Source organism: Rutidosis leptorrhynchoides, chromosome 8, assembly GCF_046630445.1.
Source record: "Rutidosis leptorrhynchoides isolate AG116_Rl617_1_P2 chromosome 8, CSIRO_AGI_Rlap_v1, whole genome shotgun sequence".
In the NCBI taxonomy this organism is placed as follows: domain Eukaryota; kingdom Viridiplantae; phylum Streptophyta; class Magnoliopsida; order Asterales; family Asteraceae; genus Rutidosis; species Rutidosis leptorrhynchoides.
The window spans coordinates 249,273,065-249,345,153 of NC_092340.1; the positions used below are offsets into that span (position 1 = coordinate 249,273,065).

At 37.3% G+C, this 72,089-nt stretch overlaps 1 protein-coding gene across 2 annotated transcripts; it reads left to right on the plus strand.

Moving 5' to 3' along the window:
* Positions 1–21,816: 21,816 nt before the first annotated feature.
* LOC139861479 (delta(8)-fatty-acid desaturase) lies at positions 21,817–25,257 on the plus strand. Of its 2 annotated transcripts, none has more exons than XM_071849872.1 (2): positions 21,817–22,002; positions 23,666–25,257. In XM_071849872.1, exons 1-2 carry the CDS (start codon positions 21,951–21,953, stop codon positions 25,018–25,020), a joined length of 1,407 nt encoding a protein of 468 aa, XP_071705973.1. In that variant the 5' UTR covers positions 21,817–21,950; the 3' UTR covers positions 25,021–25,257. The 2 variants fall into 2 exon arrangements, with proteins under 2 accessions (XP_071705973.1, XP_071705972.1); XM_071849871.1 differs by lacking the exon at positions 21,817–22,002 and adding an exon at positions 22,030–22,464.
* Positions 25,258–72,089: the final 46,832 nt, after the last annotated feature.

Below are 72,089 nucleotides of genomic sequence, written 5' to 3' on the forward strand. Positions count from 1 at the left end.
TCTTGAACACCGCGACAATTCCACATTCCACGCTACACAAATAAATACATTATATACGTAAATGCATAATTATTCCACTCACCTTACACGTCGGTGATGATTAAACACTTCCGTACGCTTCAAAGCAAAGTACCTAATACATTAAGTACATATATTAATTATTCATTCAAGTTGGTCAACCAACTTATTCGCCATACAAGTGCCATTTGGCCCATGGTGCAAACGTGACCCATTTGCACCACTCATTCTAACACTAGGTCGGGATTATGTCAAACCCTTACCAACAATTCGATTATGGTCTTAATTCACCTTTTAACACAAGGTTATCCCATTTCGCACCCATTAACCCACTTAGGTAATCAAAGACTCATTTGACCCATTTCATGGTTAACGCACTCATTTGGGTCACTTTCATACCCAAATACACCCATTCACTTTAAACACTAAGTGTGCTAGTGATTTACTAACATTTAAGACCCATATACACAATTTAACATTTCAAAATCCTAGGTTAGTCGTCTTTGAGTCCTCATGACCCAAAACTTACCCAAAAACCCCCAAAACACTAACAATTGGGTTTTATGTTCAATACTAACCCAAACCCTAACCCTTAAACAATTAAAACAAGGAAATCAAGGTTAAGACTTACCACTACAATCAAAATGTAGCTAGGGACTAGATGAACAACTTTAGAACTCACACTAAGCCCCGATTCGACCTTCTTCTTCCTTGATTTGAGCTCTCTCACTCTAGATCTTTCTCTCTCTCTAGAATTTAAGTGGAAAGGGATAAGGTTGGTGAAAGAGGCGTAAATGAGGCTCCCCCAACTGATCTAGTGCCTTAAATTCGTCCACAAAGTGAAAATACCAAAATACCCCTTTGTAATATCTAAAAACAAAACAGCTGGCTCGCCAGTTCATCTGGACGGCGTCCAGCCCTTCAAATTTGGACGGCGTCCCACCATTTGGACGGCGTCCCAGCCTTCTGAGAAAACGGGATCTTACAGCTCGCACCAGAAATAGTTGCATACCAGTTCACTTAAATTCGCACCCATTCTAACCCCATCTACAAAAGTACATAAGAAATGGCCAAACCAACTTTAAAATAGATACCATTAACACATTAACATGTCTATGCCACTGCTTCTCCCATTAAAAAATACTAAGCTGCAACTGAGGGTAAAAATCCTCACCATTTTGCAAGCAATTTCATTTTCCCCCAGCAAGGCAAGTGCCTCATAGTGGGAATGGTAAATAAAAATCTGTACAGTGTTTTATTGTCTTAATTTTTATTTTTTACATATGGTCTAAGCATCCAAATATTGTACGCTGCGAACAAGGGGTCAATAATTTGGGCCGAAACTGGCACTTAACTTGTTTATAGGATGTCGGACGAGATAACGTATACATTTAGCATATTATATACTGTTTTTTTGCGGATCATTCCCTACATCGATACAGCTGTTTATGTTTTATTTAACTCAAGACATGTACATTACTAACGTGCTGCTTTAAGCAATGCTAATAATAGTATTAATCTAGTGCTATCTGCACTTTCTCTAGTTTTCCATCTTTAATTTCCATTACATGTTTGTTAGACTAGGGTAAAGCTCCTTATCATTTCAGATGCTGAGCTTTAAATTAAAAAAAAAAAAATGAATTTTTTTAAAGAAAGGCAAGGCCTCAACAATGGATTGACAAATATCATTCTATTCAGCGTTTCATTGTCATTATTTTTATATTTTTAGATCTATGCTACACATCAGAAGAAATTATATCCCGCCCAAGACGTGGAGTCGGTAAAGTGAGTGAAATAGCCGAGTGTGTCAAACCTGAAGGAATGTGGTTGGATCGAAATAGGTACTTAAGTTGTTTATACTCTATTTAAATCAACAAATTCATAGTGCTTTCTGCACTCTATTGAATTTTTGCCATTTTTTTAGATTTGATATTTCTTATAAAATACTATTTATTATTGTGGGTACAGCCTTCAGCGATATTGTTAGTTTTTTTTAAACGATATTGTTAGTTGGAATGTCAATGGCCAAGCCTAATTAATATGCCTCTTTTAACATCTGTTAACCTTCTCATTGCACCCATCAAAGGTTAGTAACTCAATTTCATAATATCTAGAGCCACTTAACATATTTAATTTTTAATTTAACCTCAGCCTACCCCTATCTTCTATAACAAACACCCTACTGCAAAAATCCTCGCAAATCCCGTTGCAGTTTATTCTTCTACTTTTCAATGTACACAGGTTTGTGACTTTTCCTCCTCCACTTAAATCATCATACCAACTTTGCATACATGGTTGACGTGCTTTTCGACTAATTATTTGCAGACACTAGGCAAAATCTAACACTTTCATCCTTCCTCAATGGTCCTATATCAATTCACTCCTCGGAAGCAATGACACATTATGGGAAAAAGCAGGCTTATTGTTGACTGAAGATAGTTGACCCCTGCAACACTCATTCAGGTAGAAAATTCACATTCCATACTTTTAAGCAATATTTAAAGTATCAAAAAACAAGTACACCCTGATATAAGATGTATTCTATGAATATTTGATCTATTCAAAACATAAATCCCAATGAATGTAACACAAGTTATTTTAATTAAACATTGCATAGGTTCACCATCTGAAGATGGCAACTCTGTATCCCTAGCCACCATACTGCATCACTCAATCGTTATACATTCAACAAAGATAAATAAATGGTCAAATCCAGACTTTTGTTGGTCTAAAACTCATTGATCCAACTGCTCCAAGACAAACGGGTAATTATAAAATAAATTGAACCTGTTTTCCGCACCAAATTTAGTTACTTAATCGATTATAGATTTCCTTTGTTATGTAGGCCTCTTAGCAATTCAACGTCCCTTATTAACTGATCATTGGAAAAAAAAAATTGCCCCTTTGTTCATCAAAAAAAAAGAAAAAGGAAACCCTCCATGCAGGTCAGCCGATACGTTGGGAACTCATTTACATAAAATTAGAACTCGACTGACTAATTGTTTTCCATATAGCATCTCTCCTGAACAGATCCCTGAACCCTTCTATCAGCATTCAATCAACCACACGTCTAAAGACAGATAGTGGTGGATCCTCATATTCTATATCGCAGATAAGTAACATTCAAACATAAGCATCAGGTATGAAGTTAAGTGTTTATTTTCAGAATTTACATCATTATTCATGTTATCTGTTTTCCTAAATACATATGCCAATCCATTAGCTAGCACATCCCGCCCCATTGAAACTGGCCTACTAACCCGCCAAACTACACCAGGAGGTTAGGTTTCCCTTAAACCCTGTTTTCTATCAGTTACTAGAAGCTGCAACTCTGACTTTTCCAAAATCTTTTAGATCACAGCTCGAGCCTTTACCACACATACAAACAGGTCGTTACAAAGAGAGCTTCCAACTCATCAGGTTACTTCTTTCTTCAATTAATCTCCCCTGTTCACATGCATCTTATTACAATATAATGCTAACGTTACCTTACGTCACTTTTAGGTGCACATGTTACTTACCATGACCAAGGACCTCCTATATACAAATGCTCCAACTACAGTGCAACCATGTGGTATGGAGAGAGAGTCAAACAAAAACAAAAAACAAAAAAAAAAAAACCAGGCTTCTCGCTTTGTTGTCAGAATAGTAAAGTGTTGTTGGCTAAACTCAAAGAGGCTCCCCCGTTGTTGAAAAAAATTCTTGACTACACTGATTCTACAACCGCAACATTCAGAGAACAAATAAGGATATACATTAGCATGTTTTGTTTCAAGTCATTTGGCGCTAAAATCGATCACTCAGTCAACCGCGGAAGAGGACCATACACATTCAGAATAAGTGGTCAGACATACCATAAAATCGGCTCTTTACTTCCACAAGAAGGCAACCAACCAAGATATGAGCAGCTCTACTTTTATGACACACAAAACGAACCCAAAAATTGCATGTCAACTTTCCTAGACCCAGATTCCAAAGACCTCCCGGACAAAACAATAACAACAAGCCTCATTAGTATGCTAAATGAATTCAGCGCTGTTGCTCAAGCATTTCGAATGGCCAGGGTTGAGTGCGCTAGCAACGCAACAGCAGATTTTCAACTTCGACTACTAGGTAAAAATACAAAATCACGTCAATATAACGCACCTAATGTAGCTGAAGTCGCAGCATTGGTGACAAGTGACTTTGGACATTATTCTACTTACCGAGATATCATTGTTAACAAAAAAAAACAGCATTCCATAGAGAATATCTGAACTACACATGCTTTACATGGCATTGCAATATCCTTTGCGGTTCCCATACGGCGAGACTGGTTATCACGAGGAAATACCATACCATAATAACATCGGAAAAAGACAAACTAACCGAGGTTATGTCACCATGCGAGAATTCTATTGCTATAGAATTCAACAACGCGAAACTGAGGGAACTACTCTACTAAGAGGTGGCCGCTTATTTCAACAATATTTGGTCAACGCTTACACGGTTGTTGAAGAACAAAGGCTAAAGTGGGTCAGGCATCACCAAAATGTCTAGTGTATCGACCTATATAACAACATATGTGATGATGTTACATGAGGCGACACCAAGGCATCATCGATTGGAAAGAGAATTGTTTTGCCATCTTCACATACAGGCAGCCCACGTTATATGGTCTAGAACTATCAAGATGTTATGGCTTTATGTCTGGAATATGACAACCCGGATTTGTTCATCACTTTCACCACCAACCCTAAATGGCAAGAAATTGATGGCATGCTATGCTACATCGAGGGACAAAAAGCTCCGGGCCGCCCAGATATTGTTGCAAGACTGTTCAAGCAGAAGCTGGATGAACTAATGTCTGATATAATGAAAGTGCATATCTTTGAAAAATGTCAAGCTGGTAACGTTTACAACTCTATATAAATTACACCCTTTTATGCATACATTTATATGATTATTAACTTTACATTGCATAAATATTTTTTATGCAGGTATTGATCGGTGTCGAAGGGCAAGTCAAAAATAGCCTAATTACTCTACTTTAGATAGGGTAAGCAGGATTCGTTTCACGGGAATTTATAGTTAACTAGCAAGCAATTTCAAGATTGGTTTGTTTGTGATTAACTAAGATTAACTAAAGTAAAGACTAGATTAACAATTACTAAGCAAGTGTAAACTTTGAGTATTTAAGAGCATAAACAATAAACTAAATGAAAAGGTTGTAATCAATTGAATGAAAGCCTTTATTCCTTTACAATCCCAATTATGCATGCACTAGTTCAACAAATCCTTGTGCTATCAAATTATCAACTAAACCTCATAGACAAGACTTCTTCGATTTTCCAATTTATAATTATCTTGGGCACAAATAATGCTACTTACACACGTTGTCTTTATCCCTATACTAAATTATAACTAGGTTGGATTAAGCACAAGATATTAAATAACAATCACTTGTCTTGCAACAATCAATAACTTTCAAACTTGTATTAATTGATAATTCAAAAGATTCAATGAAGTTATAAACCAAAAGACATAAGGATTACAAAATCAAGAATCACATAGAGAAATGAAGAACTAAGCATACAATAATTGTTCATGCAAGGAATAAAGTAAAAGAGACTAGCCAAGCATGTTGGTGATGATGATCATGGTTGCTTCTTTAAGTTGCATGATGAACACTCCTTGAATCCTAGCTTGAATCCTTGATTGATGATGATTGATGGTGTGATTTTGTGTGTTTTAGGCTCTCAAAACTGATGGCAAAGGTCTGGAATTCGTAGCCTAGGGTTTCCTTTATATAGGGATGAAGTATAGTACTCTCCAAGCATGAAATCCCTCAAATCCGGCTCTAAATTCTATCCAAAAATACGTCAAGCTGCAATTTGTGCTCACCGGGCGCAAATTACGCCCAGTCGCAAAAATCAGGCGCCTCCTTATGCCCGTTTCTGACCTAAACAAAATCCTGACCCCAGGTCAGGCGCCATTTGCGCCCACCAGCCGCAATTTGTGGCTGGGTCCCCTTTTTCGCGACTTTTTCTCGTTTTAAACCTCGTTTTCGCGTTTCGTCTTGGCTCGTTACCCATTATGAAAACCTTATAAAATAACTTTTTAAACCTCGAATGCACGAGTAAAATACATCTCTTAATATCAAACACGATCGACATTTATGAACCGATCAGGTATAAATTGAAATGTCCCGTTCTTATTGATTAAAAACGTTCCATATTAATTGATTTCGTTGCGAGGGTTTGACCTCTATATGAGACGTTTTTCAAAGACTGCATTCATTTTTAAAACAAACCATAACCTTTATTTCATAGATAAAGGTTTTAAAAAGCTTTACGTAGATTATCAAATAATGATAATCTAAAATATCCTGTTTACACACGACCATTACATAATGGTTTACAATACAAATATGTTACAACAAAATAACTTTCTTAAATGCAGTTTTTACACAATATCATACAAGCATGGACTCCAAATCTCGTCCTTATTTAAGTATGCGACAGCGAAAGCTCTTAATAATCACCTGAGAATAAACATGCTTAAAACGTCAATAAAAATGTTGGTGAGTTATAGGTTTAACCTATATATATCAAATCATAATAATAGACCACAAGATTTCATATTTCAATACACATCCCATACATAGAGATAAAAATCATTCATATGGTGAACACCTGGTAACCGACATTAACAAGATGCATATATAAGAATATCCCCATCATTCCGGGACACCCTTCGGATATGATATAAATTTCAAAGTACTAAAGCATCCGGTACTTTGGATGGGGCTTGTTGGGCCCGATAGATCTATCTTTAGGATTCGCGTCAATTAGGGTGTCTGTTCCCTAATTCTTAGATTACCAGACTTAATAAAAAGGGGCATATTCGATTTCGATAATTCAACCATAGAATGTAGCTTCACGTACTTGTGTCTATTTTGTAAATCATTTATAAAACCTGCATGTATTCTCATCCCAAAAATATTAGATTTTAAAAGTGGGACTATAACTCACTTTCACAGATTTTTACTTCGTCGGGAAGTAAGACTTGGCCACTGGTTGATTCACGAACCTATAACAATATATACATATATATCAAAGTATGTTCAAAATATATTTACAACACTTTTAATATATTTTGATGTTTTAAGTTTATTAAGTCAGCTGTCCTCGTTAGTAACCTACAACTAGTTGTCCACAGTTAGATGTACAGAAATAAATCGATAAATATTATCTTGAATCAATCCACGACCCAGTGTATACGTATCTCAGTATTGATCACAACTCAAACTATATATATTTTGGAATCAACCTCAACCCTGTATAGCTAACTCCAACATTCACATATAGAGTGTCTATGGTTGTTCCGAAATATATATAGATGTGTCGACATGATAGGTCGAAACATTGTATACGTGTCTATGGTATCTCAAGATTACATAATATACAATACAAGTTGATTAAGTTATGGTTGGAATAGATTTGTTACCAATTTTCACGTAGCTAAAATGAGAAAAATTATCCAATCTTGTTTTACCCATAACTTCTTCATTTTAAATCCGTTTCGAGTGAATCAAATTGCTATGGTTTCATATTGAACCCTATTTTATGAATCTAAACAGAAAAGTATAGGTTTATAGTCGGAAAAATAAGTTACAAGTCATTTTTGTAAAGGTAGTCATTTCAGTCGAAAGAACGACGTCTAGATGACCATTTTAGAAAACATACTTCCACTTTGAGTTTAACCATAATTTTTGGATATAGTTTCATGTTCATAATAAAAATCATTTTCTCAGAATAACAACTTTTAAATCAAAGTTTATCATAGTTTTTAATTAACTAACCCAAAACAGCCCGCGGTGTTACTACGACGGCGTAAATCCGGTTTTACGGTGTTTTTCGTGTTTCCAGGTTTTAAATCATTAAGTTAGCATATCATATAGATATAGAACATGTGTTTAGTTGATTTTAAAAGTCAAGTTAGAAGGATTAACTTTTGTTTGCGAACAAGTTTAGAATTAACTAAACTATGTTCTAGTGATTACAAGTTTAAACCTTCGAATAAGATAGCTTTATATGTATGAATCGAATGATGTTATGAACATCATTACTACCTTAAGTTCCTTGGATAAACCTACTGGAAAAGAGAAAAATGGATCTAGCTTCAATGGATCCTTGGATGGCTCGAAGTTCTTGAAGCAAAATCATGACACGAAAACAAGTTCAAGTAAGATCATCACTTGAAATAAGATTGTTATAGTTATAGAAATTGAACCAAAGTTTGAATATGATTATTACCTTGTATTAGAATGATAACCTACTGTAAGAAACAAAGATTTCTTGAGGTTGGATGATCACCTTACAAGATTGGAAGTGAGCTAGCAAACTTGAAAGTATTCTTGATTTTATGAAACTAGAACTTTTGGAATTTATGAAGAACACTTAGAACTTGAAGATAGAACTTGAGAGAGATCAATTAGATGAAGAAAATTGAAGAATGAAAGTTTTTGTAGGTGTTTTTGGTCGTTGGTGTATGGATTAGATATAAAGGATATGTAATTTTGTTTTCATGTAAATAAGTCATGAATGATTACTCATATTTTTGTAATTTTATGAGATATTTCATGCTAGTTGCCAAATGATGGTTCCCACATATGTTAGGTGACTCACATGGGCTGCTAAGAGCTGATCATTGGAGTGTATATACCAATAGTACATACATCTAAAAGTTGTGTATTGTACGAGTACGAATACGGGTGCATACGAGTAGAATTGTTGATGAAACTGAACGAGGATGTAATTGTAAACATTTTTGTTAAGTAGAAGTATTTTGATAATTGTATTGAAGTCTTTCAAAAGTGTATAAATACATATTAAAACACTACATGTATATACATTTTAACTGAGTCGTTAAGTCATCGTTAGTCGTTACATGTAAGTGTTGTTTTGAAACCTTTAGGTTAACGATCTTGTTAAATGTTGTTAACCCAATGTTTATAATATCAAATGAGATTTTAAATTATTATATTATCATGATATTATCATGTATGAATATCTCTTAATATGATATATATACATTAAATGTCTTTACAACGATAATCGTTACATATATGTCTCGTTTAAAAATCATTGAGTTAGTAGTCTTGTTTTTACATATGTAGTTCATTGTTAATATACTTAATGATATATTTACTTATCATAGTATCATGTTAACTATATATATATATCCATATATATGTCATCATATAGTTTTTACAAGTTTTAACGTTCGTGAATCACCGGTCAACTTGGGTGGTCAATTGTCTATATGAAACATATTTCAATTAATCAAGTCTTAACAAGTTTAATTGCTTAACATGTTGGAAACATTTAATCATGTAAATATCAATCTCAATTAATATATATATAAACATGGAAAAGTTCGGGTCACTACAGTACCTACCCGTTAAATAAATTTCGTCCCGAAATTTTAAGCTGTTGAAGGTGTTGACGAATCTTCTAGAAATAGATGCGGGTATTTCTTCTTCATCTGATCTTCATGCTCCCAGGTGAACTCGGGTCCTCTACGAGCATTCCATCGAACCTTAACAATTGGTATCTTGTTTTGCTTAAGTCTTTTAACCTCACGATCCATTATTTCGACGGGTTCTTCGATGAATTGAAGTTTTTCGTTGATTTGGATTTCATCTAACGGAATAGTGAGATCTTCTTTAGCAAAGCATTTCTTCAAATTCGAGACATGGAAAGTGTTATGTACAGCCGCGAGTTGTTGAGGTAACTCAAGTCGGTAAGCTACTGGTCCGACACGATCAATAATCTTGAATGGTCTAATATACCTTGGATTTAATTTCCCTCGTTTACCAAATCGAACAACGCCTTTCCAAGGTGCAACTTTAAGCATGACCATCTCTCCAATTTCAAATTCTATATCTTTTCTTTTAATGTCAGCGTAGCTCTTTTGTCGACTTTGGGCGGTTTTCAACCGTTGTTGAATTTGGATGATCTTCTCGGTAGTTTCTTGTATAATCTCAGGACCCGTAATCCGTCTATCCCCCACTTCACTCCAACAAATCGGAGACCTGCACTTTCTACCATAAAGTGCTTCAAACGGCGTCATCTCAATGCTTGAATGGTAGCTGTTGTTGTAGGAAAATTCTGCTAACGGTAGATGTCGATCCCAACTGTTTCCGAAATCAATAACACATGCTCGTAGCATGTCTTCAAGCGTTTGTATCGTCCTTTCGCTCTGCCCATCAGTTTGTGGATGATAGGCAGTACTCATGTCTAGACGAGTTCCTAATGCTTGCTGTAATGTCTGCCAGAATCTTGAAATAAATCTGCCATCCCTGTCAGAAATAATAGAGATTGGTATTCCATGTCTGGAGACGAATTCCTTCAAATACAGTCGTGTTAACTTCTCCATCTTGTCATCTTCTCTTATTGGCAGGAAGTGTGCTGATTTGGTGAGACGATCAACTATTACCCAAATAGTATCAAAACCACTTGCAGTCCTTGGCAATTTAGTGATGAAATCCATGGTAATGTTTTCCCATTTCCATTCTGGGATTTCGGGTTGTTGAAGTAGACCTGATGGTTTTTGATGCTCAGCTTTGACCTTAGAACACGTCAAACATTCTCCTACGTATTTAGCAACATCGGCTTTCATACCCGGCCACCAAAAATGTTTCTTGAGATCCTTGTACATCTTTCCCGTTCCAGGATGTATTGAGTATCTGGTTTTATGAGCTTCTCTAAGTACCATTTCTCTCATATCTCCAAATTTTGGTACCCAAATCCTTTCAGCCCTATACCGGGTTCCGTCTTCCTGAATATTAAGATGCTTCTCCGATCCTTTGGGTATTTCATCCTTTAAATTTCCCTCTTTTAAAACTCCTTGTTGCGCCTCCTTTATTTGAGTAGTAAGGTTATTATGAATCATTATATTCATAGATTTTACTCGAATGGGTTCTCTGTCCTTCCTGCTCAAGGAATCGGCTACCACATTTGCCTTCCCCGGGTGGTAACGAATCTCAAAGTCGTAATCATTCAATAATTCAATCCACCTACGCTGCCTCATATTCAGTTGTTTCTGATTAAATATGTGTTGAAGACTTTTGTGGTCGGTATATATAATACTTTTGACCCCATATAAGTAGTGCCTCCAAGTCTTTAATGCAAAAACAACCGCGCCTAATTCCAAATCATGCGTCGTATAATTTTGTTCGTGAATCTTCAATTGTCTAGACGCATAAGCAATCACCTTCGTTCGTTGCATTAATACACAACCGAGACCTTGCTTTGATGCGTCACAATAAATCACAAAATCATCATTCCCTTCAGGCAATGACAATATAAGTGCCGTAGTTAGTTTTTTCTTCAATAACTGAAACGCTTTCTCTTGTTCATCATTCCATTCAAATTTTTTCCCTTTATGCGTTAATGCAGTCAAGGGTTTTGCTATTCTGGAAAAGTCTTGGATGAACCTTCTGTAGTAACCAGCTAGTCCTAAAAACTGGCGTATGTGTTTCGGAGTTTTCGGGGTTTCCCACTTTTCAACAGTGTCTATCTTTGCCGAATCCACCTTAATACCTTCTTTGTTCACTATGTGACCGAGGAATTGAACTTCTTCCAACCAAAATGCACACTTTGAAAACTTAGCGTACAATTCTTCCTTCCTCAATACTTCTAACACCTTTCTCAAATGTTCACCGTGTTCTTGGTCATTCTTTGAGTAAATAAGTATGTCATCAATGAAAACAATGACAAACTTGTCAAGGTATGGTCCACACACTCGGTTCATAAGGTCCATGAACACAGCTGGTGCATTAGTTAAACCAAACGGCATGACCATAAACTCGTAATGACCGTAACGTGTTCTGAAAGCAGTCTTTGGAATATCATCTTCTTTCACCCGCATTTGATGATACCCGGAACGTAAGTCAATCTTTGAATAAACAGACGAGCCTTGTAGTTGATCAAATAAGTCATCGATTCTCGGTAGTGGGTAGCGGTTCTTGATGGTAAGTTTGTTCAACTCTCGGTAGTCGATACACAACCTGAATGTACCATCTTTCTTCTTGACAAACAAAACAGGAGCTCCCCACGGTGATGTGCTTGGTCGAATGAAACCACGCTCTAAAAGTTCTTGTAATTGGCTTTGTAGTTCTTTCATCTCGCTGGGTGCGAGTCTGTAAGGAGCACGAGCTATTGGTGCAGCTCCTGGTACAAGATCTATTTGAAATTCAACGGATCGATGTGGGGGTAATCCCGGTAATTCTTTCGGAAATACATCAGGAAATTCTTTTGCAATGGGAACATCATTGATGCTCTTTTCTTCAGTTTGTACTTTCTCGACGTGTGCTAGAACAGCATAGCAACCTTTTCTTATTAGTTTTTGTGCCTTCAAATTACTAATAAGATGTAGCTTCGTGTTGCCCTTTTCTCCGTACACCATTAAGGGTTTTCCTTTTTCTCGTATAATGCGAATTGCATTTTTGTAACAAACGATCTCTGCTTTCACTTCTTTCAACCAGTCCATACCGATTATCACATCAAAACTCCCTAACTCTACTGGTATCAAATCAATCTTAAATGTTTCGCTAACCAGTTTAATTTCTCGATTCCGACATATATTATCTGCTGAAATTAATTTACCATTTGCTAATTCGAGTAAAAATTTACTATCCAAAGGCGTCAATGGACAACTTAATTTAGCACAAAAATCTCTACTCATATAGCTTCTATCCGCACCCGAATCAAATAAAACGTAAGCAGATTTATTGTCAATAAGAAACGTACCCGTAACAAGCTCCGGGTCTTCCTGTGCCTCTGCCGCATTAATATTGAAAACTCTTCCGCGGCCTTGTCCATTCGTGTTCTCCTGGTTCGGGCAATTTCTAATAATGTGACCCGGTTTTCCACATTTATAACAAACTACATTGGCATAACTTGCTCCGACACTACTTGCTCCGCCATTACTCGTTCCGACACCATTTGTTCCTTTCGTTCTATTAACCCCTGGTCCGTAGACATCACACTTCGTCGCGCTATGACCATTTCTTTTACACTTGTTGCAAAATTTGGTGCAGAACCCCGAGTGATACTTTTCACACCTTTGGCATAGCTGCTTCTGATTGTTGTTGTTGTTGCGGTTATTATTGTTGTTAAGATGATTATTGTGGTTGCTGTTGTTGTTATTGTTGTTGTTGTTGTTGTTGTTGTTGTTGTTGGGCCGTTTGTTGTAGTTGCGATTGATGTTGCGATTGTTAGGATAGTTGTTGCGATTATTGTTATAATTGCTGTTGTTGTTGTATTGGTGATTCTTATCACCGTTTTCCTCCCACTTTCTTTTGACTTGCTTCACATTGGCCTCTTCAGCAGTCTGTTCTTTAATTCTTTCTTCAATCTGGTTCACTAGTTTGTGAGCCATTCTACATGCCTGTTGTATGGAGGCGGGCTCGTGTGAACTTATATCTTCTTGGATTCTTTCCGGTAATCCTTTCACAAACGCGTCGATCTTCTCTTCCTCATCTTCGAATGCTCCCGGACACAATAGGCACAATTCTGTGAATCGTCTTTCGTACGTGGTAATATCAAATCCTTGGGTTCGTAACCCTCTAAGTTCTGTCTTGAGCTTATTGACCTCGGTTCTGGGACGGTACTTCTCGTTCATCAAGTGCTTGAATGCTGACCACGGTAGTGCGTACGCATCGTCTTGTCCCACTTGCTCTAGATAGGTATTCCACCATGTTAACGCAGAACCTGTGAAGGTATGCGTAGCGTACTTCACTTTGTCCTCTTCAGTACACTTACTTATGGCAAACACCGATTCGACCTTCTTGGTCCACCGTTTCAATCCGATCGGTCCTTCGGTTCCATCAAATTCCAAAGGTTTGCAGGCAGTGAATTCTTTGTAGGTGCATCCTACACGATTTCCTGTACTGCTAGATCCAAGGTTATTGTTGGTATGTAGCGCAGCCTGTACTGCGGCTATGTTTGAAGCTAGAAAAGTACGGAATTCCTCTTCATTCATATTCACGGTGTGTCGAGTAGTCGGTGCCATTGCCTTCAAAATAGTCAAATGGAACAAGTTAATCATACAGAATATTAAGAGTAGTTAATAGTATTTCGTAGCATAATATGAACTCATTTATAAAAGCTTTTTCTTCATATTAGCGTTTTATAAGTTTAAATTCGGGTAGTACCTACCCGTTAAGTTCATACTTAGTAGCTAATATACAATTCAACTACTACAATTCTATATGAAAAACTGATTATAATAATATTTCGCGTTCAAACTTTTATACAATATTTTACAAACTTACAATACCGCTTATTTTACATAAAGCATGAAATATAGCACACAATAACTTTGATACAAGATAGTTTTGAAGATAATTCTAGCTAGTACACAAGTCGTTCCGCAAAGGCAATAAAGACACGTAATTCATACGTCCAGAAACAAGTCATGCATTCTGGTTTTACTAGGACTACTTACCATCCTTGGTCTTGTGGAACATAACCGTTATGGCCGTTGATAAGACAGTGTGTTGTAACGTCGTCAAAGGGACGAGGGTTACGTAATGTCCAACAGTCCCGTAACAATCTAAAAACCTCATTTCTTACCCCAATTACCGACTCCGTCACTTGTGGGAACGTTTTGTTTAATAGCTGTAGCCCGATGTTCTTTTTCTCACTTTGGTGAGAAGCGAACATTACTAATCCGTAAGCATAACATGCTTCTTTATGTTGCATGTTAGCCGCTTTTTCTAAATCACGAAGTCCAATATTCGGATATATTGAGTCAAAATAATTTCTTAACCCATTGCGTAAAATAGCATTTGGGTTCCCCGCAATATATGCGTCAAAGTAAACACATCGTAACTTATGGGTTTCCCAATGTGATATCCCCCATCTTTCAAACGAAAGTCTCTTATAAACCAAGACATTCTTGGAACGTTCTTCGAATGTCTTACAAACTGATCTCGCCTTAAATAGTTGTGCCGAGGAATTCTGACCGACTCTAGACAAGATTTCATCAATCATGTCTCCGGGTAGATCTCTTAAAATATTGGGTTGTCTATCCATTTTGTGTTTTTATACTGTAAAATAGACAAGAGTTAGATTCATAAAAAACAAAATACTTATTAATACAAGCAATTTTTACATATATCATAAAGCATAAGCACACTATATTATATATATTACACCACACGAATACAACTATCTTATTCCGACTCGCTTGTTTCTTCTTCTTCGGTTTTGGATCGTTTTGCCAAGTTTTTAGGGATATATGATGTTCCCCTAATACGAACCGTCGTTTTCCACATTGGTTTAGAAAAACCTGGTGGTTTAGAGGTTCCCGGGTCATTGTTACAACTTAAGGACTTCGGGGGTTGACGATACATATAAAGTTCATCGGGGTTGGAATTAGATTTCTCTATTTTTATGCCCTTTTCCTTATTATTTTCTTTTGCTTTTTTAAATTCAGTTGGGGTAATTTCTATAACATCATCGGAATTCTCGTCGGAATCCGATTCATCGGATAATTGGTAATCCTCCCAATATTTTGCTTCCTTGGCGGAAACACCATTGACCATAATTAACCTTGGTCGGTTGGTTGAGGATTTTCTTTTACTTAACCGTTTTATTATTTCCCCCACCGGTTCTATTTCTTCATCCGGTTCCGATTCTTCTTCCGGTTCCGATTCTTCTTCCGGTTCCGACTCTTCTTCCGGTTCCTCTTCGGGAACTTGTGAATCAGTCCACGAATCATTCCAATTTACATTTGACTCTTCATTATTATTAGGTGAGTCAATGGGACTTGTTCTAGAGGTAGACATCTATCACATAATATCAAACGCGTTAAGAGATTAATATATCACATAATATTCACATGTTAAAAATATATAGTTTCCAACAAAATTTGTTAAGCAATCATTTTTCAAGTAAACACGGTCGAAGTCCAGACTCACTAATGCATCCTAACAAACTCGATAAGACACACTAATGCAAATTTTCTGGTTCTCTAAGACCAACGCTCGGATACCAACTGAAATGTCCCGTTCTTATTGATTAAAAACGTTCCATATTAATTGATTTCGTTGCGAGGTTTTGACCTCTATATGAGACATTTTTCAAAGACTGCATTCATTTTTAAAACAAACCATAACCTTTATTTCATAGATAAAGGTTTTAAAAAGCTTTACGTAGATTATCAAATAATGATAATCTAAAATATCCTGTTTACACACGACCATTACATAATGGTTTACAATACAAATATGTTACAACAAAATAAGTTTCTTAAATGCAGTTTTTATACAATATCATACAAGCATGGACTCCAAATCTCGTCCTTATTTAAGTATGCGACAGCGGAAGCTCTTAATAATCACCTGAGAATAAACATGCTTAAAACGTCAACAAAAATGTTGGTGAGTTATAGGTTTAACCTATATATATCAAATCATAATAATAGACCACAAGATTTCATATTTCAATACACATCCCATACATAGAGATAAAAATCATTCATATGGTGAACACCTGGTAACCAACATTAACAAGATGCATATATAAGAATATCCCCATCATTCCGGGACACCCTTCGGATATGATATAAATTTCAAAGTACTAAAGCATCCGGTACTTTGGATGGGGCTTGTTGGGCCCGATAGATCTATCTTTAGGATTCGCGTCAATTAGGGTGTCTGTTCCCTAATTCTTAGATTACCAGACTTAATAAAAAGGGGCATATTCGATTTCGATAATTCAACCATAGAATGTAGCTTCACGTACTTGTGTCTATTTTGTAAATCATTTATAAAACCTGCATGTATTCTCATCCCAAAAATATTAGATTTTAAAAGTGGGACTATAACTCACTTTCACAGATTTTTACTTCGTCGGGAAGTAAGACTTGGCCACTGGTTGATTCACGAACCTATAACAATATATACATATATATCAAAGTATGTTCAAAATATATTTACAACACTTTTAATATATTTTGATGTTTTAAGTTTATTAAGTCAGCTGTCCTCGTTAGTAACCTACAACTAGTTGTCCACAGTTAGATGTACAGAAATAAATCGATAAATATTATCTTGAATCAATCCACGACCCAGTGTATACGTATCTCAGTATTGATCACAACTCAAACTATATATATTTTGGAATCAACCTCAACCCTGTATAGCTAACTCCAACATTCACATATAGAGTGTCTATGGTTGTTCCGAAATATATATAGATGTGTCGACATGATAGGTCGAAACATTGTATACGTGTCTATGGTATCTCAAGATTACATAATATACAATACAAGTTGATTAAGTTATGGTTGGAATAGATTTGTTACCAATTTTCACGTAGCTAAAATGAGAAAAATTATCCAATCTTGTTTTACCCATAACTTCTTCATTTTAAATCCGTTTTGAGTGAATCAAATTGCTATGGTTTCATATTGAACCCTATTTTATGAATCTAAACAGAAAAGTATAGGTTTATAGTCGGAAAAATAAGTTACAAGTCATTTTTGTAAAGGTAGTCATTTCAGTCGAAAGAACGACGTCTAGATGACCATTTTAGAAAACATACTTCCACTTTGAGTTTAACCATAATTTTTGGATATAGTTTCATGTTCATAATAAAAATCATTTTCTCAGAATAACAACTTTTAAATCAAAGTTTATCATAGTTTTTAATTAACTAACCCAAAACAGCCCGCGGTGTTACTACGACGGCGTAAATCCGGTTTTACGGTGTTTTTCGTGTTTCCAGGTTTTAAATCATTAAGTTAGCATATCATATAGATATAGAACATGTTTTTAGTTGATTTTAAAAGTCAAGTTAGAAAGATTAACTTTTGTTTGCGAACAAGTTTAGAATTAACTAAACTATGTTCTAGTGATTACAAGTTTAAACCTTCGAATAAGATAGCTTTATATGTATGAATCGAATGATGTTATGAACATCATTACTACCTTAAGTTCCTTGGATAAACCTACTGGAAAAGAGAAAAATGGATCTAGCTTCAATGGATCCTTGGATGGCTCGAAGTTCTTGAAGCAAAATCATGACACGAAAACAAGTTCAAGTAAGATCATCACTTGAAATAAGATTGTTATAGTTATAGAAATTGAACCAAAGTTTGAATATGATTATTACCTTGTATTAGAATCATAACCTACTGTAAGAAACAAAGATTTCTTGAGGTTGGATGATCACCTTACAAGATTGGAAGTGAGCTAGCAAACTTGAAAGTATTCTTGATTTTATGAAACTAGAACTTTTGGAATTTATGAAGAACACTTAGAACTTGAAGATAGAACTTGAGAGAGATCAATTAGATGAAGAAAATTGAAGAATGAAAGTGTTTGTAGGTGTTTTTGGTCGTTGGTGTATGGATTAGATATAAAGGATATGTAATTTTGTTTTCATGTAAATAAGTCATGAATGATTACTCATATTTTTGTAATTTTATGAGATATTTCATGCTAGTTGCCAAATGATGGTTCCCACATATGTTAGGTGACTCACATGGGCTGCTAAGAGCTGATCATTGGAGTGTATATACCAATAGTACATACATCTAAAAGTTGTGTATTGTACGAGTACGAATACGGGTGCATACGAGTAGAATTGTTGATGAAACTGAACGAGGATGTAATTGTAAACATTTTTGTTAAGTAGAAGTATTTTGATAATTGTATTGAAGTCTTTCAAAAGTGCATAAATACATATTAAAACACTACATGTATATACATTTTAACTGAGTCGTTAAGTCATCGTTAGTCGTTACATGTAAGTGTTGTTTTGAAACCTTTAGGTTAACGATCTTGTTAAATGTTGTTAACCCAATGTTTATAATATCAAATGAGATTTTAAATTATTATATTATCATGATATTATCATGTATGAATATCTCTTAATATGATATATATACATTAAATGTCTTTACAACGATAATCGTTACATATATGTCTCGTTTAAAAATCATTAAGTTAGTAGTCTTGTTTTTACATATGTAGTTCATTGTTAATATACTTAATGATATATTTACTTATCATAGTATCATGTTAACTATATATATATATATATATATATATATATCCATATATATGTCATCATATAGTTTTTACAAGTTTTAACGTTCGTGAATCACCGGTAAACTTGGGTGGTCAATTGTCTATATGAAACATATTTCAATTAATCAAGTCTTAACAAGTTTAATTGCTTAACATGTTGGAAATATTTAATCATGTAAATATCAATCTCAATTAATATATATATAAACATAGAAAAGTTCGGGTCACTACATAAATATCATCAATTTCCAAAAGCGTGGCTTACCTCCTGTTCATATGCTAATATGGTTGACACGTGAATACAAATGCAAATCACCCCGCTGATATTGATGATATAAAATCAGCGAAAATCCACTCCCTGATAGAAGATCCCACAGGCCATAAAGTGGTCAGCGAATACATGTTACATGGGCAGTGCGGCATGGACTCACCTTGCATGATTGATATGAAATGCTCAAAACATTTCCCTAAACTGTTTTATGCGGAAACAACCATAGATGATGATGGATATGCTAACTATCGGCGACGAAACAATGGCATCAAAGTTAGTAAAGGCAAAACCACACTTGACAATGGTTTTGTCGTCCTTTACAATAGGTTTCTACTGCTAAAATACAACGCCCATATAAATGTTGAGTGGTGTAACAGATCTAGGACAATAAATTACTTATTTAAGTACTTAAACAAAGGGCCAGATAGAGCAACAATCGTTATTCAAGAAAATGTGACCACCAATGGAGAATCATCTGCAGAAACAGTAATTGAGGTCGATGAAATCAAAAACTACTTAGATTGTCGTTATCCATCTCCGTGTGAGGCTGTTTGGAGTTTGTTTTCCTTTCACATCCACTTTTCGAAACCATCAGTCCTAAAATTGTCCTATCATCTACCGAATCACCAAAGTATCACACTACGCAATTCAGAAAGCTTACATTCACTATTCCAAAGGGAAAGCATCAAAGAAACAATGGTTTGAACTCAACAAACGAGATCCTAATGCACGAAAACTGATCTACGCAAAAATCCCTACACATTATGTTTGGGAACAAAAAACAAAAACCTGGGAAGGATGGCTAGGCAGGTTAATGCTGATAAAGGATGGCACACCATTGGCAAAAGTAATAAAATTATTAAGGATAGTAGTGGTAGACTGGTAGTGTTATGGTGAATTTTGTTTTCAAGGGTAAAAAGAAAATAAATGATGGAAACACTGGTAATAGGAATGGTTCTTAAAAGGTAGTTAATAATAACACTAATAAAAAAGGCAATGTGGAGACTAATAAAAGTGGTTACCAGAAAGGGATAAAAAATGATATGGAATTTAAAAAGTCAATTTTAGTTGTTGATGATAATTATGATGGCGAATTGGGAAATAGTGTTATGGTGGAATTGGATCAGAGTAAGGATGTTAAAAAGGATATGAGTAAGGTTAAGATTTATAATAGTTTTGGTGTTCTTGGTTCTGGAGATGTTAATATGGATGATGATGATGATGATGATGATGATGGTGAAAAAGATCGTATTGACATGAGATGGAATGTGTGGGAAAGTAACAAAAAGGATATGTTTAAAATGGTTGAAGAAGGTAACTTGCCTCTGAAAACTGGTGTAAGAGGTTGGGACCCATTTCAAATTGCTTACTTTTTATTTTTGTGTCAAGAAAAGGGTATTTTTTATAACATGAATGATGTGGAAGATGATAATGAGTCTGATCATAATGATACTCCTAATTTGGCGAATAATGATGTTCTGAGGGAGGATGTTTTGGTGCTAGATGATCATGGCGCTGAAAATCAAGTGATGAATTAATGTGTATTATTTGTAGTAAAGTTTGTTTGACATTCTATAGTCAAACTAATTTGGGTATGTGTTATAAGTATGTGATTGCTAATGCATTTACTGGTAATCGATGGAGTGTTTTCAATAATAGGTAATCGATGTGAATTTGAAGTGTGTTTAGTTATTGAATTTGGGCCGTTGTATTATGAAGTCAGGTGATGAGTATAAGGGATGGCAGGGAAATAGGAAATGCTTTTTGTATTTTTATCTTTTTTAGTATTTGTTTTAAGTTTGGTTTGATGTTATTCATTTTAGTGATCTTCATTGCACGTGTTTGGGACGTACACTAAAAACGTCCCACCCCTTTGTAACTTTTAGCTTTTATTATATATACAACATTATTCTATGATTTTGGTTCTATTACTCGCAACCATTCAAATAATATAAAATATTAGTTTATGAATTTTTAAATTTATTCTTAATTAGTCCCATAAAAAAATTCTTGCGAATTTGCGAGCATTAAGTTAGTTCTAATAATAATAATAATAATAATAATAATAATAATAATAATAATAATAATAATAATAATAATAATAATAATTATTATTACTCCGTATATAATAATTATAATTATAATTATAATTATAATTATAATAATAATAATAATAATAATAATAAGATTAAGATTTGGGGAGAATAAGATAACAAGATAAGATTAAGATTTTAAGATTTAAATTTATTTAAGATACAAATAAAAATTGCAAACAAAAAGGAGTTACAGTCATAATCGGGAATCATACGCTACAAACGACGCGCTATTCTCTCAAAATATCCGCTGACGGTTTAATCTCGACCGTTGATTCTTTCTTCCCCAGATTATTATAACCATCAAAAATCCTACCTCCTTTCCTGTATAAATATCCCCCCATTTTACCGTTAGGGTTCAAAAACCCCTTTCACATTCTCATAATAATCAATTTCGTTTAATCCGTACAAACACAAACGCAAATTCTTCCAATTCTGATCGTGCTCCACATTACAATTTCATCGGATCAGGATCCGAATGGTGTCTGCAGATCCGACCATCGTTTCTCCTTCCATTTCCTTCCCTAAAGGTTAAATCTAATTTTTTTTACTTTACATTTTCACCTTCATTTTTTAATTGTTTTATCGTTATCTAATTAGCTAAGAATACGAAATCAGCTACGATTATTAGTTTGTTAATTATTTTTTTAACGTCGGTTTAGCAATGTCGTTTTATTTGGTAGTGAAATTGACGGAATTCTGTATGTATATTTTTGGTCGGATCTGGATCCGGGTTTATGACCGAGATTTGATCCAAGTTTTTGCGTATTAATTTACTGATGAATATTGGAATATTGATATTTTCTTCGGTAGGAAATTAAGTACGTAATACCTTATATTTCATAGCATTAATTTTAAATTATGTAGTAATTGATTCATTGAAGGTAATATTTTTTATTAATTTTCTTCTAAATAATTTTATGTTAGTAAAATTAATATGATGAAGAGGAGGTGGATTGGTTGTGCCAATATAGTGGAGAATCCAAAATTAGGTGTGTGATTTTTATCTCAATTTGTTAATATTAAAACTACAAAAATGGAAGAAATCTTTAATTAATTTGTCAGCAATTACTATTGTGTAAATACATAAATTTGTCTTTGAAATTAGGGTTTTTTTTATTGCCAGTTGTTTCAACCTATGTTTATCTTAGCTGTTTACAAAGAAAGTAGCGTTTATCATGATCGAATATTTTTCTACATCGTAATATTTTTAACTTTATTCCTAGTGTTAAACAGCATAAGATATTTCGTCACAAAGTGGTATAATCGTAATATATCGAAATCGAGTCTTGATGATATTTTGTTTGTGTTCTATACATATTTTTTTCTACTTTTGGAAAAATAATATCGTCTCGTTAAGACAATTAGATCTTAACTAATTAAGGTATATATGATATGATCATGTTTTAACATCCTAGAAAACTTTATTTGAATAGGTCCCTTTCAAAGCTTTGCTGTTTCTTGCTACTAATAATTTTATATTAAATGATTTTGTCCTACTTATGACTTCCAGCCTGCGAAAATATCTAATTACGCGTCAATTTATCATTATTGTTATTGTTATTAAAGGAAAAAATGCACATGATCCCACCATTGCTTGTCTAGTTGATACTATCTTTTTGAAATATCTATTCTTTCTCCATTATTTTAAGTAAATTGAGCTTAGTTTGTGTTTTGAGGCTTTGCCAAGTCCATTGGGCCCCATTAGCATGCCTGTTTTATGGACTTGTGTCTATTTAATAATTACAGTAATAATTATAATTATAATTATAATTAATTAATACTTATGATAGATAATAGATAAATTTATAGCTTTCTACTATCATATCATTTGATATTAATAGTATCATATCATTTGATATTAATAGTTGATGTACATATTTCATATAACATGACATTATGCTATGTGATAGAATATATATAGTTCATATGATCTCATAACAGAATAGGAGAATGTGTGTTTCACATTAATAGGATGGAGGACCATTTACCTTTTGCTGATGTAGTACAGTTGAGCCATAAATGAACATGTTATGCATCTCTAACAAACAAAATAAATCTAATACGCATCATATCATTTCATACTAATCACATGTTTGTACCAAACTATATTATATAAATCTGTACATCTTATCTTTTACCATAAGAATCTTGTTTAAGGCTAATTTTACGGGCTTTTTTTATTCGTTTCAGTAATGAATTCAATGGCGGATGTAAAGAAGTACATAACATCTGAAGAGTTACAGAAGCATAACAAACCAGGTGACCTTTGGATTTCAATTCAGGGCAAAGTATACAATGTTACAGAATGGGCTAAAGAGCACCCGGGTGGCGATATTCCACTTTTAAACCTTGCGGGCCAGGATGTAACCGATGCGTTCATAGCGTTTCATCCCGGGTCCGCATGGAAATATCTTGACAAACTCTTCACCGGGTATCATTTAAAAGATTACAAAGTTTCAGAAGTTTCTAAAGACTATCGGAAACTAGCGTCCGAGTTTGCAAAAGCCGGTATGTTCGAGAAAAAAGGTCACGGTGTAATTTACTCGTTGTGTTTCGTTTCGTTGCTGCTTTCCGCTTGTGTATATGGTGTATTATACTCGAGCAGTTTCTGGGTTCATATGGTTTCGGGTGCATTGTTGGGTCTAGCTTGGATGCAAATTGCTTATTTGGGTCACGACGCGGGTCATTACCAAATGATGTCGACCCGCGGGTGGAACAAATTCGCGGGTATCTTTATCGGGAACTGTATAACGGGTATCAGTATCGCGTGGTGGAAGTGGACCCACAACGCGCATCACATTTCGTGCAATTCGCTTGATTATGATCCTGATCTTCAACATTTACCCATGTTAGCTGTTTCATCGAAGCTTTTCAACTCATTACAATCCGTTTTCTACGGTCGACAGTTGACTTTTGACCCGTTAGCCCGTTTCTTTGTTAGCTACCAACATTACTCATATTACCCCATCATGTGTGTGGCCCGGGTCAACCTTTACCTACAAACAATTCTTTTGTTAATTTCTAAACGAAAGATCCCCGACAGAGGTTTAAACATACTCGGAACCTTAATTTTCTGGACTTGGTTTCCGCTACTCGTTTCATGCTTACCCAATTGGCCAGAACGGGTCGCTTTTGTGTTAGTCAGCTTTTGTGTAACCGGGATCCAACATGTTCAGTTTACTCTGAACCATTTTGCTGCTGATGTTTATGTAGGGCGTCCAACAGGGAACGATTGGTTTGAGAAACAAACGAGTGGGACCATCGATATTTCGTGTTCTTCATATATGGATTGGTTTTTTGGTGGGTTACAATTTCAACTTGAGCACCATTTGTTTCCTAGGTTGCCTAGGACACATTTAAGGTCGATTTCGCCTATTGTGCAAGAACTATGCAAGAAACACAATTTGCCTTATACCAGTTTATCGTTTTATGATGCTAATGTGACAACGCTTAAGACACTTAGGACTGCAGCGTTACAGGCTCGAGATTTATCTAACCCGGCCCCACATAATTTACTTTGGGAAGCTTTTAACACCCATGGCTGAGCACTTTTTCTTATATTGTGGTTTTCGTTGTTCCAATAGCTCGTTGTGTAAGAAATTCAGATTCTTTTGTTTGGTACTAGGTTTTGAGCAGGAAGCAGATGATGTTTTTTCTTCGGCTTTTTCGATTTTCTGTATTATTATTTGTATATTTGTTTTTGGTATATTGATTGTAGTTCTGAAACTTTGGAATTTATTCCATTACTGAATACTAATATGTTTTAGAATTTGCATTTTTAATACACTACTATTACTTTCAGTTTATCATTTAGTTGTTGAAAAGTCATATATAGAGCAAGACAAAAAATTTAACCAACTGTAACACCTTCACACAAGTATGACTGATGTGGTGAAACGTAACCTTTATTTTATGAACGGATTTGAGTTATTTTGTTACACGAATTGTTTTATTGTATATGTGGTGTTTTAATGAATTCAGGTTGATTTCACACATATATAGGTAACTAGTCCTATCCACGTAGTTTAATTTGTTGGTAAATCCGGTTCGTTCCACAGGGAGACAGTGTTTAATGGTTTTTAATAGTCTTTGAAGTTAAACTTATTTAAAGAGGGTTTTGGATTAGGAATTTATATTTAGCATAACATAATAATAATAAAATATAACTTATCTTTAATTTAATTGAACTACTTATTAATTAAAATTACAAGATTATATGATTTATAATTATTAAAGAAATGAACTTAAATGAAACTATACTAATGGTGATACAACAATTTTATTACTAAATGGTAATTAATAAAACAATAACGTGTAATAAAACTAAATGATTAGAATTTTGTTTTGAGCAATATAAATTTATTTAAATTAACTAAATAATAAGTTTTAATTAAATTAAAAATGAATTATAGGAAATTATAATAATTAAACTAATTATAAATTAATTACAATAATAATAAAAGATTTAATTAATACTTAAATTTTAAACAGTATTCGTACAGTACTAGTATTATACTTACGCGTTTCGCGTGTATTTATACGCGTTACGCGTATATTTTAGAAGCTACGCGTTTCGTGTATATATCTACACGGTTCGCGTATGTTAAATTCGATGTGACAATAGTACTGTTAAACTGATGCATATTGATTGTATATTTTTTTAGCTGTATAATAATACGTAAATAAATAATAATAATAAGTATTTGCAATATATAAATAGGAGTGTTTACTTAAATGTGTCACCTCTAGATCCATGGATTGTTTTAAATTTAAGCTATATTAAAATGTTTAGTATAAAATTTTATATTTTTCTTTCGAATAAATAAAGTTTCAACTAGCTAAATTAAGTCTAATTTTCGTCGGATCTTATTTAGATAGTTACTATTTCCCAAGTATTTAAATTGAGACCCAACCTAGTTTTGACTTTCGCCAAAACCCAAATCATAACCGTTTCCCTTTTTACAATTTCACTATTATATACCTAATGATATTACCCAAACCACCGAACTTTAATTCTAATTTAGTGTTAATAAACTATTCATAGGTTCTTCTAAATCACTTTTAATGTTGAAGCTTAATTTATATAAATAAAAATAACTTTCGTTATTTGAATCTAATAAATTAAGTGACAAGGATTAAATATCCAAATACATAATAATGGTTCTTTTAATTAGGCTCAATGTTAAAAATACTTAAGTTACATTTTAATTTTTACAAATGATAACAATCCATTTCACTAGGGGCTCTACATCTAAACAAACACTAGAGAAATTTAGCTACTCATTATACTAGATTAAACATAAAAATATAAATATACAAACATACTAATAACGATAAAAATTGATAACGATAATTTTAATAGGATAAACTTACTAAAATCTTCACTTTCATTTACTTCAAACGGTAGAAAAATTACAATAACAACACCCTTTGCACTTGCACAATAATACCCTTAATCACGAACAATACACCCTTAATATTGAAACTATCCTAAAAAATTGAACCTTGGAACTGAAAATAAAATTGTACGAATACTTGAAAGAAATAAAAATAAAGTAATCTCTGCTCTCTATTTTGCTATGTATATGTGTGTTGTATGGAATTGTGTACTGACTCCTTTCTGTATTGTATATGTAGTATCTTTCACTGTGTACTAGTACTCCGTATTATATCAATTGATAAGTAGTAGGTGGAGAGTAGCTGGTGAACATCCTTTTTGCTGTAAAGACATAATATTAAACGTAAAAGCTACCGTCCCATTTGTAATTCAGATCTGAATCTGGTCTCGAGATTACGCGTTTCGCGTAAGGTATCACGCGATCCGCGTAAGAGTAAGAATATTACGCGTTCCGCGTACTTCTGTACGCGATCCGCGTAAGAATAAACGTCATTTTTTATTTTTGTTTCTATTTTTGTTCTTTGTTGATCCCGTGTTGACGTATATTGACTTGGAACTTTCATTTGAACTCTTTTTCTTCGATCATTTTGGACTTTCATTCGGATAAACGTTATCTCGATATATATTTGGTTAAAACCCGTCGTTTATTATCATTTCTTCAAACTTCAAGTTCGCGTTTACTTTTGCCGTTTTTCTCGTGAATTATGCATTTGAATGTCTTCGTTTCGGTAAAAGTCGATGAAATATAAATGATATTGCGTCGAAATATATGTATGTTTAAAGCAATATCAAAATACCCCACACTTGAACGTTGCTTGTCCACAAGCAATTACATCTTTTAAATAGAATCGGAACATTACATATTGTAACATCCCAGGTAACACGTTCCCCCGTAGCATGATATTGTCCGCTTTGCCCGTAGGCGCACGGATTTTTCTTGGCGACCAAACACGACGAGCACTTTCCCAGAAGGTCACCCATCCTGGTAGTGCTCTCACCTGAGCACGCTTAACTGCAGAGTTCTCATGAGATCTGCTGCGCTTGTGGTCCCAAAACGCGTCATGCTAGGAAAGGTCTCCACACCCTTATAAGGCATGCTTCGTTCCCCTCTCCAACCGATGTGGGACGGATGTAACACGGATGTTACAATCCTCCCCCCAATGGGACACAGCGTCCTCGCTGTGCACGTTTGGTCCGGAGCCTGGCTCTGATACCATCTAGCCGAATTCTCGTACAACAACAGTTATCACTCGAGCATTAATGTCGCACCTTTTGAAGCGTTGTATGGCCGCAAGTGCCGATCTCCTATTTGTTGGGCCGAAGTAGGTGAAAAGCAAATCACCGGACCCGAGGTAGTCCACGAAACAACGGAGAAGATCGCTCAGATTCAAGCGAGACTTAAGACTGCCCGCGATCGTCAAAAGAGTTATGCCGATCTTAAACATAAAGACTTTGAATTCAACATTGGTGATCGTGTAATGTTGAAGGTTGCACTTTGGAAGGGTGTGATTCGTTTTGGAAAGCGTGGAAAGTTGAACCCACGATACATTGGTCCTTTCGAAATCTTGGAACGTGTTGGACCCGTTGCTTACCGTTTGGATCTACCAGCACAATTGAGCTTAGTTCATCCTACCTTCCACGTGTCAAACTTGAAGAAGTGTCTTGCTGCACCCGAACTTATCATACCATTTAAGGAACTTACGATTGATGACAAACTCCACTTCGTGGAGGAACCTGTCGAGATTATGGACCGTGAGGTCAAAACTTTGAAACGCAACAAGATCCCGATCGTCCGAGTACGATGGAATGGCAAACGAGGACCCGAGTTTACTTGGGAGCGAGAGGATTAAATGATGCAAAAGTTGATGGATTTCAATACATAAACAAAGTCACAAACCCATTTTGTTACATATAAATTCGTGTGTATATGTATATATAAAGCGGAAGCAATTTCAAGTTTATGCATGTAAAGTTTAACCCTTTAAATTTGAAATCCATTAAAGATCTAGTCTTGAAAATACACTTAAATGTAAATAGAGCTAGTTAGATGTTTATACCTACTCCAAAATGGAGGTGAAGAACTAGGATGAAGAAGATGATGTAGATGAAGAAAACTTCTAACTTGAAGCCTCAAATCTTTGATACCCACAAGCAATAATCAACACCCAAGACTTGGTTAGGATTTTAGACACTTAATTACTTGCAAAAATCAACCAAGAATCCCTTGAAGAAAGGAGAGGAAATTGCAAGTATTATTTTCAAAATGCTAGAGTCAAAGAGTGTGTTAAAGTTTCACCAATGCATGTGTATTAGTCATAATTATATGGAGTAATCAAGGAAGGGTGGTTGGCACCTAGGAGCCTTCAAAAAAATGGCCCCCCACCCCTTCCATTTATTTTATATTTTATTACATATTTATAAAACATACATGCATTTAGTTGTAAGTATTTTATTTTATAAGCCTTTTATAAAATAAAATGCAACACACATATGTTACATACACTTTATATTATTTATAACCTATATAAATAATATACAACATGTAGTAACTTATAATTATCCAAATAATTATATCTAGCATTTATTTTAGAAAACCAATTTCTAAAATTCAAGTGTCGTGTATTTGCTTTAATGATCCGATTGTCAAAACAAATACATAAAGTGTTGATAGCTTGTTATTGGGTATGACCCGACTTGGATCACAACATGTAAGCCACATTAATTTATTATGTCTCTCGGGCACAAGAAAATCCTTCAATCTCCCACTTGCACGAGAAACATAAGGAATTAATGCAAGTGACAGATACCACCTAACGACCGTCCATCACCCCCAACATGTTATGACTTAGTGCCATTCAATAACATCATCCCTTTCGAGTTTCCATTTCGAATATGATTTAGGTGAATCTTTCAATATATCCTTTTGCCCTAGATGTCATGTTAAATCCAAGAGACATAGAATGATCACTCTCTTATAGATTTAACTTTGTCAGGCCTTAGACATCTGACTCTCAACGAATAAGAGGGACAAATTCCATCTTGACTACATACGTCCTAGACATTACACTTCGTACCATACCTGAAACCTCCCTTATGTACTACCATGTTTCAGAATAGCGAAGGAAAGAATCAAGGCACAATATTCGGTGAATATCTGAACCCAATATGTGTCTCAGGTCAGAGGATATAATGATATTCTCCTTTACTCAAGATTACATGTGATCAACCACAAAGGTTCCATATAGTAATCTTGAGAGCGGGTCTTCCAATATTTGTGTCCCACAAATATCTATGAACCTTGGTTGCAACCTTGCCCTACATTCACCATTTGAATGTTAACCAATCCAAGTTCATAATAGTCTAGACCTCACACTTGTTCCCACAAATGTGATCAACTACGGAATTTAGAATAATAATTTATTCATGGATAAAATATGCTAAATTGGAACATGACTCATAATTTAAATTAATACCATAATTATATTAATGAGTTTGAACTAATTCGTTCCGTTACAATACATAAAGTAGATCAATTCCAATCACTAGAATGTCGAAGCCCTAATGCACAAACATGTCCCTCATGTTTTGGCCCATGTAAAAGCTTCGTGAGTGGATCCGCAACATTTTGATCTGTGTGAACTTTGTGAATACATATCTTTCCCTTTTCAACCTCATCCCTAATGTAGTTGAATCTCCGCTCAATGTGACGAGTCTTTTGATGAGCACGAGGTTCCTTGATTTGAGCAATCGCACCCTCGTTGTCACAAAAGATCTCAAGAGGGTCCTGAATGGAAGGGACCACTCCTAAGTCGTCGATGAATTTCTTCATCCATGCAGCTTCCTGAGCTGCCAATGAGGCGGCAATGTACTCCGACTCTGTAGTGGATAACGCAACAACTTCCTGTTTCGCACTCTTCCAAGAGACCGCACCACCATTTAACATGAATACATAACCGGATTGTGACCGAGAGTCATCTCGATCAGTTTGGAAACTCGCGTCCACGTAACCTTTTACAACGAGTTCCTCCTCACCAGACCCATATATTAGAAACATATCCTTAGTCCTTCTAAGGTATTTCAATATACATTTAACCGCAGTCCAATGACTATTTCCTGGGTTATTCTGGTATCTACTTGTCAAGCTTAGAGCGCATGACACATCCGGTCTAGTACATATCATTGCATACATGATAGACCCAATAGCAGATGCGTATGGGACTTTCTTCATTCTCTCTTGTTCATCTTTCGTGGTAGGACACTGAGATGAACTGAGAACGGTTCCTCTTTGAATAGGTACCAAACCTTTCTTAGAGTTTTCCATCTTGAACCTTTTCAAGACCTTATCAATGTATGTACTTTGACTTAAGCCTATCAATCTCTTGGATCTATTCCTATAGATTCCAATCCCCAATATATATTGTGCTTCTCCAAGATCCTTAATGGAGAAGCAACTTTTTAACCAAGTTTTGACCTCTTGCATTGTGGTTATATCATTCCCAAATAATAATACGTCATCCACATATAGCACAAGGAACATTATGGAGCTCCCACTAGCCTTCTTGTATACACAAGCTTCATCACCATTTTTAATAAAGCCAAATTTCTTTGCCTCTTCATTAAAACGATGATTCCACATTCTCGATGCTTGTTTCAACCCATAGATTGATTTCTTTAACTTGCATACTTTTTTAGGATTTTTCGGATCGACAAAACCTTCGGGCTGTGCCATATAGACATCTTCCTCAAGATATCCATTTAGGAAAGCGGTTTTGACATCCATTTGCCAAATTTCGTAATCATAATGAGCAGCGATGGCAAATAATATCCTAATAGACTTTAGCATTGCCACAGGCGAGAAGGTCTCATCATAGTCAACCCCTTGAGTTTGAGTGAAACCCTTTGCTACAAGTCTAGCTTTGTATGTATCCAAGTTTCCATGTATGTCGGTTTTCATCTTGAAAATCCACTTGCAATCAACTAGCTTAGAGCTAGGAGGTTGCTCAACAAGTTCCCAAACTTGGTTTTCATACATGGATTGCATCTCGGCGTTCATGGCTTCCTGCCATTTATCTTTATCTATCCTTGATAAAGCATCTTTGTAGTTTGTCGGTTCATCCAAATCAACCGTATAGCAACCATCCACGAGAAACCCATATCTCTCGGGAGGATTACTAATCCTACTAGATCTTCGAACGTCTTGTGTACCTTGATCATCCACTTGATCATTTTCAGCATCCTCATGTTGAGTGCTAGTGTCAACCAATTGTGTATCATCGGCTTGATCTTGTACCTCTACAAGATCTATTTTTCTTTCACCATCACCTTCCATAAGGAACTTGGTTTCAAGGAATTCCGCTTTCCGAGCTACAAATACCGTTTGCTCGGATGGATCATAGAAGTAATATCCCATGTCATCTTTGGGATATCCTATGAAGATACACTTTGTGGATCGAGCATGTAGCTTATTTGCTACATAACGCTTAGGATAAGCTTCACATCCCCATACTTTCAAGTATGAAAGAGAAGGAGGTTTTCCAAACCACATCTCATGAGGAGTTCGTTCCACTTTCTTGGTTGGGGCCATATTTAAAATACGAGCCGCGGAGCTTAGACAATAACCCCAAAATGATAGAGGTAACGAGCTTCTAGCCATCATAGATCGAACCATATCCATTAGGGTTCGGTTCCTCCTTTCGGATACTCCATTAAGTTGGGGTGTTCCGGGTGGAGTAAGTTGTGAGATGATCCCACAACTCCTAAGATGATCTTGGAAGGCATCGCTTAGGTATTCACCTCCTCTATCGGTACGAAGTACCTTGATTGTCCTATTGAGTTGATTTTGTACTTCGTTTTGATATTCTTTGAATGCTTTAAACGTTTCGTCCTTGTGTCTTAGTAAATAGACATATCCGAAACGACTAAAGTCATCAATGAAAGTAACAAAGTATCTTTCACCATTCCTAGTTATGGGTTTAAAGGGTCCACATACATCCGAATGTATTAAACCCAATAAATCTTTAGCCCTTTCATGAGTGCCTTTGAAAGGTGCTTTAGTCATCTTGCCTTGTAAACAAGATTCACATACATCAAACGAATCCATTTCATTTGATTTCAAAAGTCCATTCCTTTGAAGTGTATGCATTCGGTTCTTGTTTATATGTCCAAGGCGACAATGCCATAAATAGGAATCACTCAAATCCCTTTTGAGTTTCTTGGTGCTAGTATGGTATATTGAGCTATTAGATGATGCATCATCATGAACCAATTCATAAATTCCATTTGAAGGCGTAGCCTTGAAATAGAATATATCATCTTTAGAAAAATGGATATCATTATCAATAAAATTAACATTGAAACCACATTGTCTTAAGCGAGAAATAGAAATAATGTTTCGACATAAATCCGGTGCATACAAAACATTTTCTAAAATAAGCTCCAATCCACTTGGAAGCTTCAAAACAAATTCTCCTTGAGCTTTAACATGCACCTTTGCACCATTGCCCATATAGAGACTTGATGTTCCCGCTTTATGATCACTTCTTTTGAACCCCTGCAAAGAATTGCAAATATGAGTTCCACATCCCGTGTCTAATACCCATGTATTAGAAGAAGTAATACTAAGCTCTATATATACCATATATATATTACCTGAGGTTTGCCCTGCATCCCTCTTGTCCTTCAACTCTTTAAGATAGACCGGACAGTTTCGTTTCCAATGACCCATCTCACCGCAACCGAAACATGGGTCTTCCTTGGGGTTTGCCTTCTCGGCTACCTTTTGCTTCTTGGCCTTGTTGATGGTTGGGGTAACCATCTTCCCCTTCCCTTTGCCTTGATGGACGGGTCCTTTTCTCTTAGCCACCTTTGGCTTAGAGGTGTTACCTTTAGACCCACCTTGATCGATTGCTAACACGGGTAAAGCTCTTTTACCCATGCTTGTTTCCGCCGTCCTAAGCATACCATGAAGCTCACCTATGCTCTTATCCATCCCATTCATGTTGTAATTAATTACAAATTGATCAAACCTCTTTGATAGGGAGTTAAGGATAAGATCGGTGGCTAACTCATTAGATATGTTAAGGTTGAGACGGTTAGCACGATCGATAAGGCTTTTCATCTTAAGTACATAAGATGAAACCGATTGGGATTCGTCCATACGACAAGCATGAAGCGCCCGAACCGTTTCGAAACGCTCAACACGTGCTTGTTGGAGAAACATCTCCTTCAATTGTGTTATCATGTCGTAAGCGCTATGATGCTCGAAATCCTTTTGGAGTTCGGGTATCATAGTCCCAAGCATTAAGCATGAGACTTGAAGGGAGTCGTGGCAATACTTATCGTAAGAGGCCATTGCCTCCACATCACTCTCATCCGGTTGGTCGGGAATGGGGTCCTCAAGCACATACATTTTATCCTCTTGTTTGAGGACAATCCGAAGATTGCGGAACCAATCCATAAAATTTGTATGGTTGAGTTTGTCTTTCTCGAGGAGAGACCGTAACGATAGGTTGTTAAAGTTAAGTGGTGCGTTGTTCATGTTGTTGTTGTTATTAGCGGCCATCTACAAAATTCAACAAAGTTCTTTTAAGTATCGATTTGGATTTAATAAACAATACCCTTTTAATTTGTTTTATTAAATATTAGAATCCAACGGTAAATCAAATTTCGGTTAGGTGACCTTTATCCCGTCATTTGATTTAGCTAGGTAGTCATAATGACAATTGCAATCCTTTTGCAACTTCTAAGTTATGGGATCATGCAATCCTTTTGCATGGCATATTAATCCCATCAACGCCTATTTGTTCCTCATGCTTCGGTGACCCTAAGTTCATGATTCCCAAATCAAGTCGTCCTACTTGTGTAGACATGTAGACTTAACATACAAGTGGTTAGGTGACCTTTATCCCACAAGCATGCAAAGTGTACTTTATTCATATTAGTTCACTCATGACGGTTAGGTGACCTTTATCCCATCATGAGATTCCTAATATGTCTAAGTGTTTCCACAAAAGGATGGCGTTTAACTTGTTTATCTTGTATTAGTAAAGGGATTTTAGGTTTTCTACATTCTAGTTTAGAAAACAAAGTGCTATACACCAACATGCATTTGGTGTGTAGTATGTTTATGAAAAACCCATTTTCATGTGCCTTTTAGTAACCAATTACTAGTTTTAACCATTTCATTACCTTTTTAAATAAACCATTTTATTCAAGTCTAATAACCAATTATTAGTGTCATTTTGTTATGTTTTATTATAACCATTTTATAATGTATTATGCAAGTGTAATCATGTGATGATCTTGTAGCAACCAAACATACAAACATACACAAACATGCATAGCAAAGTGTTCACAATCAAGAGCCATTTTGGTAGACATTTGTTTAGCCAATAAACAAATGTCACCTAAGGGGTTAAACCAAAGTAAGAGATTTTACCAAAATCTCCCACTTAATCTTGTAATCTTCAAAACTTCATCTTGTAATCTTCTTCATGAATCTTCACTTTCATTTTACAAAATCATATCCTAATACAATTTTTCTAGAAAATGAAATAACAACCTATTCTATTTTACAAACCAAAATAGAACAAATTACATACAAAATACAAGATTAATTACAACTTTTACAAACCAAAATTACAAAATAATTACAAGCCATATGAATGAATATTACACCCATGAATAATCACCAAATCAATCAACCAAACAAACACATGGCCTAGGCTCGATTGTGAACAACAACATAACATCAAACATGGCCAAAACTTGAAATCCCAAACCCATTTTTGGGACCAAATATTTCGGCCATCACCATACACCCACCAAAACTCAATATTTTTACATTCTACTTTCATGCATGTTGGTAGATTGTAAAGAAAGTGAGTTTACTAGCCAAAAACAAGAAGCATATTAACAAGACTTTGGCTCTAGATACCATTGATGGATTTCAATACATAAACAAAGTCACAAACCCATTTTGTTACATATAAATTCGTGTGTATATGTATATATAAAGCGGAAGCAATTTCAAGTTTATGCATGTAAAGTTTAACCCTTTAAATTTGAAATCCATTAAAGATCTAGTCTTGAAAATACACTTAAATGTAAATAGAGCTAGTTAGATGTTTATACCTACTCCAAAATGGAGGTGAAGAACTAGGATGAAGAAGATGATGTAGATGAAGAAAACTTCTAACTTGAAGCCTCAAATCTTTGATACCCACAAGCAATAATCAACACCCAAGACTTGGTTAGGATTTTAGACACTTAATTACTTGCAAAAATCAACCAAGAATCCCTTGAAGAAAGGAGAGGAAATTGCAAGTATTATTTTCAAAATGCTAGAGTCAAAGAGTGTGTTAAAGTTTCACCAATGCATGTGTATTAGTCATAATTATATGGAGTAATCAAGGAAGGGTGGTTGGCACCTAGGAGCCTTCAAAAAAATGGCCCCCCACCCCTTCCATTTATTTTATATTTTATTACATATTTATAAAACATACATGCATTTAGTTGTAAGTATTTTATTTTATAAGCCTTTTATAAAATAAAATGCAACACACATATGTTACATACACTTTATATTATTTATAACCTATATAAATAATATACAACATGTAGTAACTTATAATTATCCAAATAATTATATCTAGCATTTATTTTAGAAAACCAATTTCTAAAATTCAAGTGTCGTGTATTTGCTTTAATGATCCGATTGTCAAAACAAATACATAAAGTGTTGATAGCTTGTTATTGGGTATGACCCGACTTGGATCACAACATGTAAGCCACATTAATTTATTATGTCTCTCGGGCACAAGAAAATCCTTCAAAAGTATCCTCACCTTTTCCCAGCTCCTCCATCTTCTTCAGCTTAAAATTTCGGGATGAAATTTTCTTTAACAGGTGGGTAATGTAACGACCCTGGATTTTTCAACGTTTATTATTAATAATTATTATTAATACTTGCGCTTTAATAAATGTATTGTTGTGCATTTACTTGTTACCGCATTTAACTTTACTTGGCCCGACAAGTCTTTGTGACACGCGTACTTTTCACGAATAATATTTTTGAATATTATTTACATTCATGATTAATTTATATTAGTCATTTTTAATTAACCAAGGTTAGTGGTTAATTACTTGGGCTATATGTATTTAATTGCACCCTTACTTGTACTTGGGCCTTTAATAAATAAACTTGGACTAGTAAGCCCACCCTACACATTATGGACTTGTAAGCCCATTTATTATACAAGTATTACATTAGACATAAGCTTGGATTAATTAGGCTAATTAAGGGACAAACCTTTCAAGTATGCAAGACCATACTCCCATGCATTTAACCTTACTACCTCATTCTAGCATTCACCCTTCTTCCAAGACTTGAAAGCAAAAATTGACCTTCCTCTTTTACCCATCCAAACCGTCCACTTCATGGATGCAAGAGGAGTTCTTTTTCTTCATTTTCTTGTTACTTGTATACTTGCAATTCACTTTCCTTTACACACACAAATATACCACAAGTCATTTCTCTCATTTCTCCTTCAAAAATAGTAAGCAACAACTCTTGATTTTCTTTCTTTTTCTTCAAAACCGTAGCTACACATGTACATCATCATCATCTAGATTACTTGCTTTAATTACTTGTTTGTTACTTATAGTTGATAGTTGTTATTCAAGATCAAACTTATTAGTTTGCATCTCCATGAACCTTGTTTTTCTTCACTTCTTTTGTTGATGAAAATCAAGAACAAGAACTCAAACTTGTTAGTTTGGAGTTCTACATTTAAGTGTTTCAAAAAGTTCATAAGATTTATAAATTTCTTTCTTTGTTTTCATGTTTGTAGACTTAAACCCTAAGATTCAACTTTGTTTTGAATCTTCCTAAGTATGACACAAACATGAAACATAATACTTATAGATCTAGTTATTTTCTTCATTTATGCTCACTTTAAATTCGTGATTTCAAGTTCATAAGTTTTATAATCTTCCTTATGTTTATGTTTTGTAGACTTGAACTCTTAAGATCTAAACTTTGGTTTGATTCTTCTCAAGTATGAAACAAGTATAAACATAATACTTATAGATCTAGTTTAATTTTTCTTCATTTTGTTTTCTTGAATTCGTGATTTATAGTTTAGGGTCAAGTAATTACTAGTTAATCTTGATCTTATTATTCTTGAAACTTTGTAAGTTCAAGACATGGAAGTTTAACTTGCTAGTTACAACTTCATATACTTTGATAGATCTAACTTAATAACTTTAGATCTAGACTTTTGAGTCTTGGATCTTCAAGATCTAACTAAGAACTATGTTCTACATCTTAAGATCTTGATTAGTTAGTTACTTTCAAGTTTATGGTTCAATATTTCTTTTATGTTTCATGTATGTGTTAAGTCTAAGACTTTGATGTAACCTTGGTTCATCAAACTACTTGCAACACTTGATTGTGTTGTGCTACACATCTTAGACTTGCACTTGGGTTATGATGGTCAAAACTTGGTAAAGATGATGTAAACCCATCAACGAGTTGTACACTTGAAGCTACAAGCATCAAGGATGAGAACCGTGATGAACATCAAGCACCAAGAACCACCGGAACCTACTGTTTTACTGTTTCTGGGTCTGATCAGTTAGACCTAGGCTGCTGTAATGTTGATTTTCAGATATCTCTATTCGATTAGATAACTTTTCATATAGGACTCGTCCAAATCCGAGTTATGGTTTAGGATTTATGGCCCTCCGATCGTCACTATGTCCATTTAACGTTGTGCTGAAAATTCTGACCTACTCGCACTTAGACCGTCGCCACGGTCAAATTAAGACGAGTTTGCTTCTGTAATTTTTACCACACTTAAAGGACTCATAGACGGAGCCATGGCCACTGGTCTCACCTTATTTCAGTAGGTATTGAGACCGCGGTGACTGACCGAAGTCAGCCCTTGTTTTAAACTCTTTCCTTGAACAAAACTTACTTTACACCTTTTGTTTGATGATGAATGATGATGACCTTTAAGACCTAATTTACATAAATTTAAACCTATTGCGACGATTTACTGACTTAGTGATATTTGACTTAGGTTGAGGACCCGTTTGGACAACCTACATACTTGCTTACTTTCCGACTCATACTTACCGCTACTTTATCATTGTGAGTTATAGCATCCCTTTTTACTTTAACTATTTTGGGAACTGAGAATACATGCGCATTTTATGTTTTACATACTAGGCACGAGTACTTAAACTTATATATGTGTGGGTTATACAACGGCATAAACATTCCCTTTAGCTCGGTAACGTTTAGTCATTGTTTTTTGAACCGGTGAACGCGAATCTTAGATATGGATCTATAGGGTTTGACATCCCCACTCGGGCTAGTCGCGCTAGCATTTAACGAGTGTTTAATACTTCGTAAAATATACACACTCGCCAAGTGTACTTTTAGGGGGTATAAACGTTAAGTTAGTTACCAAGTGCCCACGGTTAACATATACTTCATCATACTGTTTTTGAAACGCTCTTTGTAGCACTGAAATCTCGTGCTGTTATACTTAAACTATAGCTCACCAACCTTTGTGTTGACGTTTTTAAGCATGTTTTTCTCAGGTGCTTAAGGTTAGCTGCTTCCGCTGTGTACTAGTCTTGCCGTAGACACCCGCTGCTCTAGTGTTATCACCGCATGAACTACTTTATCTTTCATTCAAACTTAATTACATTTGGAACTATGATTTGTAACGACCTAAGGGTCACGTACTAATATCTTTGCTTCCGTTCATAGAAGCATACTTTCGATGTAAAACATTTGACGTTAGTTATGATGTCACCTTTTAACTTGAATGTAAACGTATTTTGAAATAGCATATAGTGTTTGACCTTGTAATGATCCTGTTGTTGATGATTCGTACACGATGGTTTTATACGGGGCATTACATTTGGTATCAGAGCATTAGTTGTAGGGAATTAGGTTGCATTAGTGAGTCTAAGACCGACCCGAGTAGGATTCACTAATAGGACTAATCTACAACTTGCTAGTTTACTTGTTTCCGCTGAACTTACTGCATGCTGCTGCTTACTTTTACTGCTATATGCCGTATGATACTACATGATTTCACTACTGCATGATATTAATTGATTTCGATTGCATGCTACTTTTGTACGATTTACTGTTATTGCCATGCTATTTACCGTTATACATGATTTAGACTGTTGGCCTAATACGTGCTTGCTTTATGACTTACTGACATGGAAAATTTATTTTTCCTTGTTCAGATGTCGGATATTCCACTTGCTATCATTTTGGGCAGTTCAGACTCGTCAGCCACCCCACCTACTGCAGCTACCGACACACCGATCCCGTTGCCTACTAGTGACCCCGTCGCTTCATCTTCCGGAGCTAGCAGCCATGTGCCTGCCCTATTGGTTACTTCTAACGGAACCCAGGACCCTCCGGAGATTCCAGCTCCATCTGCCCCCGGACCCTCGGTGTCACAGTCCCGCTCCGGCGAGATTGTGATTCCTGCGGAATTCGGGGAAGGTCCATTCCGTAACCGGTATCGCCATTGGTGCCGACGCACCCCTGATGGACGTCTCATTCCGATCTGACCCGCCCGTTACCGACAGATGATAGATGCCCAAGGAGGGCCGCCCATGCAGTCACCACCACATGATTTGGACGACCCATCATCCGCTGATTCCTCATCCGATGACTCATCCATAGACGACTCGAGTGACGATGACTCCGACGAGGAGGACCCTGATGCACCTGTACAGCCACCCTCCACCCAGCCGAAGAAGCGGTATCGCTTCGACGGTACTATTATTCCGGGGATCAACGGAGGACGAGCATTCACTGACGCATTTTGTGACGACCCCGTCAAAACAATTAACGGATCCGTCAGTTGGTCCCACAGCTTGATCGGACTTAAATAAATTAAATAAACAAAGTTGCATTCTTTTATCTCAAAAGTTTTCCAAAAAGGAAACAAACCAAAATATGTAGTTTTAAACAACCAACCATAGTAATAAACCAAAAGTTGACACAAAACCTTGCCAACAAACCCACAAGTTTAAATTATCCAAAAATAGAATGCAAGCTTAAGTTTCATAAAATGTTTCATAAAATCTGCCCAAATGCATGCAGACTCTTCTAAACACAGCGGAAGCATCACAAAACTCAAGTACCTGTGAAAACATGCAAGTAAACTGTCAACACAAAGGTTGAGTGAATTATAGGTTTAAATAAATAAGTAAACTTTAGACCACAAGATTTAAAAATGTTAGAAAACATTAAACATTATTTCATTATCAATGAGCCACCTGGTAACCACTTAACCCTTTATTTACCCTTACCAAACACAATAAAAATATACACTTGGACAGTGTATCTACAACAAATTACGCAGTACTAAACATTCCGATTATAAATTGCTAGCGCGACTAGCTCGAAATGGGGTTGTCAAACCCGATAGATCTATTTTTGGAAAGTTTCTATTTTTGGAAAGATTTTAAGTTAGGAAAGTTTCCTTATTTAGAAAGTCAACAAAAGTCAACTGAAAGTCAAAGTCAATCGAAAGTCAACTTAAAAGTCAACCTTGGTCAAACATAGTCAACACTAATTTGAAAAGTGTAAGTTATAATAATAACATAAGTTATAATGTTTATTAAAGTTAAAAGTGTATAATTATGTCATAACATAAGTTTAATTAAATAAAATGAATTATTAAAGTTAATATAAGTTGAAATGATATAATTAATATAACATAAGTATTTAATTAATTAATTAAATATTAGTCATAATATAAATATTATTAATTAATAATAAATTTTAAATCATATCATAGGTATTATTAATTAATAATGAATTATTAATCATATCATAAGTTTCTAAATATAATTATTAAATCATAAGTATTTAATAATTAAATCATAATTAAATAATAATTAAGTCTTATAATAATTAAATAATTATTTAATCTTCATTATAAGTCTTATAATAATATTCTCATAAAATAATTTTAATACTTATCATAAGTATTTTCCATTAATAATAAAAGTATTATTAATCATAAGTTAAATTAAAATGTTAATTAAATCATAAATAATAATCAAGTGATATAATAAATATTTATATCATAATTCTTAAATAATAATAATTACTTCTTTTATCATAAGTAATTAATTAATAATGAGTTTCATTATTTTTATCATAAGTTTTAGAATTAATCATAAGTTTTAATTCAAAAGTTCATCGGGTCGTATCTTGAGCCCCGGGTGTCGATTTCTGGCGAGCCTTATATGCATCTCCGCCTATTCAAACCACCCGACACAATGGTGCACTCAAGAACTCACCAAGAACAGTCCACAAGTCGTGGTAATCAGCCATGAAACCACTTGGACCTTCAATTTACTCAAAACCGTGTTTTAGTCGTACCGGGTGAACCGTGGCTCGGATTTAGGTGACCCGAACATGAAAGTTCATCCCACCATCAGTCCTAACACACTAACACACCCTAAAGACATCAAGGATGGTCACAAAGTCGGACCAAACCTGTTTCATGTCAATCCACATTTCAATTTTAACAAAATAGTAATTTGATCATAACTAGGGCTCCGGGAATCGAAACGACATGAATCCGGAGTCTAAAATTAATGTCTTGATGAGAGGAACTTATTTACATACTTTATTTTAACTTTTATCTCAGTCACAAACCCAGAATACACGAAATAGCTGCTGTCCAGAATTTAACAAACCGAAAACATGTGATTATGAGTACATCTATGCATACAAACACCATTACAATAATCCACAAACATCATACTACTAAATAATCATCAAAATACAGTAAATAAATGAAAAATTGAAAATTCTAGGGTTAGGGTTTATACCCTAATCGAGAAACGATTTATGTAATCGCGTAGAGAAGAACGAAAGGAACGCGTTGGTACTAATCACTCCTTGATCCAAGCTTTAAAATTGTTGAAGATTGATGGTGTTGGGGAGGTGTAGGGCGACGGCCAAGAGAGGGAGAAAGAGGAGGAGAGCAAATAATAAGTTTAGGTTTTGATAAAAATTGATGAAAAAGAAATTAAATCACAAAATGGGAAAAACAAGGGAGTGTTACCCCCCTCCCTTGTGGCTTCGGCCGAATGAGGCATGGGGTAGGCCCCATGGTGGGCCATCTCAATTAAATGCATAATCCTTGTGGCCCGAAAGCCCGAACGAGTCCCGAAACGCGAAAACACACTTACGCGGTTAAAAATCCGGAAAGATAACAAACGCGCGACGAAAAATAAATATAAATATACTATATAATAATATGATCTTAAAATATCATATTTAAAATATTTAGGATTTAAATGTCCCAAAAACTTGACCGTTGGTTCGAAAACCAAAAAGATTCGCCGGATGGAAATCCGGGAGACGTAGAAACGTATAGATTAAAATATGAATACAAATATTCACATAACACATAATAATTAATATATATATATATATATATATATATATATATATATATATATATATATATATATATATATATATATATATTTATAAATATATATATATTATAAAAATAATAATATAGGTCATAGAAATGACGTGGCACACTAACAGTTAACGGTCGTTTAATAATTAACTGAAAAAGATAACGGAAAAAGTAGGGTCGTGACAGTACCTTCCCGTTACGGAAATTTTGTCCCAAAATTTAAGCAGGCGCAGGGGTTGACTCGGCATCTGAGAACAAATGCGGGTATTTCTGCTTCATCTGGTCTTCACGCTCCCAAGTGAACTCGGGACCGCGTCTAGCGTTCCATCTGACCCGAACAATAGGAATTCTGCTCTGTTTAAGAGTCTTAACCTCTCGGTCCATGATTTCAACAGGCTCCTTAATAAAATGCAATTGCTTATCAACTTGAAGTTCCTCCAAAGGAATAGTCTGATCAAATTCAGCCAAGCCCTTCTTTAAATTTGAAATATGGAAAACATCGTGAACAGCACTGAGTTCTTGTGGCAATTTCAAACGATAAGCCACCGGTCCAACTCTTTCAATGATCTCAAAAGGTCCCACGAAATGAGGACTTAACTTCCCCCTTTTACCAAAACGGATTACGCCCTTCCAAGGAGAAACCTTTAACATAACACGATCACCAACTTGAAATTCAACATCTTTCCTTCCCTTATCGGCATAAATCTTTTGCCGACTTCTAGCAGTTCTCAACCTTTCTTTAATTTGTACAATCTTCTCAGTAGTCTCGTGAATAATCTCTGGACCTGTAAGTTGAGCATCTCCAACCTCATTCCAACAAATAGGAGACCTACATTTTCTACCGTACAAAGCTTCAAACGGTGCGGCTTTAATACTTGCGTGGTAACTGTTGTTATAAGAAAACTCAGCTAGCGGCAAATATTTATCCCACCCATTTCCAAAATCAATGACACACGCTCGCAACATATCTTCTAATGTCTGAATGGTCCTTTCACTTTGACTATACGTTTGAGGATGATAAGCGGTGCTCATATCCAACCTAGTACCCAAGGCTTCCTGTAAAGATCGCATAAACCTCGACACAAATCGACTGTCTCGGTCGGAAATAATGGACACGGGAACACCATGCCTAGAAACAATCTCTTTCAAATACAAACGGGTGAGTTTCTCCATTGAATCTGTTTCCCTAATCGGCAAAAAGTGAGCCGACTTAGTGAGTCGATCTACAATCACCCAAATCGCATCATAGCCACCCGAAACTCTTGGTAACTTAGTAATAAGATCCATAGTGATACCTTCCCACTTCCACTCGGGAATTTCTGGTTGCACCAAAAGTCCATATGGTTTTTGATGTTCAGCTTTGACCTTAGCACAGGTCAAACACTTAGCCACATACGTAGCTACATCACCTTTCAAATTATGCCACCAATACAGCTCCTTAAGATCCTGATACATCTTTCCTGAACCAGGATGAATAGAGTATCTAGACTTATGAGCCTCATCCAAAACAAGTTGTCGAAGACCTCCAAATTTCGGAACCCAAAGACGTCCCGTAAAATACCTAGTACCATCAGCTCGTACTTCAAACTTCTTAGCTACCTTTTCTACATTCTCCTTCACGAAATTCTCCTCCTTTAAAGCTTCTTGTTGTGCCTCAAGAATCTGCCTTGCGAGGTTTGATCTAACTGTCATATTCAAGGCCCTAACCCTGCGAGGTTCAGTCCTTTCTTTACGACTCAATGCATCAGCCACAACATTGGCCTTACCCGGGTGATACAAAAGGTCACAATTATAATCATTCAACGTCTCAATCCATCTTCGTTGTCTCATGTTCAACTGTTTCTGATCGAGGATATGTTGAAGACTCTTGTGATCGGTGTACACAGTACTCTTAACACTATAAAGATAGTGTCTCCATATTTTAAGCGCAAAAACAACAGCCCCCAACTCTAAATCATGAGTTGTATAGTTCTGTTCGTGAATTTTCAACTGTCGTGATGCATACGTAATAACCTTCTTTCGTTGCATCAAAACGCAACCATAGCCTTGTCGCGATGCATCACAATAAACAACAAAATCGTCATTACCCTCCGGTAGTGACAAAATCGGAGCGGTAGTCAACTTCTTCTTCAAAATCTGAAAAGCATTCTCTTGTTCATCCTTCCACTCATACTTCTTCCCCTTATGCGTTAAAGCAGTCAGAGGTTTCGCAATACGAGAGAAATCCTGAATGAACCTTCGATAGTAACCTGCCAACCCTAAGAACTGACGAATCTGAGTAGGAGTTTTTGGGGTTTCCCACTTTTCAATCGCCTCAATTTTAGCAGGATCAACTTGTATTCCCTGTTTACTAACAATATGACCAAGGAACTGAACTTCTCTTAACCAAAAAGCACACTTAGAAAACTTAGCGTACAACTCTTCTTTCTTTAACAAATCAAGCACTAACCTCAAGTGTTCTTCGTACTCTTCATCACTCTTAGAATAGATAAGGATGTCGTCGATGAAAACAATAACGAACTTGTCCAGATAGGGTCTACACACACGGTTCATGAGGTCCATGAACACAGCAGGTGCATTTGTCAATCCGAACGACATAATAAGAAATTCAAAGTGACCGTAACGGGTGCGAAAAGCAGTTTTCGAAACATCAGATTCTTTAACACACAACTGATGATAGCCAGAACGAAGATCAATTTTTGAATAAACAGAAGAACCCTGCAGCCGATCGAACAGATCATCAATTCTCGGAAGAGCATAATGATTTTTAACAGTGAGCTTATTCAGTTCACGATAGTCAATGCATAAACGAAAAGAACCATCTTTCTTTTTAACAAACAGAACGGGAGCTCCCCAAGGGGACGAACTAGGATGAATAAAACCTTTGTCTAACAACTCACGGAGTTGACTCGACAATTCTTGAAGTTCGGAAGGCGCAAGACGATAAGGAGCACGTGCTACAGGAGCAGCGCCGGGAACAAGATCAATTTGAAATTCTACCGCGCGTTGCGGCGGAAGGCCAGGTAAGTCATCAGGAAACACTTCGAGAAAATCCCTAACAATGTGAACGTCATCAACGTTCTTTACTTCCTTACTAGGATCAACAACATGAGCAAGAATAGCATGACAACCCTTGCGGAGATGTTTACGAACTTTCATACAGCTAATAATATTTAACTGTGTGCATTTCTTATCTCCAAAGACCATCAGTAGCTCTCCAATCACATCAGTAATACGAATAGCCTTATCATAACACACGATCTCAGCACGGTTCGTAGACAACCAATCCATACCAATAACAATATCAAAACTACCAAGTTCAATCGGTATCAAATCTATCTCAAAATCCCTACCACCTAGATTAATGTTACATTTACGATGTACAGTCTTAGCAGTAAGTTCTTTACCATTAGCTACTTCAACAACATAAGTATTGTCTAAGGGAGTTAACGGCGTTTTGATTCTCGGACTTAATTTACTCGACACGAAACTTAAATCAGCCCCCGAATCAAATAGTACATAAACTGATAAATCATTGACTGAGAACGTACCAGTAACAAGCTTAGGATCTTCTCCGCATCCTTAGCATTAATGTTGAACGCTCGGCCGCGTGCAGTTTCAGCAGTCTTCTTATTGGGACAAACATCTCGAAAATGCCCCGGCTTCCCACACTCATAACAAACCCTTGGATTACCTCCATTATTCGATTTCCCATTACCGTTACCGTTACCACCTCTATTACCAACATTATTATTACCACCAGCCGCAGGAGTAGCAGAACCCAGCAAAAGCACTGTACAATCTTTAGCAATGTGCCCTTGCTTGGAGCACCTCTTACAAGTAATTGTACAGTAACCATCATGAGTTTTATAGAAACGAGGACACACACGCTGATTTCTGTTGTTAGCACCTGAGGTATCCTTTTCTTCTGCTGATTTTGGTTTTGATTGCGGTTGTTATCCCACTTTGGTTTCCCATTATCAGCCTTCTTGACAACCTCCTCACTAGTTTCAACAACTGTAGTCTTGCTTCTTCTCAACACCTTGTCATTAAGTTTGTGGGCCATAGACATAGCCGCCTCAATAGTCTGGGGTTCACTAGACTCAACCCCGTGTTCAATCTTCTCGGACAAACCATTAATGTAAGCCTCAATTTTGCGGTCCTCATCCGCATAAACCCTAGGACACAGCAAAGTTAACTCGAAAAACCTTCGTTCATAGGCATCTAACTCGGTGCCATGCATTTTCAAATTCTTGAGCTCAACCTCTAGCTTCTTAAGCTCACCCCGAGGTCTATAGCGGGTGATCAATCTTTCCTTAAAATCATTCCAGGACAAACCATAAGCTACATCACTTCCCAAACTACTAACCAGATTGTTCCACCATGTCAAGGCACTATCCTTGAGAGTGCAACTAGCGAAACTAACTTTGTCCTCTTCACGGACCCGACTGACCCTAAAAATAGATTCGATTTTCTTGAACCAACGAGTAAGCCCTATTGGTCCTTCCGTACCACTGAATTCTTGGGGTCGACCAGCCATAAACGTTTTGTGGGAGCATCCCACGTTGTTGTTCACATTGGCATTAACATTAGCATTTGCTGCCATAGCAGCAGCAATTCCTTCATTGATCAGGCGTTGCATACGCGCTTCAGTGGACTCTCTTGGAGGCATGATCTTCAAAATAGAATAACACATCCGTTAGTACCAAGAATAATACTAGTGTCATAAAGGAATAGATTAAAACACGAAAAGACTAACCATTAAGATATTAGTCAACTAACACTATGAGTAATAACATGACAGTTATGATTGTTATAGAAATAACCATCACATGCATACATATTTTATGATAACATCATACAACATACATAGCACCTAACATACATGAACATATATTACGCATAATATAACATGCCAAGAGCCACAACATCAGAAATAAAACATGATAATGATAATAGATGTCATAAAAATAACCATCCATACATAATGAAAAGTATCCCATAACAAAAGCTTAATAAAATCCTCGGCAAAACGCCGTACATAACCCAAAATGTATGTATAAAAAGGACATTAAGTCTGATGAAATAGATAATCAATATGAATAATCACATCACATTCGCTTAGAGCGGGTGTGATAAGCTGGTCCAGCATGAGTCTCGGCAGGATCCTCATACTTACGCAACTTCCCTTTCACAACATCCAACTCTTCCTTCAACCCACGAACAGTGCTCTCGAGAGCCTCGAACTTAGCCTTAACTTCTCGATCACGCTTACGGTTCTCATCCTCAACCCTATGCTTGAAAGTGATAAAGTTACCCATGTCGGCACGGATCTCGTCCATAACTTCATTATGTGGCAAAGTGCGCAAACAATCACTAAGGGCGTTATTACGTGTCACCTCATTATAAGCCCGGTTCATATGAGTAATGGTAGAAAAATAGTAATGAACAGGATCATCAATCTCTGGTTGATTAGCACGACGTCTAGCAGGAGACGGTGGAGCAGGAGCAGCAACGGAGTTATCGCTCGAAGTCGACATCTGCAAACAGCAAAACCGCAAACCACATACCAAAAAGATATAAAAGCTAATAATATAACTTATACGAAATGAAATGCATATTAATGCTATAGCAAAAAGGTCGGGCTGTAGACTAGACTCTAATGCACCCTAAAAACTACGGGTTGACCACATTAAGACCGCCTAGTTCCCTACAACCAACGCTCTGATACCACATGTGACGACCCCGTCAAAACACTTAATGGATCCGTCAGTTGGTCCCACAGCTTGATCGGACTTAAATGAATTAAATAAACAAAGTTGCATTCTTTTATCTCAAAAGTTTCCCAAAAAGGAAACAAACCAAAATTTGTAGTTTTAAACAACCAACCATAGTAATAAACCAAAAGTTGACACAAAACCTTGCCAACAAACCCACAAGTTTAAATTATCCTAAAATAGAATGCAAGCTTAAGTTTCATAAAATGTTTCATAAAATCTGCCCAAATGCATGCAGACTCTTCTAAACACAGCGGAAGCATCACAAAACTCAAGTACCTGTGAAAACTTGCAAGTAAACTGTCAACACAAAGGTTGAGTGAATTATAGGTTTAAATAAATAAGTAAACTTTAGACCACAAGATTTAAAAATGTTAGAAAACATTAAACATTATTCCATTATCAATGAGCCACCTGGTAACCACTTAACCCTTTATTTACCCTTGCCAAACACAATAAAAATATACACTTGGACAGTGTATCTACAACAAATTACGAAGTACTAAACATTCCGATTATAAATTGCTAGCGCGACTAGCTTGAAATGGGGTTGTCAAACCCGATAGATCTATCCGTAGGATTCGCGTTCACCGGTAGAAACCAATGATTACAGTTACCAGACTAGAGAATATTTTTGTCCAACTCACAATGAATAATTAAATTTAACTGTTACTTATGTCTAAACGTAAATGAAAATGCATGTAATCTTACATCCCAAAAATATACTTTGAAAAGTATGTAAAAGCGGGACTATAACTCACCTTAAAAGCAACTGAAGAAACCACACAAACAAGCGAACATCAAATAGAATAAAGTGATCAGGAATGATCACAACGCCGACCTATAAATAAAGCAGGTCGATATAAATAACTAACTTAGGTCAAGTCTTAGTATGATAGCTATTGTACATGTTACAAGTAGACATAGAACAATACTCGGCAAGCATCGGTTTGACTGGAACAGCGTACGGACACATACTTTCTAATTTTAGAAAGTTTCTATTTTTAGCAGGTTTCCATTTTTGGAAAGTTTCTATTTTTGGAAAGTTTCTATTTTTGGAAAGTTTCTATTTTTGGAAAGTTTTTAAGTTAGGAAAGTTTCCTTATTTAGAAAGTCAACAAAAGTCAACTGAAAGTCAAAGTCAACCGAAAGTCAACTCAAAAGTCAACCTTGGTCAAACATAGTCAACACTAATTTGAAAAGTGTAAGTTATAATAATAACATAAGTTATAATGTTTATTAAAGTTAAAAGTGTATAATTATGTCATAACATAAGTTTAATTAAATAAAATGAATTATTAAAGTTAATATAAGTTGAAATGATATAATTAATATAACATAAGTATTTAATTAATTAATTAAATATTAGTCATAATATAAATATTATTAATTAATAATAAATTTTAAATCATATCATAAGTATTATTAATTAATAATGAATTATTAATCATATCATAAGTTTCTAAATATAATTATTAAATCATAAGTATTTAATAATTAAATCATAATTAAATAATAATTAAGTCTTATAATAATTAAATAATTATTTAATCTTCATTATAAGTCTTATAATAATATTCTCATAAAATAATTTTAATACGTATCATAAGTATTTTCCATTAATAATAAAAGTATTATTAATCATAAGTTAAATTAAAATGTTAATTAAATCATAAATAATAATCAAGTGATATAATAAATATTTATATCATAATTCTTAAATAATAATAATTACTTCTTTTATCATAAGTAATTAATTAATAATGAGTTTCATTATTTTTATCATAAGTTTTAGAATTAATCATAAGTTTTAATTCAAAAGTTCATCGGGTCGTATCTTGAGCCCCGGGTGTCGATTTCTGGCGAGCCTTATATGCATCTCCGCCTATTCAAACCACCCGACACAATGGTGCACTCAAGAACTCACCAAGAACAGTCCACAAGTCATGGTAATCAGCCATGACACCACTTGGACCTTCAATTTACTCAAAACCGTGTTTTAGTCGTACCGGGTGAACCGTGGCTCGGATTTAGGTGACCTGAACATGAAAGTTTGTCCCACCATCAGTCCTAACACACTAACACACCCTAAAGACATCAAGGATGGTCACAAAGTCGGACCAAACCTGTTTCATGTCAATCCACATTTCAATTTTAACAAAATAGTAATTTGATCATAACTAGGGCTCCGGGAATCGAAACGACATGAATCCGGAGTCTAAAATTAATGTCTTGATGAGAGGAACTCATTTACATACTTTATTTTAACTTTTATCTCAGTCACAAACCCAGAATACACGAAATAGCTGCTGTACAGAATTTAACAAACCGAAAACATGTGATTATGAGTACATCTATGCATACAAACACCATTACAATAATCCACAAACATCATACTACTTAATAATCATCAAAATACAGTAAATAAATGAAAAATTGAAAATTCTAGGGTTAGGGTTTATACCCTAATCGAGAAACGATTTATGTAATCGCGTAGAGAAGAACGAGAGGAACGCGTTGGTTCTAATCACTCCTTGATCCAAGCTTTAAAATTGTTGAAGATTGATGGTGTTGGGGAGGTGTAGGGCGACGGCCAAGAGAGGGAGAAAGAGGAGGAGAGCAAATAATAAGTTTAGGTTTTGATAAAAATTGATGAAAAAGAAATTAAATCACAAAATGGGAAAAACAAGGGAGTGTTACCCCCCTCCCTTGTGGCTTCGGCCGAATGAGGCATGGGGTGGGCCCCATGGTGGGCCACCTCACTTAAATGGATAATCCTTGTGGCCCGAAAGCCCGAACGAGTCCCGAAACGCGAAAACACACTTACACGATTAAAAATCCGAAAAGATAACATACGCGCGACGAAAAATAAATATAAATACACTATATAATAATATGATCTTAAAATATTTAGGATTTAAATGTCCCAAAAACTCGACCGTTGGTTTGAAAACTAAAAAGATTCGCCGGATGGAAATCCGCGAGACGTAGAAACGTATAGATTAAAATATGAATACAAATATTCACATAACACATAATAATTAATATATATATATATATATATATATATATATATATATATATATATATATATATATATATTATAAAAATAATAATATAGGTCATAGAAATGACGTGGCACACTAACAGTTAACGGTCGTTAAATAATTAACTGAAAAAGATAACGGAAAAAGTAGGGTCGTGACAGTACCTTCCCGTTACGGAAATTTCGTCCCGAAATTTAAGCAGGCGCAGGGGTTGACTCGGTATCTGAGAACAAATGCGGGTATTTCTGCTTCATCTGGTCTTCACGCTCCCAAGTGAACTCGGGACCGCGTCTAGCGTTCCATCTGACCCGAACAATAGGAATTCTGCTCTGTTTAAGAGCCTTAACCTCTCGGTCCATGATTTCAACAGGCTCCTCAATAAAATGCAATTGCTTATCAACTTGAAGTTCCTCCAAAGGAATAGTCTGATCAAATTCAGCCAAGCCCTTCTTTAAATTCGAAATATGGAAAACATCGTGAACAACACTGAGTTCTTGTGTCAATTTCAAACGATAAGCCACCGGTCCAACTCTTTCAATGATCTCAAAAGGTCCCACGAAACGAGGACTTAACTTCCCCCTTTTACCAAAACGGATTACGCCCTTCCAAGGCGAAACCTTTAACATAACACGATCACCAACTTGAAATTCAACATCTTTCCTTCCCTTATCGGCATAACTCTTTTGCCGACTTCTAGCAGTTCTCAACCTTTCTTTAATTTGTACAATCTTCTCAGTAGTCTCGTGAATAATCTCTGGACCTGTAAGTTGAGCATCCCCAACCTCATTCCAACAAATAGGAGACCTACATTTCCTACCGTACAAAGCTTCAAACGGTGCGGCTTTAATACTTGCGTGGTAACTGTTGTTATAAGAAAACTCAGCTAGCGGCAAATATTTATCCCACCCATTTCCAAAATCAATGACGCACGCTCGCAACATATCTTCTAATGTCTGAATGGTCCTTTCACTTTGACCATCCGTTTGAGGATGATAAGCGGTGCTCATATCCAACCTAGTACCCAAGGCTTCCTGTAAAGATCGCCAAAACCTCGACACAAATCGACTGTCTCGGTCGGAAATAATGGACACGGGAACACCATGCCTAGAAACAATCTCTTTCAAATACAAACGGGTGAGTTTCTCCATTGAATCTGTTTCCCTAATCGGCAAAAAGTGAGCCGACTTAGTGAGTCGATCTACAATCACCCAAATCGCATCATAGCCACCCGAAACTCTTGGTAACTTAGTAATAAGATCCATAGTGATACCTTCCCACTTCCACTCGGGAATTTCTGGTTGCACCAAAAGTCCAGACGGTTTTTGATGTTCAGCTTTGACCTTAGCACAGGTCAAACACTTAGCCACATACGTAGCCACATCACCTTTCAAATTATGCCACCAATACAGCTCCTTAAGATCCTAATACATCTTTCCTGAACCAGGATGAATAGAGTATCTAGACTTATGAGCCTCATCCAAAACAAGTTGTTGAAGACCTCCAAATTTCGGAACCCAAAGACGTCCCGCAAAATACCTAGTACCATCAGCTCATACTTCAAACTTCTTAGCTACCTTTTCTACATTCTCCTTCACGAAATTCTCCTCCTTTAAAGCTTCTTGTTGTGCCTCAAGAATCTGCCTTGCGAGGCTTGATCTAACTGTCATATTCAAGGCCCTAACCCTGCGAGCTTCAGTCCTTTCTTTACGACTCAATGCATCAGCCACAACATTGGACTTACCCGGGTGATACAAAAGGTCACAATTATAATCATTCAACGTCTCAATCCATCTTCGTTGTCTCATGTTCAACTGTTTCTGATCGAGGATATGTTGAAGACTCTTGTGATCGATGTACACAGTACTCTTAACACCATAAAGATAGTGTCTCCATATTTTAAGCGCAAAAACAACAGCCCCCAACTCTAAATCATGAGTTGTATAGTTCTGTTCGTGAATTTTCAACTGTCGTGACGCATACGCAATAACCTTCTTTCGTTGCATCAAAACGCAACCATAGACTTGTCGCGATGCATCACAATAAACAACAAAATCGTCATTACCCTCCGGTAGTGACAAAATCGGAGCGGTAGTCAACTTCTTCTTCAAAATCTGAAAAGCATTCTCTTGTTCATCCTTCCACTCATACTTCTTCCCCTTATGCGTTAAAGCAGTCAGAGGTTTCGCAATACGAGAGAAATCCTGAATGAACCTTCGATAGTAACCTGCCAACCCTAAGAACTGACGAATCTGAGTAGGAGTTTTTGGGGTTTCCCGCTTTTCAATCGCCTCAATTTTAGCAGGATCAACTTGTATTCCCTGTTTACTAACAATATGACCAAGGAACTGAACTTCTCTTAACCAAAAAGCACACTTAGAAAACTTAGCATACAACTCTTCTCTCTTTAACAAATCAAGCACTAACCTCAAGTGTTCTTCGTGCTCTTCATCACTCTTAGAATAGATAAGGATGTCGTCGATGAAAACAATAACGAACTTGTCCAGATAGGGTCTACACATACGGTTCATGAGGTCCATGAACACAGCAGGTGCATTTGTCAATCCGAACGGCATAACAAGAAATTCAAAGTGACCGTAACGGGTGCGAAAAGCAGTTTTCGAAACATCAGATTCTTTAACACGCAACTGATGATAGCCAGAACGAAGATCAATTTTTGAATAAACAGAAGAACCCTGCAGCTGATCGAACAGATCATCAATTCTCGGAAGAGGATAACGATTTTTAACAGTGAGCTTATTCAGTTCACGATAGTCAATGCATAAACGAAAAGAACCATCTTTCTTCTTAACAAACAGAACGGGAGCTCCCCAAGGGGACGAACGAGGACAAATAAAACCTTTGTCTAATAACTCACGGAGTTGACTCGACAATTCTTGAAGTTCGGAAGGCGCAAGACGATAAGGAGCACGTGCTACAGGAGCAGCGCCGGGAACAAGTTCAATTTGAAATTCTACCTCGCGTTGCGGCGGAAGGCCAGGTAAGTCATCAGGAAATATCTCGGGAAAATTCCTAACAATGTGAACGTCATCAACGTTCTTTACTTCCTTATTAGGATCAACAACATGAGCAAGAATAGCATGACAGCCCTTGCGGAGATGTTTACGAACTTTCATACAGCTAATAATATTTAACTGTGTGCATTTCTTATCTCCAAAGACCATCAGTGGCTCTCCAATCACATCAGTAATACGAATAGCCTTATCATAACACACGATCTCAGCACGGTTCGCGGACAACCAATCCATACCAATAACAATATCAAAACTACCAAGTTCAATCGGTATCAAATCTATCTCAAAATCCCTACCACCCAGATTAATGTTACATTTACAATGTACAGTCTTAGCAGTAAGTTCTTTACCATTAGCTACTTCAACAACATAAGTATTGTCTAAGGGAGTTAACGGCGTTTTGATTCTCGGACTTAATTTACTCGACACGAAACTTAAATTAGCCCCCGAATCAAATAGTACATAAACTGATAAATCGTTGACTGAGAACGTACTAGTAACAAGCTTAGGATCTTCTCCGCATCCTTAGCATTAATGTTGAACGCTCGACCGCGTGCAGTTTCAGCAGTCTTCTTATTGGGACAAACATCTCGAAAATGCCCCGGCTTCCCACACTTATAACAAACCCTTGGATTACCTCCATTATTCGATTTCCCATTACCGTTACCGTTACCACCTCTATTACCAACATTATTATTACCACCAGCCGCAGGAGTAGCAGAACCCGGAAAAAGCACTGTACAATCTTTAGCAATGTGCCCTTGCTTGGAGCACCTCTTACAAGTAACTGTGCAGTAACCATCATGAGTTTTATTGCAACGAGGACACACACGCTGATTTCTGTTGTTAGCACCTGAGGTATCCTGTTTCTTCTGCTGATTTTGGTTTTGATTGCGGTTGTTATCCCACTTTGGTTTCCCATTATCAGCCTTCTTGACAACCTCCTCACTAGTTTCAACAACTGTAGTCTTGCTTCTTCTCAACACCTTGTCATTAAGTTTGTGGGCCATAGACATAGCCGCCTCAATAGTCTGGGGTTCACTAGACTCAACCCCGTGTTCAATCTTCTCGGACAAACCATCAATGTAAGCCTCAATTTTGCGGTCCTCATCCGCATAAACCCTAGGACACAGTAAAGTTAACTCGAAAAACCTTCGTTCATAGGCATCTAACTCGGTGCCATGCATTTTCAAATTCTTGAGCTCAACCTCTAGCTTCTTAAGCTCACCACGAGGTCTATAGCGGGTGATCAATCTTTCCTTAAAATCATTCCAGGCCAAACCATAAGCTACATCGCTTCCCAAACTACTAACCAGATTGTTCCACCATGTGTCAAGGCACTATCCTTGAGAGTGCAACTAGCGAAACTAACTTTGTCATCTTCACGGACCCGACTGACCCTGAAAATAGATTCGATTTTCTTGAACCAACGAGTAAGCCCTATTGGTCCTTCCGTACCACTGAATTCTTGGGGTCGACCAGCCATAAAAGTTTTGTGGGAGCATCCCACGTTGTTGTTCACATTGGCGTTAACATTAGCATTTGCTGCCATAGCAGCAGCAATTCCTTCATTGATCAGGCGTTGCATACGCGCTTCAGTGGACTCTCTTGGAGGCATGATCTTCAAAATAGAATAACACATCCGTTAGTACCAAGAATAATACTAGTGTCATAAAGGAATAGATCAAAACACGAAAAGACTAACCATTAAGATATTAGTCAACTAACACTATGAGTAATAACATGATAGTTATGATTGTTATAGAAATAACCATCACATGCATACATATTTTATGATAACATCATTCAACATACATAGCACCTAACATACATGAACATATATTACGCATAATATAACATGCCAAGAGCCACAACATCAGAAATAAAACATGATAATGATAATAGATGTCATAAAAATAACCATCCATACATAATGAAAAGTATCCCATAACAAAAGCTTAATAAAATCCTCGGCAAAACGCCGTACATAACCCAAAATGTATGTATAAAAAGGACATTAAGTCTGATGAAATAGATAATCAATATGAATAATCACATCACATTCGCTTAGAGCGGGTGTGATAAGCTGGTCCAGCATGAGTCTCGGCAGGATCCTCATACTTATGCAACTTCCCTTTCACAACATCCAACTCTTCCTTCAACCCACGAACAGTGCTCTCGAGAGCCTCGAACTTAGCCTTAACTTCTCGATCACGCTTACAGTTCTCATCCTCAACCCTATGCTTGAAAGTGATAAAGTTACCCATGTCAGCACGGATCTCGTCCATAACTTCATTATGTAGCAAAGTGCGCAAACAATCACTAAGGGCGTTAATACGTGTCACCTCATTATAAGCCCGGTTCATATGAGTAATGGTAGAAAAATAGTAATGAACAGGATCATCAATCTTTGGTTGATTAGCACGACGTCTAGCAGGAGACGGTGGAGCAGGAGCAGCAACGGAGTTATCGCTCGAAGTCGACATCTGCAAACAGCAAAACCGCAAACCACATACCAAAAAGATATAAAAGCTAATAATATAACTTATACGAATATATATATATATATATATATATATATATATATATATATATATATATATATATATATATATATATATATATATATATATATATATATATATATATATTATAAAAATAATAATATAGGTCATAGAAATGACGTGGCACACTAACAGTTAATGGTCGTTAAATAATTAACTGAAAAAGATAACGGAAAAAGTAGGGTCGTGACACATTTGGTCGGCGTCGTAGGGTTACCGCCCGCAAGCGGCTTGTGCCGTATCCTGCCGACCCACTCGCGCGTAAGGCACCCCATTACGTCCTGACTATTTCTGGAGCCGGACCGTCTACATCTGCACCACCGGCACCACCCGCACCACCAGCACCGCCTGCCCAACCATCTCCTACTGTCGAGGAATTGACAAGTGAGGTGGAGATCCTCCGAGCTCGAGTTGTTGAGCTAGAGGACCGGATGGCCCATGTTATGGACATCCTTCACCCACCTTCACCGTAGGACTTTTGTATTTAGATTTCATTATCTAGTTGTAGTTTTTTATTTCACTTATGTATTGTACGAACTTATTCAGATGTATGCAACTTATTATTATTAATGGAATTTTGCGTTATTTAATTCTTGCACGATGTTCTATTTACATTACTGTACGATGATTCTGTGGTATTTGTACCTAGATGCGTTATTTAATAACATGTGATGTGTTGATTCCGTGCTGGTCACATATACTGTGTTATTATATATTGAATGCTGGATTTTGACTTGAGTCAAAATTTTTGTTTAGAACACCATAGCCAACGGACGATCAACACCTACCACCGCCCAAATCGAGGATATGATTGCCAAAAGGGTAGCCGCAGCCATTGCGGAAATGCAACCCCAAGCTCCACCGCCACCGCCACCAGTTATTCAACCCATTCGTAATGGGTGTACTTACAAGGAATTCTAGAGCTGTAAACCACATAACTTTAGCGGCACTGAGGGACCGGTTGGTCTCACTAGATGGTTCGAAAAGCTAGAATCAGTATTCCGAGTTAGCAACTGTTCGGAGGACAGCAAAACTAAATTTGCTTCTTGCACGCTGTCTGACGGCACGCTCACGTGGTGGTACACAATGGCATAGGCACAAGGCATTGATGAGGCGTATGCTACACCATGGGAAGAATTTAAGTGTGCCATGATCGAGGAGTATTGTCCGAGAACCGAGATACAAAAGATGGAAATGAAGTTCATGCAGTTAAAGGCCGTTGGGAACGACCTTGATGGTTACAACAGGAGATTTTTGGAATTAGCCCTGATGTGTCCGATAATGGTCACCTCGGAATTCAAGCGAATGGAAAGGTACTTCTGGGGACTTCCTAAGAGCATTAAAGGAAACGTCACCTCGTCCAAGCCACCAAATGTCCCGGAAGCGATGCGCATGGCGCATACTTTAATGAATCAAATAACCATCGATGAACCGGAGAAAACTAAGTCTGAAGCGGGTACTAGCGAGAAGCGCAAATGGGATAAAAACGGGGGACGGACCTATGAACAGAACCAGGCGAAACGACATGAGGGTTTCAGAGGAAACAACAACGGTGGAAACCCCAATCCGAACACCAACTTAAACCCGAACTACAAGGGAACCTTATCACAATGCAAGAGGTGTTACAAACACCACACTGGGTATTGTAATGTTGTTTGCGAAAAGTGCCAACGGACTGGGCATATCGAGAAGGACTGCAAGGTCACCACTTTGAATGGGAAGCCGAACACCAATGGACCGAAAAAGTGCTACGAATGCGGACAAACGGGCCATTTCAGAAATACGTGTCCAAACAAGCAAAAAGATGGCGGACCACCCCGTGGTAGAGCTTTCAACGTTAATGCAAGGGACGCCCGAGAAAACCCCGACTTGGTGACAAGTATATTCACTATCAACAATCTTTTAGCTTATGTCCTATTTGATACTGGTGCCGATAGAAGTTATGTATGTAGAAACTTTTGCGATAAGATTAATTGGTCATTAGTCCCGTTAAAAGAGAGTATGCTTGTCGAGGTCGCCAATGGAAAACTTGAGAAAGTTGACCATATTAGTCGAGGAGCTATTATCAACATAGCTGGTGCAGATTTCGAAATTGATTTGATACCTATCAAATTGGGAAGTTTTGACGTGATCGTCGGTATGAATTGGTTGAGCAAGATAAGGGCCGATATTATCTGTGGAGATAAAGCTCTTCGTATACCACAAGGAGACGGTGAGCCACTGATCATTTATGGAGAGAGATGTACCTCGAAGCTGAACCTCATTAGTTGCGTGAAAGCGCAAAAGATTATGAAGAAGGGACGTCTTGCTGTCCTAGCACATGTGAAAACGGTAGAAACTGAGGTGAAGAGCGTGAACGATGTTTGAATTGTGAATGAATTTTCCGATGTCTTCCCTGAAGAATTGCCTGGATTACCACTGCCGAGTGCAGTAGAGTTTCAGATCGATTTAGTACCAGGAGCTGCACCTGTAGCTCGCGCACCTTATAGACTTGCACCTTCCGAGATGCAAGAATTACAGAGCCAACTACAAGAGTTGTTAGATCGAGGATATATCCAACCAAGCTTCTCGCCTTGGGGCGCACCTGTTTTATTTGTGAAGAAGAAGGATGGATCCTTCCGTATGTGTATCGACTACCGTGAACTCAACAAATTGACGATCAAGAATCGGTATCCTCTTCCCCGTATTGACGATCTTTTTGACCAACTACAAGGATCGAGCGTTTACTCAAAGATCGATTTGCGATCCGGTTATCACCAGTTGAGGGTAAAGGAAAGTGACGTGATGAAAACTGCGTTCAGAACTCGTTATGGTCATTATGAGTTTCTCATGATGCCATTTGGATTAACCAACGCACCTTCCGTGTTCATGGATCGCATGAATCGTGTCTGCAAGCCATAGCTGGATAAGTTTGTTATCATCTTCATAGATGATATCCTCATCTACTCAAAGAGCGAAGAAGAGCATGAGCAACACCTCCGACTAGTACTTGAACTCTTGAGACAAGAGCAACTTTACGCCAAATTCTCCAAGTGTGAATTTTGGTTGAAGGAAGTCCAATTTCTGGGTCATGTTATGAGCGACCAGGGTATCAAAGTTGATCCCGCCAAGATTGAAGCTATCAGCAAGTGGGAGACCCCCACTACTCCGACTCATACTACCGAAGATTTATTGAAGGTTTCTCTCTGATTGCGCGTCCTTTGACCGCACTAACTCACAAAGGGAAGAAGTTCATCTGGGAACCCGCACACGAATCAGCATTCCAAACTTTGAAGAAGAAGTTAACCACCGCACCTATCTTATCTCTTCCCGAAGGCAGTGACGATTTCGTCGTTTATTGCGATGCTTCGAACAGTGGTTTTGGTTGTGTATTGATGCAACGATCAAAGGTTATTGCCTATGCTTCTCGTCAACTGAAGATTCACGAGCGGAACTAGACTACTCACGATCTCGAACTTGGAGCCGTTGTCTTTGCGCTCAAATTATGGAGACACTATTTGTATGGAACTAAGAGCACTATCTTCACCGACCACAAGAGCCTCCAGCACATCTTCGATCAGAAGCAACTGAATATGAGATAGCGTCGATGGATCGAGACGCTGAACGACTACGATTGTGAACTCCGTTATCATCCTGGCAAGGCCAATGTTGTAGCTGACGCTTTAAGCCGAAAGGAGAGGGCGGCACCTCTTCGTGTTAGGGCTCTGAACATCACCATCCATTCGAACCTCAACAGTCAGATCCGAGTAGCCCAAGATGAGGCTCTCAAGGAGGAGAATATATCTCACGAACATTTGAACATTCTTGTCTCTCGATTCGAGGTTAGGGAGTCTGGACTCTGATGTTATGCCGGAAGAATTTGGGTACCTCTTTATGGAGATCTACGGAACCTTATACTTGATGAAGCCCACAAGTCGAGATATTCGATTCATCCTGGAGCGGGCAAGATGTTCAACGATTTTAAGGAACAGTATTGGTGGCTGAATCTTAAGAAGGACGTTGCGACTTATGTTGGTAAGTGTTTGACTTGCTCGAAGGTTAAAGCCGAGCATCAGAGACCTTCTGGGTTACTTCAACAACCGGAAATCCCACAATGGAAGTGGGAAAGGATCACAATGGATTTCATTACTAAGCTGCTGAAGACGGTGGGCGGATACGATACTATTTGGGTTATTGTTGACCGTCTTACTAAATCTGCACATTTCTTAGCCATGAAGGAAATGGATACGATGGAGAGACTTGCTCAATTATACATCAAAGAGGTTGTATCTCGTCATGGTGTACCTTTATCGATCATCTCAGATCGCGATCCCCGTTTTGCTTCCAGATTTTGGCGTTCTTTACAAGAAGCCTTGGGAACTCGTCTCGATATGAGTACTGCATACCACCCACAGACCGACGGGCAAAGTGAACGAACTATTCAGACTTTGGAGGACATGTTGCATGCATGTGTCATTGATTTCGGAAAGGCCTGGGAAAGGCATTTGCCGCTAGCCGAATTCTCGTACAACAACAGTTATCACTCGAGCATTAATGCCGCACCTTTTGAAGCGTTGTATGGCCGCAAGTGCCGATCTCCTATTTGTTGGGCCGAAGTAGGCGAAAAGCAAATCACCGAACCCGTGGTAGTCTACGAAACAACGGAGAAGATCGCTCAGATTCAAGCGAGACTTAAGACTACCCGCGATCGTCAAAAGAGTTATGCCGATCTTAAACGTAAAGACTTTGAATTCAACTTTGGTGATCGTGTAATGTTGAAGGTTGCACTTTGGAAGGGTGTGATTCGTTTTAGGAAGCGTGGAAAGTTGAACCCACGATACATTGGTCCTTTCGAAATCTTGGAACGTGTTGGACCCGTTGCTTACCGTTTGGATCTACCAGCACAATTGAGCTTAGTTCATCCTACCTTCACCGTGTCAAACTTGAAGAAGTGTCTTACTCCACCCGAACTTATCATACCATTTGAGGAACTTACGATTGATGACAAACTCCACTTCATGGCGGAACCTGTCGAGATTATGGACCGTGAGGTCAAAACTTTGAAACGCAACAAGATCCCGATCATCCGAGTACGATGGAATGCCAAACGAGGACCCGAGTTTACTTGGGAGCGAGAGGATCAAATGATGCAAAAGTATCCTCACCTTTTCCCAGCTCCTCCATCTCCTTCAGCTTAAAATTTCGGGACGAAATTTTCTTTAACAGGTGGGTAATGTAACGACCCTGGATTTTCCAACGTTTATTATTAATAATTATTATTAATACTTGCGCTTTAATAAATGTATTGTTATGCATTTACTTGTTACCGCATTTAACTTTACTTGGCCCGACAAGTCTTTGTGACACGCGTACTTTTCACGAATAATATTTTTGAATATTATTTACATTCATGATTAATTTATATTAGTCATTTTTAATTAACCAAGGTTAGTGGTTAATTACTTGGGCTATATGTATTTAATTGCACCCTTACTTGGATTTGGGCCTTTAATAAATAAACTTAGACTAGTAAGCCCACCCTACACATTATGGACTTGTAAGCCCATTTATTATACAAGTATTACATTAGACATAAGCTTGGATTAATTAGGCTAATTAAGGGACAAACCTTTCAAGCATGCAAGACCATACTCCCATGCATTTAACCTTACTACCTCATTCTAGCATTCACCCTTCTTCCAAGACTTGAAAGCAAAAATTGACCTTCCTCTTTTACCCATCCAAACCGTCCACTTCATGGATGCAAGAGGAGTTCTTTTTCTTCATTTTCTTGTTACTTGTATACTTGCAATTCACTTTCCTTTACACACACAAATATACCACAAGTCATTTCTCTCATTTCTCTTTCAAAAATAGTAAGCAACAACTCTTGATTTTCTTTCTTTTTCTTCAAAACCGTAGCTACACATGTACATCATCATCATCTAGATTACTTGCTTTAATTACTTGTTTGTTACTTATAGTTGATAGTTGTTATTCAAGATCAAACTTATTAGTTTGCATCTCCATGAACCTTGTTTTTCTTCACTTCTTTTGTTGATGAAAATCAAGAATAAGAACTCAAACTTGTTAGTTTGGAGTTCTACATTTAAGTGTTTCAAAAAGTTCATAAGATTTATAAATTTCTTTCTTTGTTTTCATGTTTGTAGACTTAAACCCTAAGATTCAACTTTGTTTTGAATCTTCCTAAGTATGACACAAACATGAAACATAATACTTATAGATCTAGTTATTTTCTTCATTTATGCTCACTTTAAATTCGTGATTTCAAGTTCATAAGTTTTATAATCTTCCTATGTTTATGTTTTGTAGACTTGATCTCTTAAGATCTAAACTTTGGTTTGATTCTTCTCAAGTATGAAACAAGTATAAACATAATACTTATAGATCTAGTTTAATTTTTCTTCATTTTGTTTTCTTGAATTCATGATTTATAGTTTAGGGTCAAGTAATTACTAGTTAATCTTGATCTTATTATTCTTGAAACTTTGTAAGTTCAAGACATGGAAGTTTAACTTGCTAGTTACAACTTCATATACTTTGATAGATCTAACTTAATAACTTTAGATCTAGACTTTCGAGTCTTGGATCTTCAAGATCTAACTAAGAACTATGTTCTACATCTTAAGATCTTGATTAGTTAGTTACTTTCAAGTTTATGGTTCAATATTTCTTTTATGTTTCATGTATGTGTTAAGTCTAAGACTTTGATGTAACCTTGGTTCATCAAACTACTTGCAACACTTGATTGTGTTGTGCTACACATCTTAGACTTGCACTTGGGTTATGATGGTCAAAACTTGGTAAAGATGATGTAAACCCATCAACGAGTTGTACACTTGAAGCTACAAGCATCAAGGATGAGAACCGTGATGAACATCAAGCACCAAGAACCACCGGAACCTACTGTTTTACTGTTTATGGGTCTGATAAGTTAGACCTGGGCTTCTGTAATGTTGATTTTCAGATATCTCTGTTCGAGTAGATAACTTTTCATATAGGACTCGTCCTAATCCGAGTTACGGTTTAAGATTTATGGCCCTCCGATCGTCACTATGTCCATTTAACGTTGTGCTGAAAATTCTGACCTACTCGCACTTAGACCGTCGCCACGGTCAAACGAAGACGAGTTTGCTTCTGTAATTTTTACCACACTTAAAGGACTCATATATGGAGCCATGACCACTGGTCTCACCTTATTTCAGTAGGTATTGAGACCGTGGTGACTGACCGAAGTCAGCCCTTGTTTTAAACTCTTTCCTTGAACAAAACTTACTTTACACCTTTTGTTTGATGATGAATGATGATGACCTTTAAGACCTAATTTACATCCATTTAAACCTATTGGGACGATTTACTGACTTAGTGATATTTTACTTAGGTTGAGGACCCGTTTGGACAACCTACATACTTGCTTACTTTCCGACTCATACTTACCGCTACTTTATCATTGTGAGTTATAGCATCCCTTTTTACTTTAACTATTTTGGGAACTGAGAATACATGCGCATTTTATGTTTTACATACTAGGCACGAGTACTTAAACTTATATATGTGTGGGTTATACAACGGCATAAACATTCCCTTTAGCTCGGTAACGTTTAGTCATTGGTTTTTGAACCGGTGAACACGAATCTTAGATATGGATCCATAGGGTTTGACATCCCCACTCGGGCTAGTCGCGCTAGCATTTAACGAGTGTTTAATACTTCGTAAAATATACGCACTCTCCAAGTGTACTTTCAGGGGGTATAAACGTTAAGTTAGTTACCAAGTGCCCACGGTTAACATATACTTCATCATACTGTTTTTGAAACGCTCTTTGTAGCACTGAAATCTCGTGGCCTACCTTACATACTGTTATACTTAAACTATAGCTCACCAACCTTTGTGTTGACGTTTTTAAGCATGTTTTTCTCAGGTGCTTAAGGTTAGCTGCTTCCGCTGTGTACTAGTCTTGCCGTAGACACCCGCTGCTCTAGTGTTATCACCGCATGAACTACTTTATCTTGCATTCAAACTTAATTACATTTGGAACTATGATTTTAACGACCTAAGGGTCAGGTACTATTATCTTTGCTTCCGTTCATAGACGCATACTTTCGATGTAAAACATTTGACGTTAGTTATGACGTCACCTTTTAACTTGAATGTAAACGTATTTTGAAATAGCATATAGTGTTTGACCTTGTAATGATCCTGTTGTTGATGATTCGTACACAATGGTTTTGTACGAGGCATTACATTTGGTATCAGAGCATCGGTTGTAGGGAATTAGGTTGCATTAGTGAGTCTAAGACCGACCCGAGTAGGATTCACTAATAGGACTAATCTACAACTTGCTAGTTTACTTGTTTCCGCTGAACTTACTGCATGATGCTGCTTACTTTTACTGTTATATGTCGTATGCTACTACATGATTTCACTACTGCATGATATTACTTGCTTTCGATTGCATGCTACTTCTGTACGATTTACTGTTATTGCCATGTTATTTACCGTTATACATGATTTAGACTGTTGGCCTAATATGTGCTTGCTTTATGACTTACTGACATGGAAAATTTATTTTTCCTTGTTCAGATGTCGGATATTCCACCTGCTATCATTTTGGGCAGTTCAGACTCGTCAGCCACCCCACCTACTGCTGCTGCCGACACACCGATCCCGTTGCCTACTAGTGACCCCGGCGCTTCATCTTCCGGAGCTAGCAGCCATGCGCTTGCCCTAGTGGTTACTTCTAACGGAACCCAGGACCCTCCGTAGATTCCAGCTCCATCTGCCCTCGGACCCTCGGTGTCACAGTCCCGCTCCGGCGAGATTGTGATTCCCGCGGAATTCAGGGAAGGTCCATTCCGTAACCGGTATCGCCATTGGTGCCGACGCGCACCTGATGGACATCTCATTCCGATCGGACCCGCCCATTACCGACAGATGATAGTCGCCCAAGGAGGGCCGCCCGTGTAGTCACCACCACATGATTCGGACGACCCATCATCCGCTGATTCCTCATCCGATGACTCATCCACAGACAACTCGAGTGACGATGACTCCGATGAGGAGGACCCTGATGCACCTGTACATCCACCCTCCACCCCACCGAAGAAGCGGTATCGCTTCGACGGTACTATTATTCCGGGGATCAACGGAGGACGAGCATTCACTGACACATTTGGTCGGCGTCGTAGGGTTACCGTCCACAAGCGGCTTGTGCCATACCCTACCGACCCACTCGTGCGTAAGGCACCCCGTTACGTACTGACTATTTCTGGAGCCGGACCGTCTACATCTGCACTACCGGCACCACCCGCACCACCTGCACCACCAGCACCGCCACCACCGCCTGCCCCACCATCTCCCACTGTCGAGGAATTGACAAGGGAGGTGGAGATCCTCCGAGCTCGAGTTGCTGAGCTAGAGGACCAGATGGCCCATGTTATGGACATCCTTCACCCACCTTCATTGTAGGGCTTTTGTATTTAGATTTCATTATCTAGTTGTAGTTTTATGTTTCACTTATGTATTGTACGAACTTATTCAGATGTATGCAACTTACTATTATTAATGGAACTTTGCGTTATTTAATTCTTGCACGGTGTTCTATTTACATTACTGTACGATGATTCTGTGGTATTTGTACCTAGATGCGTTATTTAATAACATGTGATGTGTTGATTCCGTGCTGGTCACATATACTGTGTTATTATATATTGAATGCTGGATTTTGACTTGAGTCAAAAAAATTTTTTAGAACACCATGGCCAACGGACGATCAACACCTACCACCGCCCAAATCGAGGAGATGATTGCCGAAAGGGTAGCCGCAGCCATTGCGGAAATGCAACCCCAAGCTCCACCGCCACCGCCACCGGTTATTCAACCCATTCGTAATGGGTGTACTTACAAGGAATTCCAGAGCTGTAAACCACATAACTTCAGCGGCACTGAGGGACCGGTTGGTCTCACTAGATGGTTCGAAAATCTAGAATCAGTATTCCGAGTTAGCAACTGTTCGGAGGACAGCAAAACCAAATTTGCTTCTTACACGCTGTCTGACAGCACGCTCACGTGGTGGAACACAATGGCACAGGCACAAGTCATTGATGAGGCGTATGCTACGCCATGGGAAGAATTTAAGTGTGCCATGATTGAGGAGTATTGTCCGAGAACCGAGATACAAAAGATGGAAATGGAGTTCATGCAGTTAAAGGCCGTTGGAAACGACCTTGATGGTTACAATAGGAGATTTTTGGAATTAGCCCTGATGTGTCCGACAATGGTCACCCCGGAATTCAAGCGAATGGAAAGGTACTTCTGGGGATTTCCTAAGAGCATTAAAGGAAACGTCACCTCGTCCAAGCCACCAAATGTCCCGGAAGCGATGCGCATGGCGCATACTTTAATGAATCAAATAACCATCGATGAACCGGAGAAAACTAAGTCTGAAGCGGGTACTAGCGAGAAGCGCAAATGGGATAAAAACAGGGGTCGGACCTATGAACAGAACCAGGCGAAACGACATGAGGGTTTCAAAGGAAACAACAACGGTGGAAACCCCAATCCGAACACCAACTCAAACCCGAACTACAAGGGAACCTTATCACAATGCAAGAGGTGTTACAAACACCACACTGGGTATTGTAATATTGTTTGCGAAAAGTGCCAACGGACTGGGCATATCGAGAAGGACTGCAAGGTCACCACTTTGAATGGGAAGCCGAACACCAATGGACCGAAAAAGTGCTACGAATGCGGACAAACGGGCCATTTCAGAAATGCGTGTCCAAACAAGAGAAAAGATGACGGACCACCCCGTGGTAGAGCTTTCAACGTTAATGCAAGGGACGCCGGAGAAAACCCCAACTTGGTGACAAGTATATTCACTATCAACAATCTTTTAGCTTCTGTCCTATTTGATACTGGTGCCGATAGAAGTTATGTATGTAGACACTTTTGCGATAAGATTAATTGGTCATTAGTCCCATTAAAAGAGAGTATGCTTGTCGAGGTCTCCAATGGAAAACTTGAGAAAGTTGACCGTATTAGTCGAGGAGCTATTATCAATATAGCTGGTGCATATTTCGAAATTGATTTGATACCCATCAAATTGGGAAGTTTTGACGTGATCGTCGGTATGAATTGGTTGAGCAAGATAAGGGCCGATATTATCTGTGGAGATAAAGCTCTTCGTATACCACAAGGAGATGGTGAGCCACTGATCATTTATGGAGAGAGATGTACCTCGAAGCTGAACCTCATTAGTTGCGTGAAAGCGCAAAAGATTATGAAGAAGGGACGTCTTGCTGTCCTAGCACATGTGAAAACGGTAGAAACTGAGGTGAAGAGCGTGAACGATGTTCGAATTGTGAACGAATTTTCCGATGTCTTCCCTGAAGAATTTCCTGGATTACCACCGCCGAGTGCAGTAGAGTTTCAGATCGATTTAGTACCAGGATCTGCACCTGTAGCTCGCACACCTTATAGACTCGCACCTTCCAAGATGCAAGAATTACAGAGCCAACTACAAGAGTTGTTAGATCCAGGATTTATCCAACCAAGCTTCTCGCCTTGGGGCGCACCTGTTTTATTTGTGAATAAGAAGGATGGATCCTTCCATATGTGTATCGACTACCGTGAACTCAACAAATTGACAATCAAGAATCGGTATCCTCTTCCCCGTATTGATGATCTTTTTGACCAACTACAAGGATCGAGCGTTTACTCAAAGATCGATTTGCGATCCGGTTATCACCAGTTGAGGGTGAAGGAAAGTGACATGATGAAAACTGCATTCAGAATTCGTTATGGTCATTATGAGTTTCTCGTGATGCCATTCGGATTAACCAACGCACCTGCCGTGTTCATGGATCTCATGAATCGTGTCTGCAAGCCATACCTGGATAAGTTTGTTATCATCTTCATAGATGATATCCTCATCTACTCAAAGAGCGAAGAAGAGCATGAGTAACACCTCCAACTAGTACTTGAACTCTTGAGATAAGAGCAACTTTACGCCAAATTCTCCAAGTGTGAATTTTGGTTGAAGGAAGTCCAATTTCTGGGTCATGTTGTGAGCAATCAGGGTATCAAAGTTGATCCCGCCAAGATTGAAGCTATCAGCAAGTGGGATACCCCCACTACTCCGACTCATATTCGCCAATTTTTAGGTCTCGCCGGTTAATACCGAAGATTTATTGAAGGTTTCTCTCTGATTGCGCGTCCTTTGACCGCACTAACTCACAAAGGCTGGGAACCCGCACACGAATCAGCATTCCAAACTTTGAAGAAGAAGTTAACCACCGCACCTATCTTATCTCTTCCTGAAGGCAGTGACGATTTCGTCGTTTATTGCGATGCTTCAAAAAGTGGTTTTGGTTGTGTATTGATTCAACGATCAAAGGTTATTGCCTATGCTTCTCGTCAACTGAAGATTCACGAGCGGAACTACACTACTCACGATCTCGAACTTGGAGCCGTTGTCTTTGCGCTCAAATTATGGACACATTATTTGTATGGAACTAAGAGCACTATCTTCACCGACCACAAGAGCCTCCAGCACATATTCGATCAGAAGCAACTGAATATGAGACAACGTCGATGGATCAAGACGCTGAACGACTACGATTGTGAACTCCGTTATCATCCTGGCAAGGCCAATGTTGTAGCTGACGCTTTAAGTCGAAAGGAGAGGGCGGCACCTCTTCGTGTTAGGGCTCTGAACATCACCATCCATTCGAACCTCAACAGTCAGATCCGAGTAGCCCAAGATGAGGCTCTCAAGGAGGAGAATATATCTCATGAACATTTGAAAATTCTTGTCTCTTGATTCGAGGTTAGGGAGTCTGGACTCCGATGTTATGCCGGAAGAATTTGGGGACCTCTTTATGGAGATCTAAGGAACCTTATACTTGATGAAGCCCACAAGTCGAGATATTCGATTCATCCTGGAGCGGGCAAGATGTACCACGATCTTCAGGAACAGTATTGGTGGCCGAATCTTAAGAAGGACGTTGCGACTTATGTTGGTAAGTGTTTGACTTGCTCGAAAGTTAAAGCCGAGCATCAGAGACCTTCTGGGTTACTTCAACAACCGGAAATCCCACAATGAAAGTGGGAAAGGATCACAATGGATTTCATTACTAAGATGCCGAAGACGGTGGGCGGATACGATACTATTTGGGTTATTGTTGACCGCCTTACTAAATCTGCACATTTCTTAGCCATGAAGGAAACGGATACGATGGAGAGACTTGCTCAATTATACATCAAAGAGGTTGTATCTCATCATGGTGTACCTTTATCGATCATCTCAGATCGCGATCCCCGTTTTGCTTCTAGATTTTGGCGTTCTTTACAAGAAGCCATGGGAACCCGTCTCGACATGAGTACTGCATACCACCCACAGACCGAAGGGCAAAGTGAACAAACTATTCAGACTTTGGAGGACATGTTGCGTGCATGTGTCATTGATTTCAGAAAGGCCTGGGAAAGGCATTTGCCGCTAGCTGAATTCTCGTACAACAACAGTTATCACTCGAGCATTAATGCCGCACCTTTTAAAGCGTTGTATGGCCGCAAGTGCCGATCTCCTATTTGTTGGGCCGAAGTAGGCGAAAATCAAATCACCGGACCCGAGGTAGTCCACGAAACAACGGAGAAGATCGCTCAGATTCAAGCGAGACTTAAGACTGCCTGCGATCGTCAAAAGAGTTATGCCGATCTTAAATGTAAAGACTTTGAATTCAACATTGGTGATCGTGTAATGTTGAAGGTTGCACCTTGGAAGGGTGTGATTCGTTTTGGGAAGCGTGGAAAGTTGAACCCACGATACATTGGTCCTTTCGAAATCTTGGAACGTGTTGGACCCATTGCTTACCGTTTGGATCTACCAGTACAATTGAGCTTAGTTCATCCTTCCTTCCACGTGTCAAACTTGAAGAAGTGTCTTGCTGCACCCGAACTTATCATACCACTTGAGGAACTTACGATTGATGACAAATCCACTTCGTGGAGGAACCTGTCGAGATTATGGACCGTGAGGTCAAAACTTTGAAACACAACAAGATCTCGATCGTCTGAGTACGATGGAATGCCAAACGAGGACCCGAGTTTACTTGGGAGTGAGAGGATCAAATGATGCAAAAGTATCCTCACTTTTTCCCAGCTCCTCCATCTCCTTCAGCTTAAAATTTCGGGACGAAATTTTCTTTAACAGGTGGGTAATGTAACGACCCTGGATTTTCCAACGTTTATTATTAATAATTATTATTAATACTTGCACTTTAATAAATGTATTGTTATGCATT

Excerpts from the sequence above, each read along its gene's own strand:
- LOC139861479 (XM_071849871.1), top strand. The coding sequence starts at position 22,410 with ATGATGAAGAGGAGGTGGATTGGTTGTGCCAATATAGTGGAGAATCCA. Across the intron at positions 22,465-23,665 it reads AGTGGAGAATCCAAAATTAG|TAATGAATTCAATGGCGGAT; the intron begins GTGTGTGATTTT and ends TATTCGTTTCAG.